General features: G+C 45.4%; 2 protein-coding genes across 2 annotated transcripts; both read right to left on the bottom strand.

Annotated features, from left to right (window-relative positions):
* Positions 1 to 19,097: 19,097 nt before the first annotated feature.
* On the bottom strand, positions 19,098 to 19,988 carry LOC135383396 (uncharacterized). Its single transcript, XM_064612870.1, has 3 exons — positions 19,777 to 19,988; positions 19,330 to 19,538; positions 19,098 to 19,276 (listed from the first exon to the last, which is right to left on the bottom strand). Exons 1-3 carry the CDS (start codon positions 19,821 to 19,823, stop codon positions 19,098 to 19,100), a joined length of 435 nt encoding a protein of 144 aa, XP_064468940.1. The 5' UTR covers positions 19,824 to 19,988.
* A 16,185-nt stretch (positions 19,989 to 36,173) lies between these two features.
* On the bottom strand, positions 36,174 to 52,073 carry LOC135383395 (uncharacterized). The gene is made up of 8 exons (XM_064612869.1): positions 52,026 to 52,073; positions 41,251 to 41,383; positions 39,755 to 39,939; positions 39,541 to 39,699; positions 37,383 to 37,564; positions 36,936 to 37,144; positions 36,738 to 36,882; positions 36,174 to 36,539 (listed from the first exon to the last, which is right to left on the bottom strand). Exons 1-8 carry the CDS (start codon positions 52,056 to 52,058, stop codon positions 36,266 to 36,268), a joined length of 1,320 nt encoding a protein of 439 aa, XP_064468939.1. The 5' UTR covers positions 52,059 to 52,073; the 3' UTR covers positions 36,174 to 36,265.
* Between the last annotated feature and the right edge of the window lie 20,016 nt (positions 52,074 to 72,089).

Below are 72,089 nucleotides of genomic sequence, written 5' to 3'. Positions count from 1 at the left end.
TTAATTGATCAAAAAAAAAAAAAAAAAGAATGTGAGGATGTTAGCCGGCGCCAGGTCGGGTCTGAATACCCCAGTAGAGAGACTTTACAAGAAGATATGAGGAACTAAAGTTGTCTTGACTTCGCATAATCTACGGCAACGATCGCTTCTGCGGCGCAGTTTGATGCTCATTCTCACTGTGCGTCTTGGTAGTCCACAGCACATGCAGTAGGTAATGTCGCTGCTTCCTATGGAACACCAGAAACGGACATTTGGCACCCTCTCCGTATTATTTTTAGTCCGTCCAACTCCAACATTTATCACATTTCTTGCCCTTCAGTTCGCGACGTCGCACGCAGTTGCACCAGCTGCTGCATTGTTTGCCCATACACATCATCATATCGCGAATTGGTCAGTTGGATCACGTGACACAGCACAGCAGGCATGCAGGCATCTCGGCAGCCCCTTCATGCATTGGACATTTTTAGTGTAATATCTGCAGGGCTGATGTAATATCTGCAGGGAAAGTTAGGCGTTCGCCTAACTTTCTTTCCTTGTTAGGAACGCACGCGAAGCTACCTATTAAATGGTGAAACGAGCAGCGAAATGTCCCGCTTTAAATTTTTTCGGGTTTGGTTGCAGCCTGTTGTGCAACAGAAAACATGAGCTCTTGCGAAGGAACAAGGAACGACCGAAATAGCTAATCTCTTGCACGCGCGCGCGCGAGGCCATCTGCTCATCCGCAATGCTGCGCACATTGCCGGTAGTGGCAGGCAGGTCGCTCGGAAATCGAACGCCACCGCTTCTCTACGCCACCATCACTACACACATTGTAGCTGCTGCTTCATTTATTTGTTCTTCTTCTTTTTTTTTTTTTTTTTTTTTGCGGGGAGTGGAGCACCTCATTCATTTCATTCGTTCATTCCTCGTTCATTTTCCCCATCGTTGATTGTGACCATTTATGACGCTCGACGGGCGCCATCTCACGGCCTTTTGAAATTGACTTGCCCCAGGGCGGACTTGTGCCCGTTACTTGAAAAACGTAATTTATTATCGTTACCGTTACTTCTGTGGAAAAAGCAATTGATTACCATTACCAATTACTCGATTTCAAATGTAATTGAGTAACGAGTAGAAAAGTAACGCGTTACTTCGGTCGTTGCTTTGCAATCACGCAAATTATAACCGTCTTTGTTAGGCCTCAGAAAAAAAAGAAAAAGGTTCAACAGCGGAACAGCTGAAGTAACAAGACAAACAAAAACACCTAGGCAACGAGATCTGTACTTCTACTGTATTTATCGCCCGGGAAAACGTTGACCCGATTGTGGAAGAGCATTGCGTGGAATTTCGCCGTGACTCACTAAACCTCGAAAGCTTCAGGTACCATGACACGCTGGTGTAGGAAGAGATTAGGGAGAGAGACTGAATTCCAGAACGTTGTTACAATTACAACGTTATTACAACCTCCGCTTGCTGTAGTAGAACAGCCTGGCACCAGGGGCTTGACTTCGGGCAGAACATCTGAAAGATAAGCTAATCTCTGCCGGAAAAGTAATCAATTACTGAGTAATCGATTACTCAGAAAAGCAATTGATTACTCGAAAAATTACTTTGACAGTAAAGTAACTGATTACTCGAAAAATTACTCAAAAAGTAATTGATTACAAGTAACGCAATTACTAGCAACGCGTTACGCACAAGTGTGCCGCAGGGTCGTGCGCTATATTTACAGACGGCTTCCACGATGACAACGCCTATTGATAGCGAATTCAACTGGTCGTCGGACCGACCGCTGTGGTGTCGCTCATGATCTCAGTTGTCTCGTGACGTAAATCCCCAGTTATTATTATTATTATCAGCTGGTCGTTTGAGTGCAGGCCAGTGTAGTGCGTGGTCAATGGCTTGTGCAAGAAAACCGCGCCAGTGCTGCTTACACCGATCCGCCCAGCCGATCATGCTAGATGGTGCCAGTGTTGCCCTGAAACAACCACCAGAACATGCACAGTCGAGCCAGTGCAACTTTTTTCTGCACGAAAACGACCAGCTGAACTCGCCATGACCTGTACAGTCAGTGACGCGTGTGTCCGAAATACTAAAATGATAAGCAATATAATTAACGAACACTTTGGTAATGTTTACTGATTTTCTTTCATTCTTTTTTTCCTTTTCTGCTGCGCTGTTGTTTTCTTTTCTTTGACTGTAACGTTGAGTTAGAAATCATCATGCGCATGTTATCAACTCCCAGGTGCGCATTGATTCCTATAGGTCAATTAAAACCGCACGGTTGTTGTGTAATTAAGCGCTCGGTGTTGTCTGTGTTTGTTTGTTCGTAAGGAAAAAAGAGAGGAGAAATTGAACTCTTCTCCCGACTTGTTCTGCTACTTCTAACATAAATTCTCACCCCCACTCCCCAAAAATACTTCCATGTGCTGTACTCGCGCTCGTTTGTTTGTTTGTTTGTTTGTTTGTAAGGAAAAGAAAAGTCTAAGTTTTCTTGCGTGGTTTTAGTGCTTCTAACTCCATGAATTCAAACTACCGACAAGCCCATATAGGATGTTTTAGGGAAGACTAAAACCGTCGCAAGAATAATTTTTATCCTCACACATTACGGATGATATAATGGATCAGAATTTAGTTTTCCACCTATTAACGTGCCGCGACTCCTGTTTCTGAAGGGTTCCGCAGAGAATTTTGCAGTTCTCAGCGAACATTCTTATTTATTTTTATTTATTTATTTTACTTCTTCGATGGCTCCTGTACATGTGTACCAATAAAATAAAGACCGAGAAGAATATGCGTGCCTATAAACGCGATAGTTGAGACCACAAATACACTAGCAGGAGGCATATCAAGTAATCCGTCAAATCTTTCCTTTTCCTTTTTGATTCCCCTTTTTGTTTTTTCTTTCTCCTTCCTTTTCTTTTTCGTTTTCCCCTTCCCCCTTTTTTCCTCTTTTTCCGGAATAGCAAGCTGGCTCTTTGCCTGGCTAACCTTTCCTTTCTTTTTTTCTTAATAAACATATCCCCCCCCCTTTCAAATCTGGAGACAGGGAATTCCTGTGCTTAGAGAGCCAGGCATTGCGTCATTAAGACGCTTTTTACAATGAATTTATGACGCATTACCTGGCTCTCTAGGCACATTCCCGGTATCCAGACTTGATGACGGGGGGGGGGGGGGATATGTTTATTAAGAAAAAAAGAAAGGAAATGTCAGACTTGACGAGTTACTTGATACGCCTCCTCCTAGTGTATTTCTCTGTTCAAGTCTCGCGTTTAGAAGCACGTATACTCTTCTCGGTCTGGTGTTGCGCAGTGTAGTGTGTACCATATTTTGCGCGCGCTACGCCAATGAGCTGTTTCTCTGTCCAGCTGTGCCCGTTCAACTTTACTGAATTGCATTTGTAGTGCACTCTTTAGTGAGAGTTAGTTTAGCGCGAATTATACAGAGCGTTTCGTTTTATCCATTTACAGCTGTTTTATAAAAAAAAAAGTTATGAGGGCAGCATAGATGTAGTTTTTGTGGTTGAGTTATACGGCCAGGCGGACATCCTCTCGAAGAGCGTACCGTATTTTCCGGTGTATAACGCGCGCGTTCTACAGTAAAAAAGTGCTCTGAAGAGGTCCTGGGCGATATACACGGAAATATTTTCCTACAGAGTTCCTTTTCTGGTCGGTGATGTACAAATTCTAGCCTCTTCCAGGGTGTGCCGTGAATTTCTTCCAACTCTCTTAGGGTCAGTTGACAAAGCCGGCGATGGGGCGCTGGACTTCATAAAAAATAATGCTGCTGCTTAAGGATGCTATTGAACAGTCGATAATCCTGAATTAATTTCAGAAGGCTGCCGTGACTGAGAAGGGACGCGAAACTAAATATGTTTCAAATAGAGCATATGCATATATTATACACCACATTGGTTTATTGCGTATAGTGGTGGCAGCACGGAAGCTCGTAGCAACATTGCGGTGCGCGTTATGCACCGGTACGCGTTATACACGGAACTTTTTTCAAATTCGGCCCGCTTTTGGGGGTGCGCGTTACACACCGGAAAATACGGTATGTAACTATACATGATGACTAATTACCTAAAATTCATTAATTAACTCTTTAAGTAGGGGATTTCGGGCAAAAGAGAGATAGCAGGGTGAGAGATAACACTCGTTGAAAGCACATGCCTAGAAATATCCATCGCCGAATTCTGCTACGCAAATGAGCCAAAAACCGTGCGATCGGGAACGCAGGGAGGACAGGGCGCTCATGTCACGCCAGAGGGCCATGTGCTTTGAAGCGGTTGAGATGATTAGAGTAGGTGCTGATCTGTTGGCCAAATCAACTTCTTTGCGGCCTAGATAAGCCTGCGCCGGCGAAGGTCTTGCGTGCTCCTGAGACGCGCGGTTTTGGTTTCAGTTCATTTGCACAGCGAAATTCGGCGATATGGATAAGTTGATAAGATGATGATAAGTAAATATAGATGGTTGATATGAATATTTCGCAGCACGCGCTCGTTTAAGGGGGGGGATATATTTATTAGGACAAAGAAGAAAAGAAAGGGGAGGAAAGCTCAACCGAACGGGACGTCGGCTTGCTATTCCGCAAAGAAAAAATAAAAATAAAGGAGAATAAAATAAATAAAAAGGGAAGAATTAGGATATAAAGGATACACTAACAAACTATGAAAGAAAAATCAATAAAGGTATAAAAAAGAAAAGAACTAGGAAATAAAGAAACTAAACTAAGAAACGGTGAAAGAAGGATGAGATACATTAAAGAAAAAGACTACTTAAAAAAAAGATTACTAACAAACGGCTGGTTTGAGGGTTTCTGAAAGATATTTGGCTTTCAACGAGGATTGTCTCCCATTCTGTTATTTCGCTTTTGCCCGAAATTTCATAATTAAAGGGTCAAGTAATGCATTTTGGGTAATTGGTCATCTTGCAGCTACGTACTCGATCTCTTCGAGACGACGTCCGCCTTGCCGTACAACCAGACTTGTACACGTTACCGAAAAAAAGGAACTAAATACCGTTACTCGTTACCACGAAAAAAAAGGAACTAAATACGTTACCCGTTACCAAAGTAACAAAAGGAACGCGTTCCCGTTACTCGATAGTAACGAGATACTTTTACGTTACCAAGCTAATACGGAGCCACAACCATATCAAAATTGACACGTGCTTCATTTGGTCCGACAATTTCCATGGAATTTGCTTTGAAGAATAGTTGGTACTCGAAATGGGCATCGGATATTTTTGGTGCGTTTGGTCGAGAGAGCCTCTGTGGCAAGACTGAAAAATTGCTGTGGAAAGGCATGGTTGCATCAAATACAACCACCTTTGTTTGATGCATGCGTTGGATGCGCCTGATTACTAGCGAGGCTGACTTTCCTTCTTTTTTCGTTCTGTGAATTCAAGGTCAACAGCTGCTTTTATTCCCTTATTTTGGCACCATGGTTAGGAGGCTACACGACGTCAGCACGATATTGTGCGTTTATGTTCTAATAAATGCTACACCAACGTCTACAAGCCGTTGTATAAGTTGGCTCTTTGCATGGCTAACCTTTCCTTTCTTTCAGTAAACATACCCCCCCCCCCCCCCCCCCGTTGTAAGCCATCAAATCAACAAATGTTCTCGGGCCTCACAACACAGCATTGGCTCCACGAGGTATTCGATGGACTCGTGGAAAGTAGTGCCTTTAACGTGTAATCCTCGATATGGTAACTGCTACAGCTAACTAAAATATTGAAGACGCTTACCTGGGCACGCTTCTCCAAATTCGAATGCGACGAGTGGGATGCTCTCGGTCATTTTAGTTTGGGAAAGCAAAGAAGACACTAAAATACTACATTCCCGTCACCTTTTGCCGCCTTCACCCTGAACGTCTCGTCCAACCCAGGCCACGCTCACGTGATTATCATCTGTGCCATCTTATAATCCAACGAGTGATCCTCACTGGAGCTCACAAGTGTGGAGGTGGGAGCGAAAATACGGGGACTAAGGTTTCTTCCCGGGATACGCTGGTAGGGCAATGACACGCGCGAGCTGCATATAATAAACCCGGGATTTCGTGGTCCACGTCGGGTAGGTACACGTCGGGTGGACCCACTTTACAACAACACGGCGAATCAGCAGAGATTGACAGTGCCATCTCAGGATCCTGGAGTTTAGCGGAACGATGCCAGCGCCAATTTCTCCCCTGTCGACGGAAGGCGAAACTACCGTCCCGTGTATGCCGGAGTGTGCTGCTGGGCGATTCCACGCGAAATGATCCAGCTGACCTGCTCGGCCCCCACAAAACGATCCCGAATTTTTAAGAAAATTTTTTAGCAGTCGCTAATAGTGCAAAACGACACACCACAAAACATTTCTTCCCAAATCTCCGAAGACATAACTGGTATCTTCCGTCTCTCGCATCTGACGTCGTCAACATGTGCTGAGCTACATGCTTTGCTCTTTGCCATGCGCAAGATCCTGCAGTGTTCATCTCGGCCATGGGTCTTCTACACAGACTCGAAAGCTGCTATCCAATGCCTCGCGACAATGGGCATTCGAGGTCCTCTCGCGTCCATTGTTGCTGACGTGCTTGAAACTTACAAGGAGCTGCTAGACCTGGGCCACTGCGTAGTATTACAGTGGGTACCTGGTCATGTCGGCGTACCCGGCAATGAAGAGGCCGACCGGGCGGCCCTGCGGGGTCATCATATAGCTTCAGCCCACTCTATCATCTTGCCCAAAGGTGATCGTCAGGCCCTCATCCGTGCTCTCTCTGCAGACAAGACAAGATCACAGTGGCTGCATGACATTACACCCTACTCTCTGCTCCACGCAGTGGATCCTTCTCTTTCACTGTCGCTTCCTCATCGCCTTCCGCGACACTACGCATCCCTGCTTCACCGCATGCGGCTGAATGTTGCATTTACACCAGTTATGAGGCAGCGTCTTGGCCGTGCGCCCTCGGACCTTTGTGCAGCATGCAGTGTGCGTGCAGACCTGCACCACCTACTTATGGACTGCCCGGACTACCAGCGAGAGCGTGCGATATTGCAGAACGAACTGCATGCGATCGATCATCGCCCCTTTACCATAGGCAAGGTGCTGGGCCCATGGTCCAGTCCAGCTCATACACGCCAAGGTCTGCGTCACCTCTGGGACTTCTTGTCATCAACAGGCCTCTCCACCCTGCTTTGATTACCGGACCCCTTATCATAATCATCATCATCTCTCATCACGTACAAGTGGCACTGGGGCAGCGCCCAGCCTGCTGGCCGGCATCAGCCCCATCTCGTCATCGTATCTCTATTTGTGTGTGTGTGTGTTCCTAAATCTCAATGTGGCGGGTGCTAGACACGAGCAAAGTTCGCAGCGCTGGCAAAAACCGTGCCTGGCGTGAATGGCAGGTGCGGCTCATAGAAAGCACCTACAACTGTGTGGTTTTCTTTTGCGAATAGAGGAAACTATGCTCTACACAGCATCCAAATCCCGGTTGTCGTGCTGTAATCAGTGCAGGTATACAAAGGCCGGAAGTTTCGAAATTTTCCTCCTACTTCGCGATTTTTTTGTGGACAATCAAACCATTAAATTTTAATGAATATTTTTTTCCTGACAAGGCACCAGGAAAAATCGCCAGACGTGTAACTTTCATAGTCATTGCAGGAAAAAAAGAGGAAGTATGCGATTTTTCCAAAATTCGCTACAATCGTGCGTAAAACACGCAATGAAGAGGTCGGAAGATACGCCTGAAACCAACGCAGTTTTATAGAACGAGCCTTCCTCAAACAACATATTAAAAAATCTCGAGGGACGTGTTTTTTTGTATACAGGAGAAAATAATTTTTCTGTAGTAGAGGGTATTACGACCACAAAAAGAAAAGAAAAAGGCCAACAAAAAAAGCTGTCACCACACTTCATCCGCACGGGCGACTTCCTGTCTTTCGTTCTAACAGTGAAAACCTGGGAGCGGCATAGCTTTTGTAGCGAGGACAGGTCCTGAGCGTCCTATCATCAACTCGTGCACTCCAGTCCAATAAATGTATCCCAGTGCAGTGAATATGTCTCTAAACCCCATGGAGCGTAATTTCAGTGGGGCTTTAAAACAACAGTGTTGGCACGAGACTGTCCTTTTAACCACTGAAGTCAGTAACATACCTTTGGCTTCCACTTGAGCATCATTTATTCAGTTGTTAAACATTGCTATATAGGATAAAGCAAATGTTGATATTCAGATAATATAAGCCACACGTTTATTCGGTCTCACTGAGCTCATTGAGAAGATATGTAAATTAAACATTTTCTAGCTTTGGGATTAATTCTGAAAGAAACGAGTCATCCCGAGTGACTACCACAGTACACAAACAAAACACCCTTGGACAGGTTGAGAACATATAACTGGACTTGGATTTGAGTGTAGTAGCAATCTTGATTCCTTAGTGATACCTGTCCATCACACAGCTCTAGATCTTCAAAAATAACGCTCCTGTGAAGTATGCTTCCACGTTCTCCACCTTGCCGAATTCACAAAATAGACGCAACATTTGCCATAGATAGGTAAGCACCGCGGCACAACGCAGAAGTAGCCGTTCACTTGCTTTCGCTGGAAACAGCTGCGCCTATGGCCTGGCTGGCGCGAGACGGTAATTACTCCGCCACCGCGAGTGGCGCTGTACGCAGTAAACTTGCACGCCACCTGGCCGAGGCGTTTCACCCTATATATCCATTGGCAGCTGCTGGGAGATAACACCTACACCCACAAACAAATTCAGGGTATTTTTCCAAGAATGCTTTCATGGTCAATGACACGACCGGGAAGTGTTGCGGCATTCGTCATGCCGGTCACCTTTAGACTCAACAAAAGAATGACTGTCGACCAGAGGCTCCCAGGAGCTGAACATCCAGGTCAGGTCACCTCGTGTCGTGTTAGAAGCGTACGAGATTTCGGGAATTTCCACATACTAACTGACCATGTCGTCCATGTTGAAGCCGAGCGTAAACGAAGGAAAGGAAAGAGTAACGTGAGTAACGAGTTACCGATTTTTGTAACTGAATACGTTATTAGTTACAATTTTTAGAAAAGTAACTACGTCGTTTCTTCGTTACCGAAAAAAGTAACTGGTTACTGGGTAACGAGTTACTTGTAATGAGTTACGTACAACTCTGCGTACAACTGAACTGCAAGAACAACAACTATGCTGCACAGTAAACTTTTTAACACTTTTTTGGTGTAAATGGCTCACATGGTACATGGCGCACACCTTTTTGGTGTTGCCTTTACACTCAAATGATGGGTGTTTTCTAATGCACCCTTTAGTTAAGTGTATTCCATAAAAAACACTGTTATAATGGGTGTTTAAAAACAAAAAACACCCTTAAAATGGGAGTATTCTATTGAAAACACCTTTTATGATGGAATTATTTGCTAGCGAATATTCCCTCGCAAATAGTGTAATAGGAGCTTCCGCGGCAGCATATCGACACCACTGGCCGAGACATACAGTTCGACGTTCTTGCTTCTATGGCAAGCAGCACCGCGAACGCGGTAGACTTCCAGCCGTGGTTCCATCGTAGAACCTAAACCGGAGTGCAATGCGTCGCAGCATAGGTGGGGAGTAACGCGTTACAAAGTAGTGCGTTACCGGTAACGCGTTACATTCGATTAGTGAAATATGGTAACGCATTACATTTGGGAGAAAAGTAATGAGTAACGTAACGTCATTACATTTTTAACAACTAACGCGTAACGGCGTTATGCGTTACTGCGTGTTCGGGAACTTGAAAGCTTGAGCGAGGACCGTGCCTGCAGAATCCGGGAAAATCCCCGATTTTTGCTATTCATCTTCAACAATGACAAGAAGGTCACATCGACACCCACGAAGAACGCAAAAGAAGGGTTGTTGACCTACCCTGGTTGTAGTAGTAGTAGTAGTAGTAATTAACTGAAAAAAAAAAAAAAAAAAGCGGGGGAAAGACTTGGAGCAGGGTGGCTGCCCTAAGGGCGCCTGCAGCTCCATCTCATTTAGGTAGTTTTGAGGGTTATGATATGTGTTCCTGTTAGTAGCGGCAGTGTATACCGCTTTCTTTTAGGTAGACACACAATGCCTTGAGTGCCTTCATGTCTTGTTCCCTTGTAGGCCATCTTCCCATTACTTTGCAGTAAGAGAATGGTCTTTTGTCCAGTGTTTGAAGTGCATGGGACAGTCTTTCCCTTGCGTCTGCTTGTTCTGGGCACTGTATAAGTACGTGTAACGTGTCCTGGGGCACTTTGCAGATGTCGCACAGTCTTGAGGCCACAATACCGAGTTGGAATTGGGTGGTGGCAGTATATAGTGCGCCGAGTCGAATCCGGTGAATAGCCGTGTGGAGGCTTCGGCCGATGTCATGAGGAATGATTGCCGTGAGATCGGGGTCTATGTGAGACAGGAAATCTGTGTGCCGGAGTGCTTGCTTCCAGCTTTCCTTGGACCGTCTGGTTGTCGATTTGTGGAGGAATGTCTTGGCGTCCGATTTTGTGAAATGTATTGCCGATAACTTGGTCTTACCCAGTGCATCCTTTGCTGTCTGGTCAGCTACTTCATTTCCTGGTATTCCGCAGTGGGAAGGTATCCACTGGAGGGAGATGGTGTGCCCTCTTCCCACTGCAGATGTGTATGCTTTGTAGATGTGGTATACCATTTGATCGTCCGTATCCTGCTTGATGATAGTGGCCAGGGCGGCTTTCGAGTCTGTGCAGAGTACCCACTTTTGTGCTGGGGAGCCGTCGATGTGGCGGAGGGCTTTTAGTATGGCGTGTAGTTCTGCAGCAGTAGAAGTTGTTGCGTGCGACAGGCGGTATCCCTTGGTGAAGCCTTTTACAGTGAAAGCACTTGATGACCTTCCGTTAGCGGAGGAGCCGTCCGTGTAGATGTGTATTGAGTCTGGAAACTGTTGTTCAAGGTGGGCCATAGAAAGTGTCTTGAGAGCCAGACATGGCGTTTGTCCTTTTTTCCATATACGAGGGATTTCTGTGTGGGTTGGTGGGGGTGACAACAGCCAAGGGGCAATAACCTGGTGATGACTGTGAACCATGCGCTTCGGCAAGCATCTTTCGATGTACGCAAGTGCTCCATATATTGGAGATTTATGTCTTCTATGGATCTTCTGGATCAGCGGGTGAGCCGTGTGCCTGGTGAGGAGACGTATCAGGTGCCGCTCCGTCTCTTGTTTCCTTAGCACTTGGATGGGGGGCTCTCTTGCTTCTGCCAGCACAAGTGCTGTCCTTACGGTCCTGGGGACTCCTAGGCATATTCGGAGGCTTCGACTAAGTATGCGCTGCAGGTGCCCTTCTTGGGTTGGGGAGAGACGATGAAGATGAGGGATGCTGTGAGCTATGGTTTGTCGGATAAGCCCCGTGTGGAGGGAGTGAAGTGCTTTCCCGTTGCCCCTGCGGGGTCCACCGAGCAACTTCATTATGTTGATGTATTTCTTTGTAGCGTCCGTGAGTACCTTGACTTGATCTGTCCACGTTAGGTTTCTGTTGATTGTGACGCCGAGAAACTTGTGTTTCTTAACACGTTGTATCGGATTCCCGTTGATTGTAAGGTGAAAGTTCTTTAGGCGCTTGCGGGTGAAGGGTAGGTACACTGTTTTTTCTAGTGACAAGTCCATGGCGCGTTCTTCTAGGAAGATGGCAATCGCTAGGAGAGTAACTTCTAGTGTTTGCTGAATGTACTTGATATTTGTCCCGGACATCCAAATGCAGACATCGTCAGCGTATATGGTGAACTTGACTCGTGGGGGGATAATCTCTGCCATCTGTGCCATGACGAGGTTAAATAAATGACGAGGTTAAATAAAGTCGGGCTTAGTACTGCACCTTGTGGTACGCCTTTTTGAAGGGTGATCAAGTTGGTTTCGCCATCTGCCGTCTGCATATAGACCTTTCTGTCAGTTAGGAAGCTTCGGACCCATGCTGTTGTTCTTCCTTCAAGGCCTGATTTCTTAGCTGCCTGAATCACGTGGGCGTGGCTGACAGAGTCGAAAGCACTCTTTATGTCAAGGAATACGGCTATGGTTATTGCAGACATGGCTTTGATATGTTGCACATCAGTTGTAAGGTCAGTGATGCAGTCTGTTGTGCATCGCGCTTTTCTGAAGCCCGCTATCTCCTCTGGGAGTTTTCCGTTGTGTTCTAACCACCACTGGATGCGCGCAAGGATCATTCTTTCCATTACTTTCGCTACACAGCTTGTGAGACTGATAGGTCTGTACGATTCGATTTCGTTCTTAGGCTTGCCGGGCTTCCTTATGGGTATTACTCTTGCTGTCTTCCAGTCCGGGGGGAGCTTTCCTGTTTGCCAGCTTTTGTTGTATATCTTCAGTAATATTTCTTTAGCGCTCGGTCCAAGATTTGCCAAACACTTGTAGGTTATCCCATCTGGTCCTGGAGACGTTCGCTTGCCAGACGCGGCTTTGATGGCACGTTCAAGTTCTTGGATAGTAAAATCGTGTTCCATTTCTACGGGTGCTGAGTGAGTTGCTAGCTGGTTGTCCACTATTGCGGATAGAAGGGACCGGTGGTGGAGGAAACCGGTGGATGCTGCTGAAGATTTGTTAAGAGTGGCCAAAAACGCGTCCGCTACTGCGGTTTCAGGCACGTTCATCTGCAGGGCAATGGTACGAAAAGGAGTGGCTTGGGATGGGATGGTCTTGAGGCTCTTTACAATGGTCCAGAGCTTCGCAGGGTTCGTTGATGGCGACAGGGATTTGCATGTATCCTCCCATGCATGTGCAGCCAACTTTTTTAGGTGTCGTTTGATCTTTTCTTTTGTGGCTTTCGCTTGAATCCAGTCGTCTATGTTTCCGGTCCGTCGGTAGCGGCGCTCAGCGCGTCGTCGTATTGACCTGAGGTGTTCGAACTTCACGTCTGTTTTTGTGTAGGTCATTGGCACCTTAATATGCTTGCTGGATAGCTTCAGATTCTGTCTTATTGTCCGGGCGAATTCGTCTGGGGTGGTGTCGTCGTCAAGTGTTGCAGTGTTCCGATGACGGAAGTCTTGCCAATTGCGGATTGTGAGCGTTCTTTTCCAGTGAGACCTGGCGTGTCTTTGATAAGATATGAAGATTGGCAAATGGTCGCTTCCTCTTGTGTCTGCGTCCACAGTCCAGGTTAGATCACACGCGATGTCCCGAGTACATATGGCAACATCAAGGCATGAAGTGTATGATGCTCCTCTGAGGTAAGTAGGGGAGCCGTCGTTGAGGACGCATAAGTCATGTCGAGTGAGCATTTTTTCTATTTTTCTTCCTCTGGGACATGTCCGATGGCTTCCCCACAGAGGGGAGTGAGCGTTCAAGTCTCCACATATCACAGCAGGTTGGGTTATGTTGACCGTAATCTCTTCGAGCATTGCTTCGTTGATGGAGGCATGGGGTGCGATGTATGCGCTGATAATTGTAACAGGGCCACTGGGAAGCTTGATTTTGACGGCAATGTATTCTATTGGGCCGTTAGATGAATGCAACATGACAGATGGTAGTTCCTTGCGGACTGCCAGCAGCACTCGACTTCTAGTGCCTTGGAGAACATACGTCACATAGTTAGCAAGTCGCAGATTAGTTACTATTTGGGCTTCGCTTAGAGCAAGTATGGGAACAGGGTTTCGGTGAAGGAAGTTTCTCAGGTCGCTGATTTTGTTATGCAGGCCGTTGCAGTTCCACTGCATTATAAACGCTGTGCTGTAGAAACTATTCATGTTTGGTTGAGGAGAGGATCTTGAGTAGTTCCGGCTCGAAGGCCAGAACTTGCTTAACTTCCGGGAGGTCCGCTGTGTTTGGCAGTGCTGCGACTACGGCTTTAAGGGCTGCTAGCAAGAAAGGGATGATGTGTAATACTATGGACGTTTGTGCTAACGGCTCTTGTTGCTTCGGTTTCGGTGTGTTCTTAGAGTTTCTTGGTGCGGGGAGTGGTGCATTTGGTTTGATTGATCTGTTGTTCGTGTCCCAAACACTGTCTTGCGGGTTAGACGCTTTCCGCGCATGACTCTTATGTTCCCTTTGCGGTTTGGGCTGTTGGCTTGCAGGTGGGAGCTTAGGAAAGGTTATTTCCGTCTTTGATGGGGCATGAGTCACCGGCTGTACTAGGTCGGGATTAAGCACTTTTGATTGCTTTTTGGTTATGTTTCCCTCGTATGCGTCGTACTGGACTGCTTTTAAAGCTGCCTGTCGTTTTATGCAGCCACCGTAGGTTGCAGTGTGCGGGCCACGGCAGTTTGCACATTGCTTCTCGCGCTTTGTTGTACACTCCTTGTGGCTGTGAGGGCCGGCACAAAACTTGCATCGCGTGTTTCCCCTGCAGTTTTTGGCGAGATGACCGAAACGTAGGCAATTGAAACACTGTGTTGGGGTAAAGTACTCCTGTACGCGGTATGTGTTGAAGCCGAGTTCGATATGCTCTGGCATCTTGATATCTGACTTAAAAGTGATTATCACACTGTCTGAATCTGTCGCTTTTGTGGTGCCATCTTCATTGGTGCGGAAAAACTGCTGTCTGCGGACTTCAACGGCACCTGCTGGACGGAGGAATTCCAACAGCTGTGTATCAGTATACCGTGTTCTGAGGCCGGTTATCCTGCCTACATTTCTTGCGTAAGAATCCGGCACCCGCGTAGTCACTGCAATGTTTGCTAGGCTTGTTAAAGCTAGTAGGGCTTTCGCTGCGGGCAGGGTGGCCACGGTAATTACTATACTGCCGTCAGATGCAATTCTGTGGTTCTTGATCCGTTCTTGAGTTGCCGTCATTACTTCTCTGGCAACCGTGTTAGGGTTGGCGCCCAGGAAAGACTCATCAGGTTTCACGGGACGGAGAATGACAGGGATTCCTGATTTCCGGTTCTTTTTGTGAACGACGGTAATGAAACCTTCGTCATCTTCCATGTTACTGTTCTCGTCGTTGTGTTCGACGTTTTCAGTGTTGCTGCATCGACTATCATTGTCGTTTATGAGATTGTCGTTATCAGAGTCCGTGCGCGGTCGTTTAGCATGGAGGCACTTACTTCCATTCGCTGTGGGTTGTCCGTCCGTTACCATATCTAATTCCATTCTTCTCAACTCGCTGGTTTGAACTCGGTGGTCTTCCATAGCGGGCTGTGACACACGTCCTGGTGTAATCGGTTGGGTCATGGAAATGTCCATATTCAAGGCTTCCTGTCGCATAAATGCAGCACGTAGCACTGAAAAATACAGTGCTAAGGCCTTAAGAGGCCCCGATTACAACGGATAGATCTAGTAAGATACCAAAGAGAAGCAGGATGCAAAATATACGTCTTCTCTTCGCGATACTTCGTCGTCGTTTTGGTTGAGGTGTCACCTTTGTTTACCACCTCTGTTTTTCACTCCCTCTGGTATTTTTCGGACGAATGGGGCAAAAGCGGCAGAAAAATAGCCTCTACCCTCCGAACAACTAACAAAGTACCAAGGAATTGGCTGTTTGGATTTGTACTGTATGAGATAAAAAAATCACCGTCTCTATCAACCTTGACAAGGAGCACTCACTGGTCATTAGGCGTCCTCTCAGCCCAACGGGCGAAGGTCACCGATGAAAATTTTGAACATGAACTACTTCTGCGTTGCAATAAATCGTACATGTAAGTTGTGTTCATGCGTGACCCTTGTTTGTGCCCAACATTGCTTGTATTGCTTTGCGGAATGCACTTATGTGACTCAACCAAAAATGCTACATATTATAAGGACAACTGGTGAAGTAATGCAAAAGTAACGGCATTACTTATCAGAAGTAACGGCGTTAGTAACGCGTTACCTACTACCGCAACAGTAACGAATAACGTAACGCGTTACTTTTCGAAAAAGTAGTGAGTAACGGTAGTGCACTACAAAATAAAAGTAACTTCCCCACCTATGCGTCGCAGGCACGCCTCGTTAGCTTGTTAACACTGTGGGACCAACGTGAGTGCAGAGGCATAAAGAGACCTGGGGCACCCTCAGTAGCCTATATTGGCGTGTCGGGCGTGGCGTTTGTTGGGGCACGTTCGTTACATGTGGCGGGGCGGGAAACGTTTGTAACGGTGGCGGGAATGTGTTTTTCAATTAACACCCACGCTTGCAACGAGTCAAAGGTATAAGCTAAATTTCTAACATCCCTCCCTGTCAAATACTGTGTTTTTAACTCAGGTTATCATCTATAATGTGATTACTTGCTGAGCGGAGCTGTGAAACCAGCATAATTTTTCTCTCACGAAATAAAACACCATTTTTAACACCATACTCCCAATTCGAATGGGTGTAAAAAAGGTGCATTCGACGGAAAACACCTGTTTCAACACCCCACTTTACACCCTTAATGATCCACATTGGATAAGACGTGGTGTATGTCGATATTACACCTTTAGTAATGCACTTTTTGCACTCTTTGTGGAATAGAAAAGGGTGGTTTTATAAGAATACACCTTGTTTGAGCAAATAATGGTGTAAAATGATTTACTGTGTGCTCTCATAGCATTTTTAATAGAAGATCCGTAAAAAAGAAAATAAACACTGTATGCACAATGTTTCAACCACTATTTTGTCTCTGAAGGTTAAATATACTCAGAAAAAGAAACATGTCCTAGCTTGAACATGACTATAGTATCCGGGTAGCATCGTGGTTCGACGAATGTTACCCAATATCCTCCGCTTTCTAGGCTCACACCGCCTTAGAATTTTGTTTGATCGCCTTCTTGTGGGGAACAACTTATTATTTGTTGTTCTTCAACTGGGCTAAGGCGCTCTTAGGCGAAACTCGAAAACTGCTCTAATAATCATTAGTATCCCATGAGCAATAAGGGCAGAGAATAACCGATATGATTTAGCCTGCGGTACTCGGGCTTCTATTCTTGAAACCCTCTCAAACCGTAAATACCACCCTTTTTGTCGGCACCGGCGATGTAAACACGTGCGCATTTGTTCCACATTCGTCCATGCCAAACCACATAGACGTGTACTTGAGTGTCAGCGATTGGGGCTAAGTGCTCTCCACTGCAATTCTTCTAATCTATAGCTGCTAGGCAAATACTGAAAACTTGTATTGCTGAGTACTTGCACTTGTAAGGGCGAGTGGGGTGAAGTGCGAAGTCATATCACATAACGTGTAGAATCCAATGGCGGATCCAGGGGGGGGGGGGCGTTTTGCGATCGCCGGGGAGGGGCCCGAGGGCCTTCGGCAAACGGCGGACGTGTGGCAGGGTATCTGCAGGTCGCGGAGGGTCTGAAACCGAAAGCCGCTTTCGCCATTAAACGGGTAGTTCGCTGCCCTCATTGTTCTTCCCAAACCTCGCCATATGGCTCTTCAGCCCTGGTATCCCCACAATATATGAGTAATCAAAAACAGACCGCTATACCTTCCCACATGTTTGGTTTTGTCGTTTGTAGAAAGCGCTAGTAGGGACACAGCACTTGGTTAGTCACATGTAAGTCACAACGCGAGCGGTGCCGACATGCCGATTACGAGATCAAAAAGAAAAAAAAATCGAGAATCAGGCACACTTCCCCATGCAAATGCATCAGCATCGCGAGACACCATGCCCATGTATCCACGTACAGTGTAATGTGAAATGATGTGTAGGAATGAAAAAAGATGCCAACATACCTGCAATCCAGTGTCTCATAAGTTCGCTTCGACTTTCTGGCAGCTACCATGGAGTACAGTGCGCCATCCACAAGTTTCGTTCCGCCATTCCCATTGCTGCCCATTTCGTAAGCGTTATGGAACCTTACGTGACCTCCTTTTGATCACTGAAAATTGTCCCGTCATGGACAAATATATTCATCTCATTCCTGTGCATATATTTGCAAAGACAAGCAGGGGACACTGTATTATGCGTATGATTCGACCCTCTAGAACATTCTCAAAGCCACTTCACATTGCTCCTCGCGTATTTCACAATCACGTTGGCAAAGCTTGGTGAGAGGGGTAGGGTCTGGGAGAAGGAGTTTGTCGACAGCATCCTCTACCTCCGCAAAAACTTGACAGTGTAACGATAACGCCCATGCCCACGTGCGTTCTGGATTTAATTATGTCTCGTGCTGTTACAGTGTTAAACCGCCAGTACTTGTATGTTAGTGGCCTTGTCTTCTCTTCTTATAAATTTACGTATAAATTTGTTTGATAAGTGCCAGAAACGCGTACGTCACGGTTGGAAATACTAGACTGGGTACTCACAGAGTCACCGGGCCGGGCCGCATAAAAATATGAAGGGCCGGAAAAGTCGGCCAGTGCAGGGCTCTAGTCCACATCCCGTCTATACTTGAATTCCGGTATGCATTTCCGGTCAAACTCGACTTCAGGTTCTCCACTTCCGGTCTAACCTGACTTCCGGTTGTCCACCTCGAGTCAATGCTCCATTTCTGGTTTGACACTTTCAATTACTATATGTATGTCCATTGAATTAACCTTTAATTAGTCTCAATTACTTTCAATTACCCTTTAATTACCTTAGGTAACCGCAGGTTACATTACGTAATCTTGAATTCCTTGAATTACATTTAATTACGTTTACTTGCCTTACCTACTCTCAATTCTCCTTTAATTGACGTTAATTAACCTTAATTACATTTAATTCCCTCCGGTATAACCTGCGGTTACCTTCGGTATTCTTTAATTTCATTTAATCTTTCTCTTAATTAGAAGTTGAAAACAACTAAGGTATTATTTTTCATGCCGCAAAATTGCACTAACATGTTCATCATGTGTTTAACAATGAAGGGTACGTTTTCCAGCTACGACGTAGCTAAGACTTTGCTTTCGACGTAGCCAAAGCATAGGAGCTGTATCGCTGAACCTAGTTCGGTGCTCCAGCTCACCGAAATAGCGCCTTATAGTGCCTTTCCAAGAATGCTCCAAGTGTTCAAAGGGCAAGGAGGCTTTCTACTTGTTCGGCGTAACCACCGCGTCTATAAAACAAACAAAAAGACAGGCAATAAAATATATATTACCACATAAAATACAAATCCATTGCGTGTTGGTGTAAATTTTGCCGGTATGTAGCAGTGCTGAGGGCCCTTCATTGGTTTACACGTTGCACAAGGTCCTGAAGGGCATCGTGTGAAGGGACACAGCAGCTGTGTTTGTCACGCAATCTGTGAATCTGCATGGACGAACGTTACTGACATGGAAGACACAGTTCCAGCCCGTACCTGCGCTTAAGCCATCGTGTGAGTTTGGCATGGGTTGATACCGAAGCAGTGAGCACAAGTGTTGCCCCTTGTCTCAAGTTCAGCAGAGCTGCTCCGCGCAGTTCCAGGAGTTGCGATTCACTCCGTGACATGAACTCCAGCAGATCTGCACAGTTATCATCGTGTCAGTGTTATCCGTCTACGCAAGATGTAACCCACCTGGATGTGTGCTGTTAATGCGTGAAGCGTTGGCTACTGCAGCGACAATGCCATCTCGCCGCAATATGCCCTTGAGGTCCCTCACTCGCTCGTCCTCAGCGGCCGCCAAGAGGTGTTCCAGAGCCGCCCAGTCACCTTCCAGTAGTACTGGCTCTGGCGAACATTCTTTGCTGTACGGTCGAGCTGCCCATGCCGCTCGCAAAGGGAGCCTACATCGATATTGAATACGGTACAAGATAACGAAGTAGGGATTTGGTCGCTAAGCGAAATTCGAACTGAACACAGCTGGGTGCGTTGCTTTTCTTAATGACGCGCCTAAAGTAAATGAAAAAAAGAAAAAGAGAGAAACATATTTAGCGCTTCAAAATGTCCCACCACTTCCTCCTCATCTGGATATCACATGTGGTTGACCAGAGCGAATTTATGCAAAACAAGTGTCCGGCGTACTTTCGTGGTGTTCTCAGCGTTCTCAAGCAGTTCTCGAGGTCATCCATGGTCCTGACTGCCGGAAGAGCATCCACTAGACACAGCAGTCTGGATGCGCAGCCCTCGAACGCTTCAACGACACGACGGTACTCATGTTCCGGTTGCAGGTACTGCTCGAACTTGCGGAGTACGAGCACGTCAACCTGGGAGACATAGCGTACTGCTTATTATGCCCATCTTTTCAGTGGCAGTAGATTGAACGTCTGAACAAAACATTGACTTTTCTATTTAGTAGTGACAGAGATACGCAATAGAGAGAACTGTGTCAGCTAACTATACACACGTATAATTCGCTAGCAAAAATTATTAAAATTGTCGCAAATGACATAGCATACGAATTATGATAGCTAGGTATTTTTACTCATGAGCTAATTTTCTAACAGACCCAGCAGGCCAGCGAAGTACCGCTGACTGGGGTGTTAAATGAAGGACGGCCTGTCGATGTCGAGGCTGCCATTCTACGTTAGCTTAATTTAGCCTGCACATCTTTTCTAGCGCTGAAAGCGTATAGGTACACTCTAAGAAAGAACGGTAGAATTTTGTGTCAGTCTCGGTAGAGCTGTATCGCAACCACATTTCTACTCAAACCAATTTTATCTTTTGGGTATAACTGCAGAGTAGAAACTGTCGTTCTACCAGCTTGGGTAGGAGATTCTACCCCTTTTTTTCTTTCTTAGAGCAAACGTGTGAGAGAGGAGCAAGGGAAAGGGACTCCGCCGCTTGTACCCGCGGAGCAGAGCTATATGAAACGCGTTACAAGGAACGCGTTACTCGGTAACGCGTTACTGTTTTTGTAACTAAGTAACGACTTAGTTACTTGCTAAAAAATATAACTAGGAACGTACTTAGTTACAAAAATTGGTAACGCGTTACTGCAAGTTACTCGTTCCTTTTCTTTTCCTTTTTGCTCACTGTCACCAACCACGGCGGCCAGTTGTGGCTTTTCCCGCGCTCATGGCGGTATTCCACGAGTCTCAAGCATGCGGAAAAATCCCCAGCGAAGAGAAAAGGATACCAGAGAGCAACGCCCTTCTCATTGCTCTATAGTGTCCACAGTGTTTCAGCACACTCAATGTGTTCCTTCTTTCAAGTATTCACTGAGCTCAGGGCGTCTAGTGCTTTGTCTCTCTGTCCCGTACTCGGGAACTCATGTCAATGATCATGTGAAGGCCTCCTTGTGAATGAACTCCGTTTTTTTTCTCCTGAAAATCCCTCTTACGTATCATCGCCTCCAACTCTGTTCTCCGTATGGTGTACATTTAGCCTTGGGCTTATTTGATGCAATTCCGAGTCGACAGTATGCATGAGACAATGCAACGTACAAGACAACATATGTAGGCGATATAGATAGTCGATGCTTTCGTATTTCTGCTGTCTGGTATGCAAATGTAACGTATTTAGTTACTATTTTTTCGAAGGAACGAGTAACGTATTTAGTTCCTTTTTTTTGGGTAACGTGTACAGCTCTGGTTCCGTTAACGTTGTTCCAGTTGACATCGTTGAAGTTGATACTGCGAATTCGCACTGGTTAATGGCCTCTCAACTGTTATAGCGTTAATTCGTTAAGATAATAGAGGCCATGTGCCCTTTTCCAAGTCGTACCCATCAAGAATTGATTCACGCTTTTGCAACCCAAAACTGAAAGTAGCCTAACGAATTATTGCAGTCCCGATCTCTAGGGGAATCAACCAATAACCATACAAAACCGCAGTCCATAGTCGTATATGCGTTGTCGCTATATTCTATTTTCGAAAATCACGACCATCAAGCAGGTACTCATTTCTTGAACAGAAGAGTAGGTTACAAAGAGACAGCTCTATTGGTTAGGTTCCAGGAGGATGTCTTTCACGGACATTAATAGCTTAGCGGATATTAATAGCACTGAGCTTAAATATCAAGAAAGACGATCTGAATCAGATAGAGTCCAGTCTCATGACGCAGCGGCTTTCTCCGACAGCGGTTTCAAGCGTGGGTTTCACATGCACCCTTTGGAACATGGTGAACCGGTGTAAAAACAGTGACATCTTCGTTTCTGTTACCAACTGTCACCACAAGAGCTTTATTCTGATTTGTTAACAGGCTTTATCCGGCCAACGTTTGATCTGGTAGCGCTGGAAAGTCACGTAGAAAGTATAGCTGTCTCCTGTGAACCTGAGACATACATGAAATTCCTATCGCGCTGACCAAGACAATGGCGTCGCCTCTGCTATATTCAACACCCGATTTCCCTTGTTTGTAGAGGCGGAGTGCTCAGTCACACATGTATGTCAGTCTCAGTTTGCTTCTGTACATATACTTATACACAGGGGCGAATGTAGACCCTCGGTTTCGGAGCGGCGGTTTCTTTGTCGCAGCGCGTAGCGGGCGAGGGAAGAAAGGAAAATCCAAGCAAGCCATTGACTTTGGCTGACCTCACTTAACCCTTAAGAAGAAGAAGAAGAAGGTATAAACTGGCGTTTTGGAGGGAAATCCTCCATCCCCCCCTCCCCGCATCCACCACTGTACTTACAAGGCTGTCTGCTTGTTGGACGGCTGCATGTGGCCTTCGTGCATCCTCCTCAGGGAATGAATGCTGACGCTTCCCGAACAGCTACCGTGGAGAACACATGAGAAACCACAGTCCTACATGTTTTGAGTCTCGCACCAGTTCATATCGTGGTCAGTGGTTCTGTCAAAATCTGAATTTGCTGTTTTATTTCTCAGGCATAGCCTCCGCAAAGACCGTACCCCAAGAAAATGGCATCGACAGAAAGGATGTCGATGCAGCTGTTGTGCCCGTGACAGCAGTGCCAAGACCTCCACCCTTGTCGCTAAGTCCTCGCAGAGAAGACACTGCCGAAGACCACGTGATCGGACTGGGTCACGATGAGTCAACCTACAGGAGACTGTGGTATCCGCCAAGACGCCCGCCTGGCTTCGTCATAAGGCCTGGTCCAAGACGTCCATGTTGGAGACGTAGATTTTGGTGTCGTGTATAACATAAAGAACACTGGGGCTGTTGACTTCAGAACACGGTACTAGCCACCACTAGTATAGTTATCCGTAATCATTATTTATGCTCACCAACAGCTCATACCTTGGACTGTGTTGCACAGGTACAATTTACACAAATACGCATAAACAGCCAAATAATATAACATTTTGTCATCAAACTGCGTTCAAGTAAAGCCCTAAACAAGAACCAAAGCCACGAACTAGTAAAAGTCGTCATAATAATAAAATTATAATTTCAGCACATATCGTACTGATTGTTATGTTAAGTGAGACAATTTTATGTAAAACATTTTCGCACATTGCCCTGTTCGTGCGATGTGACTGAAAAATTTGAGTTTGTCCGTAGAACACGAATAAAGTATTATGCACGCCATAAATGTCCGTCGTAGTCTCTGTTACTGAGAAAGAGCAGCACGTGAAACATACCACGTGTACTACGTATGTATTTGTCCCTTCTATGTTGTTCCAGCCTCAGAACATCAGTTCGTTCATGTACTACGGACTCCACGATTCTCAGCTAAAGGCAGAATGACTTGAACATATTCGTGACTAGCAGTGCTGTAGCCCAGAACGCACGAATACGTTATAATTGGCTAATATCAATGAAAAATCAACAGTGTTTGTTCGAGGCAAAGCTTTGTTTGAAGGTTTCTGTTTTCTTGAAACGTGCACATTCTTCAGAGCTAAGAAATGAGAAACAAACAGACCGGGCAATAGCAGGAAGCACGACGAGCAACTAAGGACCGAAACCAGAGTTGAACCTGAACCGAAACTGAACTGCATTGAACCCATACCATCTTCCTTATTTTTCTACTGCTGAACCGAACCGGAACAGGACCGAAATAAATCTAACGCGGTTGTTTGTTTGTTACGAGGCGTATAGAAGTTAGCCTTACTAAACTGCTTGCTACTGGCTCGCGAAACGGTTCAGAACAAATGTTTGCTCTATTAACAAGCCAGCCCCCAGTGTTTCCATAGCAAAAAAAAAAAAAAAAATATAAAAAAGTAACGGAGCTTCGATTGTTGTTCCACTTCGTTTTGAAAACCTTATTTCGAGACAAATTAAGTGCTCTCACGAATTAACGAGCCGAAACGCATATGAACGAGGGCCTAATGCGGTACTAAAATCCTAAAATCCTTCCGTTCCTCTAGTCTGAAGAAGAGCCTACGACACTCTCGAAACGACACTCATTGCTCCCCTCTTCGGTACATCAGTACCCCCACCCCCACCCCCTTTTTTTTTCGGTGTTTCAATGTGCCACTGTTTTTCTTACAGCGTACCTAGATCTAGAAGAACGTAGTAGGTTGAGTCAAGATCCACTTTGCAAAAGTAACAACAAAAATATATAACACTGAATCCTTCCTTTAATTGATACAAGCTCCTAAAATTAAAGAACAGCTTCAGTAATTTATATTTTTGCTCTTACGCATACTAGATCTCATAGGAATTCCTTTCTTTTTTTTTTCTGGCAAACTTCAAATTCCGTAGATCTAGGGAAATTTTCCTAGAGTTGGCAACACTGATTTTGTGTCATAACCGTTGTCGTCTATGTTGATTCGGTAGTTGGCTATTTCGACGTACGGTGGCGTCCTTATGACGGTACCTGCAGGCAACACCCCGGACTCCGCCATGTTGACACCTGTTTACACCATCCTGGTGTACGGAAGCCCAATTTGCGTGGCGATGTTTATCTTGATACGCAAGGTTTGATTTCCACGATTCGTCTGCAGCTTCAAATCCCGTGTAAAGGCGTTGTCGTGTACCACTTATATGTACTAATAATGATAATGTAGCACTCTATAGCAGAATCGCATTTTGTCAGACGCAATTCTATCTTCATACTCGAAAAGCAGATATGAACCGATAGGGGCACCACCGTCCTGGTGAAGCGATTATTAATATACAGCACTGGGTGAAGCGATAACAATGCCTCCGTGCGTCGAAGCAGCCAACTACTGAATCACCATGGACAATGAAGGTGACGACACGAAATGGAAAACGGGATTGCCAAAGAAGCGTTGCTTTGCAACTGTCTTGCCTTGCTGTCTTGTCAGCTTACTGTGCTTGTCAGCTCTCTTGCTCTCTCGCTCGTAGTTGATACTTGTGCTTGATTGTACTTTGCTCTTTAGCAATGGATAGCTTCCTAGGCCGTGTTTACCGGATCGTATGCTTAACGCTAGCTACGTTCATTATCATCTGTGCTATATACGAAACTAACGTCGTATACCTCGTAGTATGGTGTACTTGCGCTATCGCTCTAGTGCTACTAGCCATATTGGACTACTGTTGTAGAGATAACGACCTCTCCGAGGATCTTATCCCGCAGCTAACTGTAGATCACAGTGCGTCAGCGTATCCACCTAGTGGATGGGAGTCTTCTAACGCTAGCACTAGCATCACGATAGACTAATGTCAAGTATTACTGCATAATACTACTGATACTACCATACTACTAATACTACCATAATAATGATATATAATACTATATGCTATATTATTACTATATGATATATATTGCTATATATTTTCTACTATGCTATATATTATAGAATAATGTCTGATACTATAGGATACTGCAATGTAGTACTACAGGCATGTTGAGTCTAAGAACGGCATTGTCAGTGCATCTTTTTCTCCCCATATTTAACTAACAGTATAAACATAGGTTTTGAAGTGCTATATATAAATACCTCCTTTAGCACCCGAGATGCCGTTCTTAGGTTAAAGATGACTATGCATATGCCAATTCCCTATTCCTATTTCTTGGTGGGTAAAGAGAACAACGAAACGCATATTTGCAGCATATACGCTGCTTGAGCTTATGGCTCAAATGCTGCTCTTGTTCTCTTCCACCAAGCCCCTTGAACACTGAATTTGGAACACCAAACTGAACACCTATGCAATATGAATAAGATACCATGATGGCGTATTCGACATAAATATATATATATAAAACAATAAATAAATAAATAAATAATTGGGTGTTTACGTCGCGAGACAACTGAGATCATATATATATATACAAAGCAACAAATATATAAAAACATATATGAATAATATGAATAAATAAAATAAAATATATATCATAAACAACAACAACAAATAAATCGTGACTATGACCTGATGGGGTGAGTCGCCACTACAGAGCAGTACACTGCCCCATTACACGCGAAACATTAGATGTGAGATATGAGAATGAAGTTATAGTTATGTGCAAGTACATGAGCTCTCCTCCACTGGCTGAGCCGCTCTACGCCACAAAAAGAAAGGAATAATAATTAAAAAAAAGCACACACACATGAAAGAAGCACCAATGGTCATTGAGATGCAGAGGAGTACACTCTACAGAGTCCGGAGCAAAAGTGTAGAAACGAGGAACTCCAAGAACATCAGAAGACATGGACGGTGTTTCACATGGCTCTGACATGGGCCAAGAATTGCAGCCAGGTTGAACGTCTGTCGGCTAGCAGTATTCAGCTGAGCACAGAGTTGCCGCCCGTCTGTCAGGGCTCACATTCTGTAACGACTTGCTCTATGTACGCTAGGACGCCACATTTGGAGCATAGGCTGCTGTTACAGTATCCGATCCGGTACTTGAATTGCGGAGCGAAGGCTACGTTGAGACGAAGCCTGTGCAGGGGGGACGTAAAATAGCGTGGTATTTGGTAGCGTGGTGGTATCGTGGTAGTTGGATCCACCAAATACATGAGAGGCCTGTCAGTGATGTCCCGACTCCACTGCTGGCGAGCTAGTGGCTGGATAACCTCAATCAAAAGTGATCTCCTGCCTCCTCTTGATAACACTATTGGTACAGCCGTCCGAGACTGTTGGGAAGCCGTTGCTGCTCTGTCGGCCTCTTCGTTTTCGCTCAAACAGCAGTGACACGGGACCCACTCAGGGATGGGCAGTATTTAAATACATTGTATTTAAAATAGTATTTAAAATATAAATACATGTATTTAAAATACGTATTTAAATACAGGCAAGAAAAATGTATTTATATTTATATTTAAATACCATTTTAGGCATATTTATATTTAAAATACACTTAAATACACATATCTGATCTTCCCGTATTTGTGGGCTTCTCTTGAGTTCCACATTGTTAGCCTCCAGTGATGGAGGGTATCTTGGTTAGAGGCTACAGGTCACTCATACCGTGCGTTCGGGGATTTCCCTCCTTCTATAAAACAGCACAATGTGCGAATGAGGGCATTGCCACCCCCGTTACAGCGGGGGTGACTGGACAGACGGGACAAGAACAGACAACGACGACTTAAAACCAGCAAATGAACACTTTATTCAACATAGAGAAAGCGGAAGAAGCGATAACGAGTTCATTAGCTGGTTTTGAGTCGTCGTGGGTTCTTGTCCCGTTACCGCCCTGTCTAATACCCCCCTCGCTGCTAGTGAGACTCAAGGAGATGTTTACGTTTAATGGAAAGTCGGTCCACGCAAGATGCTGAAATCATCACACTGCATAACGGAAAAATAAAGGAATATGTGGGCATTGTGTGCAGCAGAGATGCATCCATAGGCGGCTCCATTTATTATATAATTTAAAATAATTATGTGCCTGGACGGCTCAAAGTATTTACAGAAGTAGTTACAGTATTTAAATACTGTCTTAATGTATTTATATTTTGTATTTAACTACTTTCATCGTAAAGTATTTATAGGCAGTATTTAAATACATGAAAACATGTAGTATTTTGTATTTATATTTAAATACCCGAAAAGTGTATTTATGCCCATCCCTGGACCCACTGCAGGTATATATGATGACCGTGATCGCATAGACGCTGAACTTGCGAGCTGTCCACGTATCCCCATGTTGATTATACATTGAAGAGCAGCCTTTTTATCTGAGTAAACGACTCAGGTCCGCGAATCGTCACACGATGTCTTACGCTGAAACAACAGGATAGCAGAGTAGCTCAGCCGAAGTTGATGATGTGCGATGTGAGAGACTCTGTCCATGCGACACATCGTCCGTTGGGATAACAAACGCAGACGATGAACATTCATGACTGGTGGATCCGTCATTGAAAACTGCAGCCAAACTGTTTCCTTGCTGAGTATGAAATGTTGCTTCAGCTAGAGAAAGTTTCGTCTTGTTGGCCGGCCTCGGTCACGTTCGAATTTCATTGTCAGTAAATTAAAAATTTTCAGCTTCAGTGACTCGGTTGGAAAGTGTACCACACAGAAGGAAGAAAATCAAAAGACCGAAAAGTCGGAAAACCGAACTATCGAAAGGCCGAATTAGCAACCAGGCGAGCCACCAATAAATGAAAAGTTACAACCTACGTGTGGCAATTCCACAAATTCGAGGTCAGGACAGGTAATGGGCAAATATTCAGAAAAAGACCGAAATCACGGAGCCCGCGCTATGGGGTTATGCGGTTATTGAACGCATTCGTATACCCCAATAAACCAGCAAGCAGGAATCGTCACCACTATCACTTCAATTAATGAGAATGTAAATTATCGACAACCCGCCTGCATCACGCAGTCGCATGTTATAACAACAACAACAAATACGACGAGGTACGCAGACAAACAGGAGACGGGTGAATGTTCGACGTTTACCTGTCCCATGTTCGTCTGTGTACCTCGTCGCTGAGTTTAGCATAGTCATGTACCATCCGGCTCCTATGGTGCCTTAGTGTAATCCTTAGCTTGTTTGATGCAAGACCGCGTACTTTCCACTATAGCAAGAACGTGAAGGGGTTGAAGACGTTCAAATAATTGAGGCTGCACTTCCACTTGTAGGACAATTCGTGGCATCATCTTCTAAACTTCAGCGCTCGCTCGCGGTGCTAGACAGTCGCCTTTATTGCTTACCTACGGTTTTGGGTACGCGACCCCCGCATCAAAGCCAGTTTGGTCTCGTTCCTGCGTGAAATTGGTGATGACGACAAGTTTTGACTTTTGTGCCTCTGTTTCTGCTGTTTCCTTGTTTCTTTCATATATGGGAATATGCATTAAACATGTTCTCCGTGTTTCTTTCTTTGACTTCTTCTAATTTCTTTTTCCTTTTTTTTGTGCGTGTGTGACTGCCGTGACTCTGTGACTCTTCGTACCTGAGTGTGTGCACTCCAAGTGTCTATGTACGTTCATGTGCTCAGTGTTGTTCACGTGGTATGGAGTAGCCGGCAATTTCTCCGTGTTTTCCTTTTTTTTACTCACTAACTCCCGCACTTCCACTTGTAGGTCAATTTGTGACATCATATACGTCAGCCATGTCGTCATCAGTTGATGAATAAAGTGGGAAAAAGAACGAATGAAGTCTGACGCGAAGAAATAGCGTATGCTACGTAAATCTCTTTTCCTAAGCTTCTGCAGCGATATGGCAGGCACCTAATGCGGTCTTAGCGTGATCTCTTTATAGAAAGTATCAGCTGTATTTCAGACAAGTAAACGTTTTGAGAACACACGAGCAATATTGACGGTAAATTGCAAAAAAAATAAACAAAAATCTCTTCGCGGAATGAAGGTGCCGTTACCTTGACATCAACACAGAGGAACGGGAGACATCCGTTGCGTCGTTTGTGATTTAGGATCAATAGAAAAAAACGCGAAGCACGCTTTCCCTCTCATTCTCATGAAGGCCGACAGTGCGAAGCGCCCTCTCATTGGTCCGCCGCAAACAATTCGTCCAATCATCGCCGTAGGTCGTTTGAGGAGACCAATCCGAAGCCTCTCCGCATTGCAGGAGCAGGAATGCCTACGATGCGGTTCCTTTCGCTCACAGGTCACGGATGACGGAACATCCCGTTCCTGTCAAGGCAGCGGCGTCTTTTATTCGACAAGAATATCTATTTATTTATACTTATGTATTTATTTATATATTTTGTTCTTGAGTGCCCCTTTAAGAGATCATCATGAAGCAAATGCACGGTGAAACTTTTAGGCCAAGTCTTCCTTTCTACTGAAAACTGTAGAGAGACCAAAAAATTAAGTCTTCCTGTCATTTCATAAAAGTGAACACCATCTTCCTCTCCATTTCAGATTCGTGTCCGGTTCTTTCATCGAAGACTGGAGGATGGGATAATACAGAAAATAGAAAGACTGGTGTACTAAAGTGGGGAGGAAAGGATAAAGGATGACGTTATGAGCGAATGCTCTTCTTCAGGTGTGTGTTGTGTTCTCCGTATTTTCTTTGTTTTTGTTTCGTGTTTCTTTGCTTTTGTTTGTTTTGTGTTTGTTTCTATGTTTCTTCGTTTGGGGTCTGGATAAATCACTGCTGTGCGGCGTTCGACCCCTGCCCAAGAATTTAATAACTTTATATATATTATTTATAAAATTATAGATGGCGTCGGCTGTACTTTACATGCTGTTGGGGCAACCAGTTCTTCGTCCATTATTGGAATGCAGAGGGATGTTCAACAAAACTTGTGACCCCGTAGAGTGACAAAGTTCAGAAACGAGGTTACGTATTCAGGGATATCCCCCATACTTTCTCATGGCTGAGTCCACTGGTCGTTTGTAGGGCAGAAAACCTTACTAATGATTTGAGTGTGCATGTATAGTGCTGCTCGTTCATTTCTACACTTAACTCACTGATACACTCTTAACTCCGTACCCTTTAGTAAAGGGTAAAAAATCGCAATATTTTATCCTCTATTTCAGAAGCTACCAGGTAACCTCTGAGCAGAGCTGTACACGTTACCCAAAAAAAGGAACTAAATACGTTACTCGTTCCTTCGAAAAAATAGTAACTAAATACGTTACCCGTTACTCACAAATAAAAGGAACGCGTTCTCGTTACTTGGAACTAACGAGTTACTTCTATACGTTACATTTGCATACCAGACAGCAGTAATACGAAAGCATCGCCTATCTATATCGCCTACATATGTTGTCTTGTACGTTGTATTGTCTCATGTATACTGTCGACTCGGGCTTGCATCAAATAAGCCCAAGGCTAAATGTACACCATACGAAGAACAGAGTTGAAGGCGGTGATACGTAAGAGGGATTTTCAGGAGAAAAAAACGGAGTTCATTCACAAGGAGGCCTTCACATGATCATTGACATGAGTTCCCGAGTACGGGACAGAAAGACAAAGCACTAGACGCCCTGAGCTCAGTGAATACTTGAAAGAAGGAACACATTGAGTGTGCTGAAACACTGTGGACACTATAGAGCAATGAGAAGTGCGTTGCTCTCTGGTATCCTTTTCTCTTCGCTGGAGATTTTTCCGCATGCTTGAGACTCGTGGAATACCGCCATGAGCGCGGGAAAAACCACAACTGGCGGCCGTGGTTGGTGACAGTGAGCAAAAAGGAAAAGAAAAGGAACGAGTAACTTGCAGTAACGCGTTACCAATTTTTGTAACTAAGTACGTTCCTAGCTATATTTGTTAGCAAGTAACTAAGTCGTTACTTAGTTACAAAAACAGTAACGCGTTACCGAGTAACGCGTTCCTAGTAACGCGTTACGTACAGCTCTGCCTCTGAGCGACCCCTTTTATAAAAGTTACAAGGAAACTCACTAATTAGAGGTTACGGCCTTCAATCCAGCACCTGCCCGTAAAGGGTACGCCAACGCGCGGCTTTTTATACAGGATGTTCATTTTTATTCGCAACAGAGTAGCGCTCATTTGGCAGGTGGGTTATGTGAATTTTTGCTAATTAATCGGTCCGTAGTTACAGACACATGCGTCAGGAAATGTCGGAGATGTTTGTAACTACGGATGGGTTAATTTGCGAAAATTAACGTAACCCACCTGTCAAATGAGCGCTGGTGTGATGCGAATAAAAACAAACACCCCGTGCGTGGGATATGGACAGACATTTACAGAACACACCAAGGTACCAAAATGAACCCGCAGAAAAGGAGATCTTGAACATACGTATATTACAAAAACAGAAGTCTGTCGAGAGGTGACACAAGTGCGATTCTGATGTGAGGAGAAACCATGGTCGCTTTACCATGTATGTGGAAAAAAGAACTATCTTCTAAGTGAGAAGCAATGCATAAAAGTGCGAGGAAGCTAGCGAGTCAAAACAACTGACCTATGTTTGCTAAGCTGAACACACCCAACGAAATGGAGAATTGCAGCAGAAAAAAATTTATTCCACATTCGTGTTGCAGAGGCGAGCGCAAATGGCAATACAGTATTACATAAAACGCACACAACCTTGAGGAATATGAGTGTACAGTAACGCAGGAGACACTACATTACTGCGTTATCAGCGTTGGAGGCGCTCTGGGACGAGTTTGTGAGGTACTGCATTGCGCTGGTGACGGTATGTGAACCTGCATGTGGGATCCTGGGAACAAAAGTGTGGGCAATGAGAGTAACATTTACGGAACCATTCAAATCCGTACAAAGCACAAGGTACAAATCAGCATAAATGCGGGAAGGCGTTCACTCCGCGATTGAGTCTTAGAATATCGTAAGAATACAACAAGTAGGAAGCTGCGAATTATATATCTCGATGCATATATCCGCAGCTCGCAAAATGCACGCCGGTGTATTGACTTGGCGACCAAGTAAGAGCAGAAAAGTAGCAAGCGTAAGTGGCGTTCATATGCAGGACCGCAAAACGCTTGCCATAATCACAACAAACATGCGCTAAGAGCTCTTGCTATCAAAATAACGAACGTACCTAGCACAAAATGTACACTTACCTAGTGTATGAAGTGTGTGAATTAGGGCTGCGGTGGTGACGTTCGTTTTCGGTTATATATTCTTTGCAATCTTCGCACTCACTACATTTTCCCCTCAGAACACCGAAAATATACTTGTTTGCTAGCGACATCTAGCTTTTCCGGTGTTCCTGACGATACTATGATAAACGCGAGGAAAACCACTGATTAAAACAGATTACACTTGTTAACGGACGGACGACGAGCGTTAAGCGTTTCAAGGAAACCGCTCTCAGTGTGGATAGACCTAGACCAGGCTCGGCTACGCAGCGAAATCGGAAATCTTGGTGGCTGCGGCATTGACAATTGTTTCCCACCCTTTAGAAAGAAACATACTATCTGTATTTCAGACTGCGAACTTATAATCTGTGTTCATACAGCATTGATAACATGTAGTTGACGTATAGGTGACGCTGAAACAGATAAAAAATAACAGCGTAGATTCGCAACTGTCGTCTCGAATGGGAGGCTGAAACGCGGCATTATGCTGAAAAACAAAAGGAAAACAAACGATAAGAAACTAACAAAGAGATTATCGTTGGAGATTTCGCTTAGAAGTTACAGTGTCGGAGTAGAGGGTACATTTATAAGTTACAACAAGATGTTTTTGTTTTTTCCGAGATGTAACTTCTATTCGTGTTGTAAAGACATGACTTTGGTCGCTTTTAACCTCTAAATATACGTTACAGTGGTGTAACCTATAAGAAATCTCGAAATCTACGTCTATACAGAAGTTACATGTTTCTAAAAGTTACAATAAAAGGTACGGGTTTAAGAGTGTATGCACTGCGCTGCACAAAAACGACCGTGGGAACTCGCCATCAGTAATTATTGTTCCGGTTCCCGCGTTACCACAGCGGGTGTACTGATGTTGACCGATGGAGGACAACAGGCAGAGTTGGAAGACAAGGGTGGTGTCAACGTTGTATACTACGACGATTTGAGGGGAAACTCCGCTGACAAACAGTCTGTTGAAAAATATATGATAGAAAACCTCAAGCAAGGCAGCCGCCGATGGGATTCGAACCCAATACCTCTCAGACTTCAGCATGACCTTTGGACGCATGCTGTATGACTAATGTATATACATATCACAAACATATAACATATCACAAACACGTGAACACTAGAAATCATTATCGAGAAACATATAATGTACCAGATATGGTGTAAGCACATTAAGTGCTTGCACATGGTGTAAGCACACATACATATGGTGGAACCACACCATCCACCGATCTCAACCAAGCTGAGATAATGTTTATCGATACTAATTTCTAGTGTTCATTGGTTTGCGATATGCCTACGCCATGGAATTTTGCTATTGAAGTGTGTCAACAATAAAAAATTTCTTCAGTTGTGAGTACGCAGCCTTCCCGTCAGGTTCTCTGTCCTTGTCTCTATGCTGCGTAAAACTAAAAAAAAAAAGGATGCTGTAAAGCATGCTGTATGAACACACGCGTTCAACAGTATGTCAACTAATATGTCAGTAAAACTGGGAAACATTCTCCTGAGCAAACGTGCCACAATGTTTCTCAAAGAACCCAGTTACGCTGCAACATGTATTTCCAGCGCGTTTCTAGCTACGCCAACACAGACTTCAACGTCACGTAGCGGTTCTTACATGCTTCAGAGCGACGTCTAGGCGAAACAAAGTGTCAATCACCACCGTTATCTGATACGAATTGCCACGGTATGTCTCTTTCGTTTCTGAACCGAGAAATCCCCCCCCCCCCCTTGAAACGCGCACGCCGAAGCCACTCCATAAATACCATAGGCTCTTCCCCTGGGAACCATACCGTGCCGCCGCCATGAAGACCTTGTGCCTTCTGCTGCTTGCAGTTTGGGGTAGGTTCCGTTAACTTTTTTTTTTATTCCGTGTTAGCGCCGAGAAGCAACTGTGGCTATGAGCGGCGTACAGATGTGGACAGACGGAGAGAGGACAGCAGGAAGGAGTGGGGGGACAGGAGGGTTAGTATGCGTCCTGGGCCGACTTCAGGGGGAACTGTGCAGACATTCGTCTGGAAAGTCTTCGGAAAACCCAGGGAAAACCTCAGACAGCACAGCCGGTGGTAGGATTGGTTCCGATCCCCACAATATATGAGTAATCAAAAACAGACCGCTATACCTTCCCACATGTTTGGTTTTGCCGTTTGTAGAAAGCGCTAGTAGGGATACAGCACTTGGTTAGTCACATGTAAGTCACAACGCGAGCGGTGCCGACATGCCGATTACGCGATCAAAAAGAAAAAAGTCTCGAACAATGCACACTTCCCCATGCAAATACATCAGCATCGCGAGACACCATGCCCATGTATCCACGTACAGTGTAATGTGGAATGATGTGTAGGAATGAAAAAAGATGCCAACATACCTGCAATCCAGTGTCTCATAAGTTCGCTTCGATTTTCTGGCAGCTACCATGGAGTACCAGTGCGCCATCCACAAGTTTCGTTCCGCCATTCCCATTGCTGCCCATTTCGTAAGCGTTATGGAACCCTATGTGACCTCCTTTTGATCACTGAAAATTACTCCCGTCATGGACAAATATATTCCTCTCATTCCTGTGCATATATTTGCAAGGACAAGCATGGGGCACTGCAGTATGCGTATGATTCGACCCTCTAGAACGTTCTCTTGGAAGCTTGGTGAGAGGGGTAGGAACTGGGAGAAGGAGTTTGTCGACAGCATCCTCTACCTCCGCAAAAACTTGACAGTGTAACGATAACGCCCATGCCCGCGTGCGTTCTGGATTTAATTTGGTCTCGTGCTGTTACAGTGTTAAACCCCCAGTACTTGTATGTTAGTGGCCTTGTCTTCTCTTCTTATAAATTTACTTATAAATTTGTTTGATAAGCGCCAGAAACGCGTACGTCACGGCTGGAAATACTGGACTGGGTACTCGCAGAGTCACCGGGCCGGGCCGCATAAAAATATGAAGGCCCGGGTCGGGCTGGGCCATTCGTCGATGCGCCCGGGCCGGGTCGGGCCCGGAAAAGTCGGCCCGTGCAGGGCTCTAGTCCACATCCCGTCTATACTTGAATTCCGGTATGCATTTCCGGTCAAACTCGACTTCAGGTTCTCCACTTCCGGTCTAACCTGACTTCCGGTTGTCCACCTCGAGTCAATGCTCCATTTCTGGTTTGACACTTTCAATTACTATATGTATGTCCATTGAATTAACCTTTAATTAGTCTCAATTACTTTCAATTACCCTTTAATTACCTTAGGTAACCGCAGGTTACATTACGTAATCTTGAATTCCTTGAATTACATTTAATTACGTTTACTTGACTTACCTACTCTCAATTCCCCTTTGATTGACGTTAATTAACATTAATTACATTTAATTACCTCTGGTATAACCTGCGGTTACCTTCGGTATTCTTTAATTTCATTTAATCTTTCTCTTAATTACAAGTTGAAAACAACAAAGTTAGGTGTTATTTTTCATGCCGCAAAATTGCACTAACATGTTCATCAGGTGTTTAACAATGAAGGGTACGTTTCCCAGCTACGACGTAGCAAAGACGTAGCTTTCGACGTAGCTAAAGCATAGGAGCTGTATCGCTGAACCTAGTTCCGTGCTCCAGCTCACCGAAATAGCGCCTTATAATGCCTTTCCAAGAATGCTCCAAGTGTTCAAAGTGCAAGGAGGCTTTCTTCTTGTTCGGCGTATCCACCGCGTTTATAAAACAAGCAAAACGACAGGCAATAAAATATATATTACCACATAAAATACAGATCCATTGCGTGTTGGTGTAAATTTTGCCGGTATGTAGCAGTGCTGAGGGCTCTTCATTGGTTTACACGTTGCACAAGGTCCTGAAGGGCATCGTGCACGAGCAGGGTGTTCTGCCACTGGTTCCACTGAGGCTGCGTGCATAGTGCGAATCGACGATCGGTTTTATGCAGAAGACCGTCGCACGAGGATCCCAGGGGAAGGTCAAAGAGAACAATCGTCTCCCAGGAGTAACGCTGTACAGTGGGAAGGTCGGCAAGAGTGGCAACGACGATGCCTTCTTCAGGAGACCACTCTTCGTGGTGCAACAAGCTGGCGATGGCAACGCCCCTGCAAAAGAAAATTACTGTCATTATGAAAGCCGTTAGTGCGGAAATTTTTTTAGCGTTCCCCAGTTCTGTTCCGAAATGTATTCACAGAAATACACTGTGCTCTCAAGGAGAAGCCGACATGCTGTGTTTGTCACGCTATCTGTGAATCTTCATGAACGAACGTTACTGACATGGAAGACACAGTTCCAGCCTGTACCTGCGCTTAAGCCATCGTGTGAGTTTGGCATGGGTTGATACCGAAGCAGTGAGCACAAGTGTTGCCCCTTGTCTCAAGTTCAGCAGAGCTGCTCCGCGCAGTTCCAGGAGTTGCGATTCACTCCGTGACATGAACTCCAGCAGATCTGCACAGTTATCATCGTGTCAGTGTTATCCGTCTACGCAAGATGTAACCCACCTGGATGTGTGCTGTTAATGCGTGAAGCGTTGGCTACTGCAGCGACAATGCCATCTCGCCGCAATATGCCCTTGAGGTCCCTCACTCGCTCGTCCTCAGCGGCCGCCAAGAGGTGTTCCAGAGCCGCCCAGTCACCTTCCAGTAGTACTGGCTCTGGCGAACATTCTTTGCTGTACGGTCGAGCTGCCCATGCTGCTCGCAATGGGAGCCTACATCGATATTGAATACGGTACAAGATAACGAAGTAGGGACTTGGTCGCTAAGCGAAATTAGGACTGAACACAGGTGGGTGCGTTTCTTTTCTTAATGACGCGCCTAAAGTAAAGGAAAAAAAGAAAAAGAGAGAAACATATTTAGCGCTTCAAAATGTCCCACCACTTCCTCCTCATCTGGATATCACATGTGGGTGACCAGAGCGAATTTATGCAAAACAAGTGTCCGGCGTACTTTCGTGGTGTTCTCAGCGTTCTCAAGCAGTTCTCGAGGTCATCCATGGTCCTGACTGCCGGAAGAGCATCCACTAGACACAGCAGTCTGGATGCGCAGCCCTCGAACGCTTCAACGACACGACGGTACTCATGTTCCGGTTGCAGGTACTGCTCGAACTTGCGGAGTACGAGCACGTCAACCTGGGAGACATAGCGTACTGCTTATTATGCCCATCTTTTCAGTGGCAGTAGATCGAACGTCTGAACAAAACATTGACTTTTCTATTTAGTAGTGACAGAGATACGCAATAGAGAGAACTGTGTCAGCTAACTATACACACGTATAATTCGCTAGCAAAAATTATTAAAATTGTCGCAAATGACATAGCATACGAATTATGATAGCTAGGTATTTTTACTCATGAGCTAATTTTCTAACAGACCCAGCAGGCCAGCGAAGTACCGCTGACTGGGGTGTTAAATGAAGGACGGCCTGTCGATGCCGAGGCTACCATTCTACGTTAGCTTAATTTAGCCTGCACAGCTTTTCTAGAGCTGGAAGCATATAGATACACTCTAAGAAAAAACTGTAGAATTTTCTATCAGTCTCGGTATAGAGCTGTATCGCAACCACATTTCTACTCAAACTAATTTTATCTTTTGGGTATAACTACAGAGTAGCAACTGTCGTTCTACGAGCTTGGGTAAGAGATTCTACCCTTTTTTTCTTTGAGCAAACGTGTGAGAGAGGAGCAAGAGAAAGGGACTTCGCCGCTTGTACCCGCGGAGGAGAAGGCGCGCGTGGATTGGCCCGAAATGGTAAAAGTACTGTCGTTCTAACAGCTTGAGTAGGAAATTCTACCGTTTCTTCTCAGAGTGTAGTCTCTAAAAGCTGAGAACAGAATGCAAAACGAATTTTTACTGATGATCTTTGCATCCTATCGATTCCGCAATATTAATTTTTGTTGACTGTGCCTGCGAGTGGGATAAATGCCTAGTGTACAACCATCTCAACTTCGTGTTCTAATTTCCTAATTTCAAGGTAAAAGCGTACTGAGCGGCATGTATTCTCAGTGTTGAGAACGGGTATCTTCCACATATTTAGACTTAGACACGTTAGACTTCTTACACATTGTCTCCAACCAATCCAATTATCTGTAGTCAGTTCACCAACAGTTTGAAGGTCTTGTTCTGATCTCATGATTTTGCGTTTTATGAAGGTGTTGTTCTCAGGTAAACCTGAGCTGTTTTGTTAATATACACTCCTACTTGATACCCTCTAGTAAATTCTCAAATAAATATAAATTAAATAAATTTTCTATATTGTACACATTCACACGGTGAGTGGTGAAGACCCAATAAAGCTACTGTTGTTGTTCACACGAAAACGTCGTGCCCGTACACATTTGTGTGCTAGAAGGAATATTTATATTTTAATTTTCCACTTCTCATTAGCACGTTTTGCAACTATATATCATGACAAGGAATTGTCATCTCAGGACAGGTGCGGTAGTACAGCCATACGATCTCTGCAAATAATTTTATTTTCACATTGTTGTCTTCCACTTCCTGGGTGCCATCAATACAAATCACATGTGCAAAAGTATCGTAAAGCTGAATCTCGTGGTACTTTGACAAGAAGTTTAATTTTATAAGTGGAGCCCGATGCTGAAGTGAACATTGAAAGGTGTGCAGAACAGAAGCCTCTCTCGCGCGCGCAGCAGGTTGCCTGCGCCCATAGTCCGTCATAAAAAAAAAAAAAGAAAATGAAAAAAAAAGAAGTTGGGGGGGAGTACCTCAGTGCTGCTTTAATGCTTATATGGTGAGAATGAGATGAGTGAGATACGAAACAGGCAACCGTGTTCGTGAAGTATGATTAACAAACCTTGATCAATCACCGAATGAAACCTTGTGCGTGACACCAGCATATTTTGCGAGAACCAAGAGTTTGATGTCTTGCACTCAAGTGTGAAAAAAAAAAGTTTCGTGTTTTGTTAGTTTTTGTTCTGAGGCGCGCAGCAGCCCCATAGACTACAAAGTGTACGTGCATCACCGACGGGGTGAGGAAGTACCAGCATCAGCACATAATCCAACGCGTATCTTATGGGTAGATCACTTACACATTACCACAGCCAGTGTGGAAGATTTCGCGCAACGCAAAACGTCAGTGAACGTACCTCGTGCGGCGTAATGGTTTGTTGCTTCAGAATGCTCAGCAGAGTTTCAGGTAGCATGAGCAGGACGCCTTGCTTTACCATTTGGTCTGCTTGTGCGATCCAGCTGACATTATCGGATAAGAGAATATCTAAGTGTTCCTTGTATGCATCGTCTTCTGCCTTCATGAGAAAGTAGATGTCATGTTTTATCAGTTTTCATGATAAGCTAGCTCACCTCGACTAGAACAAGGGCTAGTCGCGGTGCAGATTCTTTGAGAAGTCCAACCGTGAGACTTGTGCGGAGACTTTCAGAGCCAAAGGCCACTAGGCAGTCGCCACCGTAGCAGACCGCTTCCACAAGATCCCGTTCGTATTCTGGAGCGTAGTACAGGTCTTCGTCGCTGATTGTTGGCCGGTCCTCTGCAATATGGTTAGTCTCAAGAGACCGTTACAAAGAGGCGCAAGATATGACGAGCACAAACAGGTCATACTAAACAGGGTCGCCAAGAGACAATTCCATTATCTGTTCAAGAAAGGTGACCTGCATAAATCTGGCAAAAGGTAGAGCGTGGAGCCGTGACAGGTAAAAAAAACCGTTTTATTAACGACGCAGTCCAAACAGTGAATTCGTGAATGTCTAGAATGAAAACGTTTGAGATACATTGCGGCAACGACACTTGGCGGCACAGTCTGATGCCAGCATTGTCTAGCGCGATCGGTGGAGACCGGGGGAGGGGGGATTAAATGCCCAACCGCATCAGGCGTTTTCTGAGCTGCGCACCGCGGCAGGCCACAGCGTCGGAGAACGAGTAGATAAGACGGCGAGATTCCGTAGCGTATGAATTTGCGCGAAGAAGTGCCCAATCGCAGAGCAGCTTCAGGTTAGCATCCGGTTGCACCTGTTCTTCGGAATCTTGTAGATGTTAGCTTGCTGAATGGCTCGCGTGAAATGGTGTTCGGCCCATTCGGCATAAGATCGTTGCGAATGTTAAAAACGGAATCCTTGCGTGAGCGGTCGTAGTTCAGCATATAAAACACAAGGGGATAGTGCGGAACAGGTTGTGAATATATCAGCTGATGCAATGGTACGTTAGCAACGTGTCGTTGGGGCAGTGGTTCATATCGCAAGCAGGGGGGGGGGGAGGTCCAAAAAGTTGGGATCAGTACTACAGTTATGTTTTAACTGCTTCGTGTGTCCCTGCCGGCATGTGTCTATCGCTGAAAGAACAGAGCCCCCTCCGCCTTGTAGAAGGTGCACAATAGAAAATGTTAGGGGGTGTAGGGGGGTCTGGACAAATCACTGGTTCGGGTGCTTTGTGAAGTTCGACAGCGGAACGACATTCACAACGAACGGCACCGTGCGTGCCCATTGCTGCATCATCTTATCCATATAAAAGTGTTATAAGAAACACTTGCATGCGGTTAGCTTTGGGTGTTTGCCGACAGCCTAACCTGACGGAACTGACCTAACTAACATAACATCGCGCACATTGCCACGAGCTTCCTCCCCGCCCCGCAGCGCACCTCTACTGCCGCTCTGGTAGCGGTGCTGTTGCCGTAGTTGAGCCGTTGAGCCACCGTATGTGTAGGAGGCACGCATAACTGATGCTTTTCGGTTAATGTCAGGTGCCGTAGCAGCCACAAAGGAGCGTTTGGAGGCTAAGGGACAACCTTCGACACATCCCCATCGGTAACACAAAGCACATATACTGTAAAAGACGTCCCACTCACCCGATTCGTCGACAGACAGGGATTCACATGTGAAGAGGACTTTCGAGAATGCCGTCCAAACTCCCACAGTGGGATCCCCCATGCCCGCCATGACTGCGCAGCAGCTGCTTTCTTCGTCGTTACTTGCGGCTGTCTGCTGTACACATTTACGTCGTTTTATATCATGTGCAGCGATTGCTTTGTCTTCTTCTTTGTGGGACGCTAGACGTAACTGATCACTCAATACTCTTTCTGGTCAGGAAACTCGCGCGAGAACTTCAGTTCGGCGGCCGAGCGGAGAGTGGTGGCGCGGCGATCGTTCAGGGGGAGACTTTTGTGTCTGCCGGTGCCTGCGCGTATGGCTTGCAGAGTGTTTCTATGAGTGTTTGGAAGTGTACACTCTTGCTTTCTTTGTGCTTGCGTTTTGAGTGCGTAAGCAGAGGTTCTTTTTTAAGCATCCTTGACGTTTATTGCGATCTTTGCACTCTGTTCGTATGTAAGAATGATCTGCACATATAAAGGAGACATCGCCTGATTCGAACGCGCAACATTTCATGAAGATTATATGTTCTTCATGGAAGGGGAGCCTTAACTTGACGAGGACTGAATGAAAGTACTTTTTCTTTGTGTAAAAAATAGAGATGACTTGGTCTACAGAAACATTCGCTAATAGCCTTATTGTAGATGTACTGCGATGAGCGTGGCTTATTGAGCCTTCAAGTTGTTCACTGTGTGATATGAGTAGCATCAGACACTAAGAACCGTAAAATTTTCAAATATACGTCATTCAACATGATATTTATACAATAACTCGTCTTGGGGTACAACTTGGGGGGAAAGATGTAATGCCAAGTCGGCTTAGTAAACGAAGTCCGCTCATACCTAGTTTTTGTTGCACCGGAAGCAGGCAGAGGGAGGGGTGCTGTTTTTCTCTTTTCATCTATTCATTTTTCCTTTCTTTTTCTTTCTGTAATGCTCCTGCAAGGCGTCAAAAGCTTCTGCGGACCATAAACTGCGACTCTAGAGCCCATTCATGGCCGTGTATAGTGCTAAAAATATACAGTTTCCTTGTTTTTATATTGAATTTGAAGAGAAAGGCTAACACAAGAGATTTTGTCTCCATCCCCCTGCTTATCTCTTTCCATTTTTATTTATTTATTTTATTTTATCATTATTATTATTTTTTGTTACCAGATACCACCGTGTTGTTCTCGTAAACGTAGTTTTTGGGCAATCCCAAAATTTCCTTCTGTCCTCCCAAGTAAAACTCCATTCCATATTTTAAATAGTTTGCTCAGTGAAATGTCCTGGAACTGATCTGACTCGTATGCGGAGGCTATCTTCAACGCGATGATAGTGTAGCGTTTGAGTTTGACATCTGAATCTTGTCAGCCAAATTTTATACGTAGTTGGAAAGCGCTATCAGGCCACACCTCAGCAAGAGCAAATTCTATCGTGCTAATTTAATCACCCGGCTTGAATCCTGTTGGAATCGGCAAAGGAACATATCATTTCCTCCGTACAGTGTATTCGTCCAAACTACATTCAGGAGGCACCAATCACTGTACCTGCTCGTTTTGTTGTGATCTCTCACAACGAGTTTTCACATCATCTCTTCCCAAAGTGTGTAAAAATTGCTATCTACGATACGTTAAACCTTGTGCATGGCACTGCACCACATCAAAAAACAATATAAGCTATTTCCTCGCCGAAAACGATCGAGGCATACTATTTATAGCATGTGTATCCCTCGGCTCTCATACCGCCAGATATCATTTTAGACGATTAAAATACAGGATTTCTATACGTACTTCTTCTGAAGTCTTATCTGTCTGCGCTGAAATAGAATCACCTCGTCATTTTATCTCTGTTCAAGTTACAACAAACTCCCAAGCAGCGCAATGTACTGAAAGCCGAGTGCAATAGGGGTGGACGGGTAGGTGGAAGGCCTTGAACGAACTGGTGAAACTAAAGAACATTGATAAGACACATACCGTCCACCCCTATTGCACTCGACTTTCGGTACATTGTGCTGCTTGGGCTGCTACGAGGAAAACAAGAAAATCACGCGTTTGGAAAGTTTCGCCCTCACGCAATAACTACGGAAAGCGTCATTAGCTTACAATATATCACTGGATTGAGTGACTGTGCAACAAAATGCAATAATATGTTTCTCAACCACGATTGAGAGCCCCGAGTGAGAGCAAAAGTAAAATTTTCCGTGTCAAAGAAAGACAACAACGAAAGCTGCAATATACGCAGCAAATCTGTAAACTTACGTTCACTGAACTGAAATGTGCTGGCTCAAATCATGAATCGTTTCGAGAATTAATTATTTCTGCTATGAACACGAAATGAACTTTAAAAAGTAGCTCATCAAATATTCCCTGAAAGCACGCAGTGCTGCGGAAACGTCGTCTGCTCCACGAGGGTGTCTCCCCCTGAGCGATGCGATCGCCCCAAGCGGGAGCAATTGTCCCTAAGTGACCTAGTCTATTGTATTCGAGCGGAGTTTCCTGACCAGAAAGAGTATTGCAGGACCGTGCTGATACCTAAGTGCAATGTAGGCTACACGACAAAGCCATTCCCGCAAATGCTAAAAAACCTTTCCTTCTTTTTTCTTTCTTCTATCTAAATCTTTATTTCTTTCATTGCAGGCGAAGACTGATTATTGATTATTCATATGGTAATGGCATCTCGTCCTGGCTACAGTGGTGACACTATGACGCGGAGGCGCCAACAATGGCAATCCAGAAGCGTCGCACCATTGATTGAAATCAACGAATGAATGACCTTTATCTTTAAATCGACGCACATGAACGTCTATTTAAATGAACGAAAGATTTCGATTCATGAATTCGCAGCCAAAGATGTATGTAATTTGTGCAAAAAAACGATGACGGACCGTTCTGCCAAACGGCCACGCCGATCCTCTGCTCTGTAGATTGCTGTATATATGCGTAAGGTTGATTGCTAAGAACCTTTCATTAGATCCGTAGCTTTCCCCGTACTCCAGTGACACACGAGGACGGACGTGGTTGGAGTACATCAGGACCTGCCAGAATCAATGGTAGTGTTCCGGCGCTCGCGCAGCGCAACAGATTGGCTTATCGATCTCAAAACCCCAATTGACTACGAGCATACTCTACGCCCCATAACATTTGCGGTATTCCTTGACGGCAAGCGTGCGTTTGACACCGTATTCCACGCCCATATCTGTGCCGCCTGTTCGACAAAACTAACAGAACAGAGCATGGTGCGAGAAGGAAGCGTATGATGATGCTAGGTGTTCCGCAGGGAAGTGTTCTCAGCCCCGGGTGCTATTTATTACAGTGTTAGGTGACCTTCCGAAGCCCCTTTCCCAGAAATGTCCACATTTCTACGTATGCAGATGATGTTTGCATATAGGCGTCGGGCAAAGCCACACCGCTAATACAGCAGTGCCGTAATTTCCCCAGAAATCGACCACTGGGGGTTAAGGTCTATGGGTATATGCATGGTAGTCGCGCTGTATTTTGCGATCTCCGAACTTTCAGGGGGGTGGGGTTCGAAAAAAAAAAAAAGCCTCGGGGGTGCCTCGGACTGTGGTTCACTGTCATTGACGACTTCAGATGGTATGCTGAATCGCGTAACACATGTAGGGAAGAAAGCGGAGGTGATGGTTTCGCTGGTTATATCCTTGATGAGAGTAGCCGCCGCCCAGCGGGTGTAACGGGCGACGCGGGTGAAAATGTATTTGTACCCATGGGACGGTGAAAGCGGTACACGAGTATCAGGGTGAACCTTTATCGCACCTTTATGTGCGACGTATCGAGGTGCCTTTTTCGAAACGTTGACTAGGTGGCAGAAACGGTGACAGAGGCGTCATGGTATGCCGAGTCACCTTGGCATGTTGCCAAGCGAGGCACGACTGAGTCTATTGGCGAACGTCCTTGTTGCCAGATGTAGCAGGCTGAGATGAGCGCCTGGGTTGAGCGAACTCCGAGATGGGACCGTGAATGAAAAGGGTCGAAGACTGCTCTGCGTAGTGCCAGGGGAACGACAAGGCGCGGAGTGCCACAGAGAACTGAGGTGGCAGCATTGGGATAGCTGCCGTCTGCAAGGGCGAGGGATGAAATGGACGTTCTGAGGTGCTGGAGGGAACTAGTCGGTGGCTTGCAAACGGACAAGGGCATCGAGGTCCAGGTTGGGCGCATCGTTGATGGATGACACCCAACTGATAGTGTCAGCGGGATGTTGTCTGGTCCCTTGACGTAACGAATGTCAGTCGTGAATTCGGCAAGCAACGAAAGATCATGAATCTGACGGGGAGGGTAGCGCTGACTGTCAGAGGATGACGGCCTTCTGCTGGGACCATGTGGAGTGCTGAGAAGCAGTCGCAGGATGACGGGCGGGCAGTGACGATACTGAGCACGTGCTCGAACTCCTAACAGGCAATTATCATAATTTCCGGGGTCAGACGTCGCGCACTAAAGTGTACAGTGGGCTCACAGGTGACGATGTGGTGTTGCACAGGGTGGTTGACCGGAAGAGTCCACTCACACGGACGAGTCAGTGATGGGAAGTCCTTCAAATTGTTGCCGAATTTCGACTGGATAGGGGGTAGGCTTGTGCTAGCCAATGACGGAGGCGTCGTTGCAATGCCCGATACTGCTAGGTGAGTTGTCTGATCGGAAAGACGCTGACTGTGCACATCGACAGAGAGGGAGTACCTGTGCTGGAAATCAGATTCTAAGATGGGGTGGGAGACCGAGACCCACAGGAAAAAGCGGCGAAGTCCGAGGTTTAGCGTAAGACAGCGTTCTGCATAGACAGGAATGGAAGAGTTGTAGACTAGAATGGAAGAGTTGGTGTGACGATGTCAAAATAGGACAACTGGTAGTGGCCCGTCGCGTGTGCTAATTGAATGAATGAATGAATGAATGAATTTTATTTACACTTTAAGTCGTGGTGGGAGCCGTGAAAAAAAGTCGCAGTAACGACTGTAATTGTAGACTCGTGCGCGAGTTCGTATTTGGGGATTGGTTTGCCGGATTTGGCGAGGTACCTTGAGTCTCCGAAAAGCGAAGACGAAGACGAAAAATGAATGTGAAGGAAGAAGCTCGTCGAGCGACACGTGGAAGAGGCGGACGTGTTAAAACGCGGCGTCTCGTGCGCTCCGGGCGTGTAGTAGTTCGAAGCAAAAAGTGAACCAGACCTGTCTGGTACCTACCGGTTGCATTCTGCAGCGCTTGGCCGACCTTCGACGCTACCTCGCCTGGCGAACTGGTGACTGTCGCAGGACAGATTTTCTATACTGACTTCTACGGCACGCCCTCCACTTGGGCTGGGTCACGGCACTTCCACCACTGACTGGACTTCTCGGATCCGGCTGTGATACAGGTACCTGACTTGCAAGATCCGGAGTCTCAGTTGTCTCGCGACGTATTAATATTCAAGATCGGGAATAGGGGTTCTGCCGCTACGGGAGCGGGACAAGCGTCTTCGGCTTCGCCGTGGACTCCGGGTGCGACTTGGAGTGGAGGCCAGGGTAGCTGCAACCAGCTGGGAAAGTCTGCTGATGTCTTCTCGTAGCTCAGGCTAGTCGTTTGTTGTGGAAGCTGAAGATCGGATGGTAGTCCGTTGGGCTTCGTGAACGAAGGAACTGCGCATATGGGGGGTAGCACCACTTACATACTTTTGTCAGCGTGCGACGCTAGCTCTAGTAAACAATTCAAAGCCGATGCAAGGATCATCTGGACACTTGAGGGGAGGCGCTGTAGGGAGAGTCCCTTCAGCACAGCCGTGTCGGATGCCGGCATGCAATCACCGAGGAGGGCTTGCATTTGACACAACAGCATTTATATCTCTTTCAATATAATAGAGCGGAAATGAGACTCTCTTGATCCGCAAGGTACCTACATACATATCGCCCACGCGCCACTGCACGCTGCCTTCCCAAGCACCAAGCACAGCGGCTTGCAGGCAGCGAAACACAGCCTGTAAAACACAGAGCGTACTTCCTCACTCTCCACCAATTAGCTGCGTCCTTTTCCTCGCTGCGCTGTGCTCTTTCAGTACGCGGATTTGAAGGGAGACCAGAGCATAGCGCATGTCTAAAGAACCTCAGGTGGTCCAAATTATCTGCATTCCTACCCTGTGGCATGTGCAACATGTCACCACACTGCGCAGACAAACCTCACGCCTGACATCACAGTCCCAGAGTACCATTTGTGCTCTTTATAGTAAATCTAAACACGCCTTCGAACCTCGAGAACACATAGAGCAGCGGCGTGATGGGACCGGGTCTGAGCATGGAAACAGTCGAGTACGGGTTGGGCCCGGGTCGGCGGAGTCGGGCCGGGCCCGGGCTGGAAATCTATAGAAGACGTCGGGTCGGGTGCGGGCCGTAGCAGCCGGGCCGGGCACCGGCCTGAAAATTAGGCCCGTGCAGTGCGCTAGCTCCTGCTCCTTCTTCATCGCTTACTTTCGATTTGCTCCTCGCGTTGTACTTTCTGCGTTGATGGCAGCATGCCAAAACCTCTTCCTCTGTTCTGGCGGCAATGAGAACTGGATTTGTCATCTGTCCCGTCAGTAAGCGAGGTGACGATACGGGACTACTATGTCGGAAAATCAGGTTCATCCAGGCAGTTGCAGAAGTCATATAACTTCGCCGCAGAGTCATATACGTGGATTGCAGTACCATCAGACGAATACCGCAGACATCAGGTAAGAACACTCAAGGGCCAATCGTGTGTACTGTGCAATAAGTTGTACGCGTTTGTGGAAGGACCGGCGGACGATACATGTGCGGTTAAGAAGGGTCAGTCGGAAGGGTAAATGTGTCACGCCCGCTACTTCAGCACAGCATATGCATCAAAAGAGTGTAGAGCAATTGCTGCAGGCCAGGTTTATCGTGAATTTGTAGAATTAGATATTCCCAAGGACACCACACCCAACGTAATGACAATGTGATGAACTGTGACCAGTGATTTACCGCTGTGCGCGCAAGCATGCACAGCGCTGATAAGCGTAATTTCGAAAATTAACAATCTCAACGAAGTGCTCTCAGAAATGTGATATTGTGGTTGAACAAGTGCCACTCAAGCTTGTTGAACCAAACAAAACTAATTTCCTAGGTCTGGCAAGGTATACGTTCATGGCATGTGCCAAAGCAAGAATAGACAGTTTTAGGAAGCCGTTGATAACGTGGCTTGCGTCGAACCGTATCAACCGGAACCAATCATTGAACAAGATTCTGAATCGCACACGACTGCGATTGGCTCCGATAGGCACGATAACCTTATCAACGCTGTGCTAAAACTGCCTAATAGTCGACCTTATGTCACATGTCTTGTGCTGTGCCCAAGTACTGGGTCGGTGGCAGACTCATGGTGCCAGTGCACTGTCGGTGTTGCTGGAGCATGCAGTCACGCCATGGCCCTACTTCGCACAGTGTCCCTCCTGAAAAAGCATGGGTTTGACGAGTCTCCACTTGAACTGCCGGTGTTGCAGGGGCATGCAGTCACTGCATGGCCCTACTTCGCACGGTGTCCCTCCTGAAAAAGCATGGGTTTGACGGGTCTCCACTTGAACTGGCGTGCACAGAGCTCCCACAGCCTTGACGCCGTCCAAGGCAAGCTGCCATGAGAGCAGCAAGTATTCAAGACATCGATTGGAGGAAGCCCCGAGAAGGAGGAAAGGAAACTCCCACACGTGCTCGTCTCTTTGATCCACGAAGGCAGGATGACAGCGAGGAGAGCATGAACAGTGACGTCAAAAGCCTGGCTGAATCTTTTGTAAGGAAAGGCCACCCATTTGCTATTGTGCTTCAAGAGGGATCAAAGCTGCCGTTCAGTGAAACAAAATTTGGTGAAGCCCCGCAGGGTTCACCTGGCACATATCAGCAGTCTCGCAGGCTTGCACAACTAGAAGTATGACGATCCACAGAATATTGGAATAGTTGCAGAATTGGGTGACCCAGGAGTGCCCAGAAGGATCAGTCAGTTTGAATATTCTGTCACTGAGTATCGACTACCACCAGTTCTCGACAAGTGCCAGGCAGACATCTTGAAGGTAAAAGAGCTTTGGGAATACTTCTTAATATCTATGCCACCAGGAGAGAAGCCCTTCTCACCGTATAAAGTACATTTTTTGAGCCTTGGTATTAGTGTAGCACTTACAAAAACTTGATATGCAAAGCAGATGCCTGATATGCAATCCACACATGATCATTGCTATATTTTTGGCCACGAAGCTAAGCTGTGAAACATATGTCACGTAATACTTGGTACGTTCTGTTTCATCCTTTGGTAACCATATCCATACGCAACATGCATGTGTACCGTTACTGGTAGTGGCACGCGATTGAATTTATCTTTTTGACTTTTAGGAAATTGTTCTCACAAGCGAGGGTGCTAGAGCTCTTGAACGGAACACCCGTCAGCAGGCGAGCAGTAAAAGATGGGTCTCTGCAGGGAGGTTGCGGCTTACTGTATCACAATTTGGCTATGTTCTGCACCGTGCTCAGTGAACTGAAAAAAGACTGAACAACTTAACTGCTCAACGTGGCCTGTCTAAAGTACGAGCTGTAGCATATGGAAGAAAACACGAGGATGTTGCCGCACAGTGCTACGAAGGTGTAATGAGACGACTTAGGCATGATGTCGCACTATCTTGTGGCGTATAGCGTAAGGTGTGGTGTAGCTTATCCACCACGCATTGTGGTGGATAAGCTGCCCTTGACTGGGTGCTTCACCAGATAGATTCGTGCACGACCCCACAGAGGCTAAACCTAATGGTGTGCTTGAGATCAGGTGCCCGTATACGCTGAAGGACAGCGAGCCTTCTTTTGCAAAGAACAACATACCATATTTGACTGTTGACGACCAAGGACACCCAAACCTGAAGAGAAACCACAGCTACTATTATCAGGTGCTGGGGCAAATGGCACTGACTTGTTCCCTAGTCTCGGGGTTTTTACATTAGGCACTGACTGGCTGTGAATGGGGAGATTTTGTTGTTTGGTCACAAAAGTAGCTGGCAGTTGAACGAATACACTTCGACTCAGAAGGCTGGATGTCTACAAAGGGGGCACTTAATTCGTTTTACTTCAGAATTTTGCTGCCCTACTTGGGATCACAAACCCAAAAAGCACAATAGACCATCTCGGCCTCGTGTGCAACGCAGGGAAACATCCCACATCATCCATAAATCTATGTTGTTGTTGTTGTCGTGTGCAATGACTACAATGTGATCAATACATGATCAAATGACCTTTAGTACAAATAGTTCCCTTTTTAGATATATATTTATAGTGCACTCTTCTAGGACATATCTGTCCAATGTGATATTTTGTGCCAGCGCCTATATTTTCCATGTGACTGTGTACATCCTTGGCCTCATGCACAATGACATTGATACTATGACCTTTAGTGCGAAAATTTGCCTTTTTTAGATATATATGTACATTTATAGTGCAATCTTCTAGGACACATCTGTCCAACGTGACATTTTGTGCCTGTGTTGTTCTTAGATGCCTATGCGTGCTGTTAACGGTATCTCTCGTAAAAGCTTTGATGAAAAAGCTGATGTTGCTGCTTTGACAACACTTTATGGTCCTGCTTACAGTTAGCAGATACTGTTCATAGTTAGAAACCTTGTACATATTGTGCAATATTTTAGATGTTTTTATTTGCTGGACATATCTGCCCAAGGTGATATTCTGTGTGTCTACTGTTTTTGAATGTGACTGTCATCGCACGTCCTCACCTTCAAGTGCAATGACTTTACGGAATGGGATATGACACAAGATCTACTCTAACCAACTAAGACAACTGTATTCTCATGTACTGAACGATCCCTCTCCCACACAAACGAGTTAGCTTCCACAGCTTATCGCCTGTACTGCTCCAAGCCTCGTTAAGTTAAACACTGCTCCACACTGCACATCCCGGAAATGCTACTCTAACGGCACTTTCAGACGGTAATGAGAGAGAAGGTTTGGGAAACGACCGTACAGGTATACCCAGGTGAGGGGTTTCCAAGGATTCTCTCTCATTACCTTCTACAAGTGCCGCTAGAGTGGCATTTCCGGAATGCGCAATATGGAGGCGTGTTGGTTAACTTTGCTTGGAGCAATACATTCCAGCTCCATGCAAAGGTTGCCCCAGGTTTGTGACAATGTTGTTACACAATAAAAAAGTACCATAAGTCGACCCAACAGTCCCCTTGTCGCAATAAAAATGCACAAGAAGCACATAGAAAAGAGTGTCCTTGCACAGCGTACTCTATAGTTTATAGTCACCGCATGTGGCGCAGCAGTGTTGTGGAAGGCCCGTTGAAAGGCTGTCGCTCAACGGCGGCGGAACACCCCCATTTTCCTGCTGGTTCGACAACTGCGCATTCTTGTGACCAGGGCCGGCGATAGGGGGGGGGGGGGAGTAAGGTGACCGCCTTAGGCCCCGCGCTTGCATAGGCCCCTTGCACGCAGCCTTCAACCATGGATTTCCTTTTTTTTAATATCAAGTATGCACTTAATCGTGTGAAACAGGACCCGCGATGTGCCTTTGCCTCAGGCCCCGCACACCCCTAGCACCGGCCCTGCTTGTGCCTAATAGCTTACAACGAGAGCTCTTTGCACTCGGCGGCGACGAATTTTTACAGCGGTGGCGGACCCACGCTTCGCTTTTGGTGCATGGGGGCTCCGTATCTGTCCAAGGTGTCCCTCCATGAACAGTGCCTCTCTTTCATTTCCCATCACTCGTCTCATGCTCCATCGAGTGTAAATAGTGCATATCTCACCCCTCCCCACTCACCTCTCGTTTCATGAAGCGTAGCAATGCATACATCGCTCCTCATAGCTCATAGATTGTAAACATTGTTCTCAAGACGCTGACCATGTCCTGGCCGTTCCACGCCGTATTAAATTTTCCTAACACTCTAGTTGCTGTCTTCAACCACGTCCCTCAATACTCTTTCTGGTCAGGAAACTCCCGCGAAAAGTTCGCTTAGGGCGCCCCGACGACACGTGGCGGCGCATCGTCGCTCGGGAGGAGGTGGTGGTGGTGGTGATGTTGAAAGGGCTCGGCGCTCGGGAGGAGACTTTCGTGTCCGCCGCTGCCTGCGCGTATCGATTGCATGTGTTGCTGCGGGTGTTTGGAAGTGAGAACTTTTTCTTTTTTGGTGCTTGCGTTTTGCGTGCGTAAACAGAGGTCCATATTTTAAAATATATCCTTGAAATTTACTGCAATCTTTGCAATCTGTTCGTGTGTAAGAATGATCTACACAGATGAAGGAGACTGATACGAGCACGCAGCCTTTTGGAGCATGCAGCATTCCTCGGAGCCTTAACTTTACCAGAGGTGAATGAAAGTATTTTTTTCTTTGTCTACAAAACAGCGATGACTTGGTATACGGGAATAAATACAAACCATTCGCTAATAGCCTTATTGGAGGTGTACTGCGATGAGCGTGATTTGTGGAGCATCAAAAGAACCGTAAAATTTTCAAGTGATAGGTCTTTCAACATGATGTCAATACAATAACATTTCTTATGGTACAACTTGCGAGGAAAGATGCAGCAGTAAACGAAGTTAGCTAATACCCGTTTACTCGTTTACGCACCCGTTTACATACCGGCTTATATATTCGTTTTTGCTGAATCGGAAGCAGGGAGGGATGATGTTTTCACTTTTTACCTTTTCATTTTTCTTTTTCTTTTCTGATCTGCAATACGTGAAATTTTTCTGCGGCCTATACACTACAGACTCTAGAGCTCGTTCATGGCCGTGTATAGTGCTACAAAATATTGTTTCTTTGGCTTCATCATTACTTTCAAGCGAAAGACTGACTCATTAAATTTTCTGCATTTCTCCTTACTTATCTCTTTCCGGTTATTATATTTATTTGTCACCAGATACTGCAACGTTTTTCTTGTAAATGTAGTTCTTGGCCAGTCCTAAAATTTATTTCCGAGCTACCCAAGCAGCAAAATGTACTGAAAGTCGAGTGCAATAGGGGTGGACGGGTAGGTGAAAGGCCTTGAACAGATTCGTGAAACTACAGAACACCGATAAGACACATACCATCCACCCCTACTGCACTCGACTTTCAGTACATTGTGCTGCTTGGGTATGAGAACAGTGGCCGCTCCCACATAAAACTTCATTCTGTAGCAGCACACGCCGCTACAATTTTATCATTTTAAATAGTTTGTTCATTGGAACGTCCTGGATATGACTGATACGCCGAGGCTATCTCCAACGCGATGAATTTGACACCTGAATCTCGTCCGCCAATTTCTATAGCTGAAAAGTGCTATTAGGGCCACACTTCAGTAAGCGGAAATTCTATCCTGTTAATTTAGTAACTCGGCTTAAATCATGTTGGAATCTCCTTATTACAACTGGTTGGTCAGTCAGTCCAAGCCGCAAAAATAGTAGGAATACTTGAAGGGTTCTTCAGAAATATTATCATGGGATGATCATGTGCATTATGTTTAAAGGGAACGCATGAGAGCCATTGCTATCTTAAGTCGATACATCTTCCCAAAGTGTGTAAAGATATCTACAATACGTTAATAGTGTAATATAGATCAGTCATTGTCAACCACATCGAAAAACAACATAAGTTTATTTCTTCACCGAAAACGATCGAGCCACGCGATTTATAGCATGTGTATCCCCCGTCTCTCATACCACCAGAGACGACTTTCAGATGATCATGATTACAACGCAGGATTTCTATAAGTACTTCTTCTGAAGTCTTATGTCTTCTCTGAAATAGAATCACCTCGTAATTTTATCTCTGCTCAGATTGCAACAAACTGCATGCTACGAGGAAACCACGCGTTTGGAAAGTTCCGCCCCCACGAAATAACTACCGAAAGCGGCATTACTTTATAACACACCACTATAGTTTGTGTGATTGTGTAACAGAATGAATTAATATGTTTTTCAACCTTCATTGAGAGATATCAGTGAGAGTAAAATCAACATTTTCCGTGCCAGAAAAAGACAACAACGAAAGTTGCAATCTACGCGGAAAATCTGCAAACTTACGCTAACTGAACTAAAATGTGCGGGCTGAACTCATGAACCTATTCGATAATTATTTCTGCTCTAAACCCGAAATGAACTTTAAAAAGTAGCTGATCAAATCTTCCCTAAAAATACGCAGCGCTATGGAAACGTCGTCTGCTCCACGAGGGCTCCATGCGGGAGCAATTGTCCCTAAGTGACCTTGTCTATTGTATTCGAGCGGAGTTTCCAGACCAGAAAGAGTATTGAGGGACCGTGCTTCAACTAATGGACTTTGAAAGTTGGTTAAGATAACAGCAACAGTCCACATTTGATTTGCTACTGGCCCAAGGCTCAGTGGCACAACTCTATCAAAAATGTGAAATAATTTCACACGCCGAATTCTACGTTCAATATGAATTCGTAATGATGCAATCTGTTTTCTTTCTTGTACTTGTGCTACAATGAACTCTTCATTACGAACAAAAGGTGGAATATTCAAGTGCATGTTCTTTTTCTCCAGGAGATCAGCGATAGTAAAACCCTTGTCTGGCATGACAGAGTCCCCATCTTCGAATGGCAGTTCAAGAAACCCACTCTTTATTACGCACGTCAGACGTGCACCCAGTGAAAAGTTCTGACACGAAAGTTACCAGCCCATTTGGGGCTATTCTAACGAGTCCTTTGAATGTGTTTGCACTCTTGTATGTCGAGTATGGGCTAGATTGAAGAGCTAATGAGCTTGCAACTTCACGCCTGACCTCTGTTGCGTCTAGGATGACCCTCGTATAGTTGCATACCTTTCCTTGAATGCGGTGGGCATGGTGGTGTTCACTGCAGAGCGAGGCTGCCATAGTGGCAACTTTAGTAGCTTCAAATACATAAAATTAAGCCACGATACGCAAATGCGAGATACTGTCGACTGAGAGACTCCAAAAGCGGCCTGCCAACTCTTGCTCAAAAAGGCCCAAGCGGAGCCTTACAAACACAAGGAACAGCTCATTCTTTGTTGAAAGCTTCCGCATCCTGCCACATCCTGCCTGTGGTGGAGTGTTCCCTGGCTTTTTCTGCCGTGCAATGTTGGAGCCATTTTACCCCGGGGCGAGATAGTCATGAAGAGCGTCAAAAATTTCTAGGTCTGGCAAGCCAGAGTAGAACTAAGTTCTTTCATCTGATGTGCACAGAGAATGTGCATCCATTGCTTTTGTGCAGTTGTCGTGTTGCTTTTCAAGTTGCATGAGTTGAAACTCAGCTTTCTGCTTCTCTTGAATTATCTCCTTCACCCGTTCGTTTGCATGGCGCCGCTGACTTTTCAAAATTCGAACTTCTTCCTATTTCTCCGCAAGTTGCCCCGTCAGTAACTCCACAATGGTACCTCTATCGCAGCTGCAGGTGTCACTTTGAGGTTCTTGCGTCTCCATGGGTTCGGGATCTTCCAAAGGTCACGAGCTGACGTGGTTGCATCCCTGAGCAGCAGTGACACCCGGATTTGACTCACTGCTACAGATGTCACCATAGATCGAGAAGTTACACGCCAAAAAGAACTCGTTACGAGATAAGTTACCGTGTGAAAAATGTAACTAAGTTAATAACGAAGTTCTTCAGCCTGAAATGTAACTGGCAGTTACGGAGTTACTTGAAAAAACAAAAAAAGAACGAGTTACTTCCAAGTTACTTCGGACACAAAATAGCACTACACAGGTGTAGCGCGCGTGAGCAGTTGAGTTAGACCTCGAGTTGCCTGCGGAGGAGTGCAACACGCTTAGATCGTTTTCATTTATGTCCAACAATTCGCACGCTTTGCATCTTACTCCCTGTGTGCGCGCAATGGTTCAGCTTCATTTCAATGGCAGCTGTTCTTACTTCCTGGACAGAATACTGTCATTGATTGAATATCACGTTTTATGGCATAAAATGGCATGAAAGAATCGGAGAGAAAGCAAGAAAATATGTGGAAATGAGTGAAAGACGAATTAAAAGTACCTTGGAACTTAGCTTAAGTTACTTTGGCAAAGTTACCTGAAAAAGAAACGAGTTCTTCAGATAGTTACCACGGCGCAAAAGTACCGCGTTAAGTTACAAGTTACAAAAAAAAAAAAGAAGGAACTTACAGTAACGAGTTACCTCGAACGTTGGATGTCGGTGTTGTTGTTATCTTCACTTGGTGCAACTGGTGCTGGCACATAGTTACCACTGCCGTCGCCAACCTCACTTGTTGCTACCGCTGCTGGCACAGACTGAGCTTCCACGGCACAGCACGGCACTGCGGTTTCTTTCAGGCGGCGGTGTCCGTTTGCCACATTTGGGAGAAAGTCTGACGACAAAATGTGCTTGGAGAAGACAAATGTTGTCTTCTTGATTTCCAATGACACATTCTCGTTGTGTAGTTTCACAGCCTTTACCCACAATGCCCTCCTATTTTCATCGTTCGGGAACCGGTAAAACAGAACCTGCGGAGCAAACAAGTGAAATCGCATTAACATCGCAACATCGCATGCGACACAGGTTGCATTTTGAGAATCACCCCAGGCCATAGTCATGATCTATTTGTTGTTGTTGCATTTTGAGAGTCACCTTATTTCCTGCCGCATCTCGATAACCTAACTGCCTGCATCCAGACACGCAACACTGCGAATGCATTTCTTAATAAGAGATAAGAGTATCACACCGTGCCAACAATCCAGGCGTCGGCCGTCCAGATCATACGTACAACGGCGGACTGAGAGAACTTCGCGCAATCGACGACAGGTGGCGTTTCCATTTTGCATATGGTCTATTATGGTCTATTATATGGGCCTTGGAAAGGACGCAACCTTCGGTCCTAATTTTCTTTCAATAGGAGGCAGCGAACAAGTGCCCATTCGTGAAACACAGCGCTCCCCTTCTGAGTTGTTTATGTTTCAGTCTGTCTACCAACGTCATGATGACGTTTCTCGGGTGGAGGGCTACTCTCGTTGTTTACGTGTCACGTGCCCGTCTTCACGAGTGCCCTGCTCGTTAGACGCGGTTAAGCTTACACGGCTACAAATGTCAACGTAAACGTGTAAGCGGTTAAGCTTACACGGCTAGCAATGTTAACGTTAAATTGCAGGTACTCAACGAACAATTGGAACAAACACAACGTTTAAGCTCCAATGCTGAAGCAACAATCTGAGTTTTTCGTCAACTACCGTCTTTCAGATAGAAATACTAATAGGTAATCGAAGAGGGGGAGGGGATATGTTTATTATATTTAAAAAATAGGAGGGAAAGGCTAGCCTAGGCTACGGCGGCTTGAAGAACACCGTCATTTAAACAATAGTGTAGGTTAAGGTGGCTTTTCCACTGAGCGCAGTGCTTTGTGTCGTGTCGTCCTTTTGTAACCGCACTGTTTTTTTTAAATAGCAATTTAAAGTACCATGCTGCACCAATAAGCCCAAGTTTCAACGTTGATTCAGCATCGGGTATACGTGCGACCGACACTATTGGGCGAGATGTCCGCGGAAGAGAGCGAGGAGGAAAGCATGCACCAATAAGATGTCGCGGGAAAAGAAGGCTATTCAAACGAGAATCCGTTTTTATCTTCCTCTCCGTTTTGTTCAATAAAAATTTCGAAAATTGTAACTTGATAGTATCTTGAACGTAATGAGTTACTTTTATGAGTGTTTAGTTTTCTACTCAAATATTTTTCAAGGTTGAGTATTTAGTACTCTGCTCAGTTACGTTCTTGCATGCATCTTACCGGTGTTGCATGGTATATTGAATAACTTATCTTACATATTTTTTTCAAGTACCTTGTACAAGCGTTTGTCTCGCTACAATATGTAAAAGTGATATAGCTCCCGAACGAAACAGGCGAACTGAAACAACCTAGCGACGGTGAGGCAAAAAACAAAGACGGACAAAACACGGTGAACGTCGAAACAGGCGAATTTCATTTTTGTGTCGACATCCCTGTCTCTCTCTCTCTCGAAAAAAAAAAGAAAGAAATAAAAGAAGGAAATGAAGTATCCTGGCGTAACTTAAGTCTGGGGGGCCAGAAGGTGGGCTGGATAACCATTGTGAGTACCAGTTACTTCCAAAGAGTGTGTGAGTGTACCAAGTTATTCCCAAAAGCTTCATTACATCGGCCTCCCTCGGCCACCGAATGGACCCCCCCCCCTCCCTCTCGTTTTCATTTTGGTAGCAGTAGCAGCCAGGTCCTAATGTTTCGTGACTAACGACTCTGTATAACCTTTTTACATAACCTCCCCCTCTCGCATAAATACTATGGTTACGGTGTTGTGTTAAGTTTTTTTAGTGGCTGACTGGGCCATGATCATATTCGAACTGAATGGGGTGCTCCACAAACTGCACCGTCTACATTTGAAGGCTTGCGTCCTTCAAACTGCGGAATGGGAACGGATCAAGGTGAAGAAGCCTCTCGTCTCCTGAATGAATCGCATTGATCTTTTATCTCGCCGTGACACTCATGACCCATCAGGTGCAACAATCGAGGTTGCACATTTCACGTCGCTGGAATTATGCTACGATAATTGCGTCTGCGAGCAGTGAACAGTACCGCAGCGTATCTATGTCATTAGGTATAAGGAATTTCTAGTTTTTAGAAAAAGATCTTCCCGGAAACAACACCGCAAGCGATGCTGCCCAAACGACCGTTGTCGAGCACCAAATACGTGACGTGTTTATGTCTAGGATGTCTTCGCTATACTTTGCGACGCTTTAAAATTGTAGTATTCCCATTGTGTGTTGCTATATTATAATTGACAGAATGGCGTAAATGCAGGCTAGCTGGTGGATAAACTCCATGATATTTGATGAATTGATTCCATGAAATTGATATTTTCTTTCCATTTGTATTACTTTGTTCCCATTTTACTTCCTTTACTCCATATTTCATTGAACTGGAGCCTCTCTTCATGAGGGCCACATTTTCCATTTTATTTTTCCTCCATCACACCAAACCAAATCAGTCAAAATTGTACTACTTCATTTAGGTCCATTAGCTCACTTTACGACGATCCATAGCACAGAGAGAAAATTAAGAAAATCATAATTCAGGAAAACATGAACGAAAGTAACTCCTCTGGGGCGTGGATTAAACGAATACACCACAAACCTCAAAGTGCCGAAGAACATGACAGATTGAAATGTGGCAGTCGTCAAAAAAGCCAGACAGCTGCTGGAATCGATCTCCGCACATCTTGATTGTTGGTTTGCTTTATTTTAATATTTAATTCAAGTAAGCTGCAATCTAATCACACACCCCCAACACGGGTAACAGCCAACTCTGCCAGTCTCCTTGATCACCTCATCACAAACCAAAATCCTGATGACATTATCGCTGGAGTCATCTGTAGTGACATCACATGCAAACTTTCATGCTTGCCAAGCAGAAGAATCAAAAACAAAAAATAACGCATTACTGTATCACACAAAAGATAGGCAATATTGAACTGTGTACTTTTCGAGCACAACTGCTAAGCGTTGGCTGGAACTCTGTGTTTGTTTCCACTTCTGCTGACGAAGCGTACGACAACTTTATGTCAATACTTTTGCCGATTTATCATAGTACCTTTGCTACACAGCGCATAAAGCTTTCCTCGCGTGCGCGGAAACCTTGGATCACGCCAGCAGTGCTCCACATGATACGTAGGATGAGCAGACTATACAAAAAGTTTGTAAAAACAAAAGATCCTGAATTGTTTCGTTCCTACAAAATCTATCGCAATAGCGTCACCCGTGCTATCAAACAGGCCAAGGCAGAATGTTACCGTCATCGATTCTGTAATACGAACCCAGCTATGGTCTGAAAAGGACTGCGTTGGTGGTAACCAAGGTCGTGCTGTAGACTGGGAGGTGGTGGGTTCGAATCCTACCGCCGGCTGTGCTGTCTGAGGTTTTCCCTGGGTTTTCCGAAGACTTTCCAGACGAATGTCGGTACAGTTCCCCCTGAAGTCGGCCCAGGACGCATACTAATCCCCCTGTCCCCCACTCCTTCCTGCTGTCCTCTCTCCGTCTGTCCACATCTGTACGCCGCTCATAGCCACAGTTGCTTCGCGGTGCTAACACGCAATCAAAAAAAAAAAAAAAAAAAGAAAAGGACTGCGTAACGTTATGAATCCAGGTTCCAGGGTTTGTGATATTGTTATTAACGGCTTCTGTGAAGAAAAAATTCCAGAATAATTCAACAACTTTTTTTTGTAACTTGACACAATCTGTGAATTTGACGCCATTACGTTCTCAATATCAATTGGAAAACAGTGTTACCGACTCCTTATTTATCTCACCAACGTGCGAAAGTGAAGTGTTGTCAACTGTTTTGAATTTGAAAAATAGTAACGGACGCGATTGTGACAACGTGCAGCTTAAACCTATAAAATTTGTCATTGATATCATTGTTCACGCCTTGGCACACATATACAGGGTGTCCCACCGAAAAAGGGCCAGGGGCTAAAGAAAAAACGGAGCGCTCTACACAAATGGAACCAACTGTACGTGCTTGGCAGTTGTGTGGTCTATCCAAAAATATTTTTTTCATCGCCCCTTGTCAATTAATTAGCGGTAATTAAATTTATAACTTTTTAATTATCGGTTTTAGCTCTCAGATGTCAATGAGGAAGTTGTAGTACATGTCGAAAAAGACGCAACTGAAGTGGTTCGAGGTCGCTATGACTTGTCGTTTCGTTTTTTCCCGGGTTTAAAAGTTGGTTTCAGATGCCGGGCGGACCGCAGATCGCTGCCCACAATCCGGCACCCGCGGGCGACGATTCCAGCGCCCTCCGGCGTACATTGACCTTCAGATTAGCGCTTGGAGACCACCCTTGGGCCACGTCACCCAAGAGGAAGATATTTCACCTGTTTCACGGCACACCTATCAGAGTGCACTGCAATCGTCGCGCGCGGGCGCCGAATTATGGGGAGCGCTCTGTGGTGCGCAGGGCTTCTGAAACCAATTTTTAAACCCGGGAAAAAACAAAACCACAAGCCATAGCAACCTCGAACCACTTCAGTTGCGTCTTTTTCGACATGTACTACAACTTCCTCATTGACATCTGAGAGCTAAAACCGATAATTAAAAAGTTAGAAAATTAATTACCGCTAATTAATTGACAAGGGGCGATGAAAAAAATATTTTTGGATAGACCACACAACTGCCAAGCACGTACAGTTGGTTCCATTTGTGTAGAGCACTCCGTTTTTTCTTTAGCCCCTGGCCGTTTTTCGGTGGGACACCCTGTATAACTTGGCTTTAAGCACTATTTCCGAAAAATATGCAAATTGCCAAGGTTAGCGTTATTCATAAAAAGGTGACATGAATGTTTTGTCCAATTATAGACCTATTTCGATACTCCCCGTCCTGTCTAAGCCATTAGAACGAATAATTTTCACTATGATGACGTCGTTCAGGGAAAAACCACGCATGTATTACAAGTTCACAACACGGATTTTGTAAACACCAATCCATTGAAACAGCTCTATTAACAATAAAGGAAAACCTGATAAGAAACTTTGAATCCAAATTATACACATTAGGCATCTTTGTGGACTTTTCTAAAGCCTTCTGGAGCCGGGACATCACTGACAGGTCTCTCATGTATTCGGTGGATCCCACTATTTCCTTCTCAGTTCCTGACCGTTTACCACGCTATTTTACGTCCCTCTTGCACAGGCTTCGTCTCAACGTATCCTTCACCCCCAATTCAAGTGCCGAATCGGATACTGTGACAGCTGCCTATGCTCCAAATGTGGCGTCGTAGCGAACATTAAGCACGTCCTAATAGAATGTATGCTCTACGAAACGGAGAGGCGGCAACTCTGTGCTCAGCTGAGTGGTGCTAGCCGACAGACGTTCAACCTGGCTGCAATTCTTGGCCCATGTCAGAGTCATGTCCAACACCGTCAAAGACTTCTGATGTTCTTGGAGTTCCTCTTGGCTACCAGCTTGCTCCAGACGCTGTAGGGTCCTCCCCTGCATCTCAAGGACCATTGGCGCTTCTTTCATGTGTTTCTTCCTTTTGTGTGATGTAGCGTTGCGCTAGCAGAGGACGGGAGTTCAAGAGTTGTACTTGCACATAACTTCATTTTCATATTTCACATCTCATGCTTCTCGTGTAATGGTGTAGTGTACTGCTCTCAAGCGGTGAATCACCCCAGGCCATAGTTATGATTTAGTTGTTGTTGTTGTTGTCTAAAGCCTTCGACTTGGTAGACCACTCCTTGCTCTTGTACAAGATGCCGCACTACGATATTCGAGGGCCAGCTGTCCGTCTGTTTGAAACGTACCTAAACCACCGTCGACAGTTCGTCCAAATAAAGGAGAACCGGTCCACAACACGTAAGCTAAGTACAGGAGTCCCACAAGGCTGCATTCTCGGGCCAACTTAATATCTACATAAATGAAATCGTGACCACTGGCACTAACACTCAATATCTAATTTATGCAGACGACACAAGTACTTTTATTTCGCATCGTGACATCTCTCAGATAAATATAATTGCTAACGAGTCCATAGCTGCACTTTGTACATGGTCAAGAAATAACAACAACAACATATATATTCTGATGATGAAGTGGGGAGGTTTTCCACTCTAGGAGTGGAACGCTACTCCATAGCTAGGGCGTCAAATATGAGTGGTGACAATGATGAGTGATGACGATGAGAGATGACGGGAATGATCGGAGCGGCGATGGCGATGCTGAACGTGATTGTGATGGTGGGAATGTCCGAGAGTGCTGCTGGGGTCATAATGAGTCCTTTAGGCCTGCCGCCTCAAATTAGCCAACTACATGGCGTAAGGCCGCCCTGAAGTGGGCCGCGGTGTCCCAAAGGCCGAGGATGGTCGACAAGTTGAAGGGGCGGCAGCCAAGGGTGGCAAGCTGTGACTGCAGTGTACGCCTCTCGTTAATATAGGTCCGGCAGCGGAGGAGTATGTGTTCTACGTTGGCAAGTACACCACATTCGTTGCACATAGGGCTAGCCTCTCAGCCTAGCTGGTAGCGATAGAACGGAGTGAAGGCCACATTCAGACGTAGCCTGTGGATGAGCGACTTCAGAGGACGAGGAAGCTTTGCAGGCAACTGGTATGACAGCGTTGGGTGTACACTTCCCAAAGCGGACCTAGTTGGAATGTCGTGTTGCCACTGTAGGGTAGACCAGGAATCGGACAAATGCCTGAGGGGGGATCTTCTGTCTCCTCTCGAGAGTATAATGGGCATAGAAGACCGTTGTTGATGTGCAGCGGCAGCGTCGGCCTCGTGTTCCCAGTTATTCCGCAATGCCCTGGAACCCACTGAAAGGCAACGGAGTGGGAGCGATCTTGTAAGGACTTCAGGGTGCACAGGATATCTATCACCACTGAGGAAAGGGAACCGCGGACGCCCATGTTTTTAATGCACAGGAGAGCTGCTTTGGAGTCGGTGTAAATTACCCAGTGCCGCGGTTCACAGTCTTCCGCATATGTCAAGAATAACAAGATAGCATAAAGTTCAGCGTATGTCGATGGTGGTGGGACAGACGATACCCACGTGTAACGGACTCTGATGCAATGGCAAAGACTGAAGATGAAGTGTCTCTGGTCCACGATCCATCCGTGTATACAGCGGTACTGTTGCGGTATTGAGCCTTGATGAAGTCAAGGGTAAGTTGCCTAAGGATATGTCACGTCGAGACTGGGAGGTACCCGGGTTCGAATCCCGGTGCCGGCTGTGCTGTCTGGGGTTTTTCCTGGGTTTTCCTCAGACGCTTTCAGACATATGTCGGCACAGTTCCCTTAGAAGTCGGCCCAGGACGCACATTCCCCCAGGGCGTGAGTCGTGACGTTGCCCACATACGTGAGGCCGACAACGACAAGCCCTATCACCACCACCACCACCACCACCTAAGGATAACATCAGCATAGCTCTTTTTGTTGTTTTTGAGGCCGGGTATGGAGACAATGACAGGCTGCGATGTCAACGTCCATGGAGGCACTTTGGCTGCCGTCGGGTCGGCTATGAAATTGAGGATATGAGGTCTGAATGATGTCACAGCAGCATAACAGCAAGAAATAACAGTATGATCATTAACCCCAGTAAAGCCAAAGCAGTGTTATTCAGACCCAAAAACAAAACTTGCCATGCCAGCTTAAGAATCAGTATCAATAATAACGTTATCAATTTATCCAGGTCTGCAAAAATTCTTGGTGTAACGTTTTCCGACACATTAACATGGAATGACCACGTCATGGAAGTGAGAAATAAAATATCAAAGGCGATCGGTGTCTTGACGAAGAATCGCTCCTACTTCCCTACATCAGCCTAGTTATGTCTCATATTAACTATTGTCACCTGATTTGGGTAACACAACGTGGACAAATACACAGATGCTACTTCTGCTGCAAAAAAGAGCTATTCGCGCAGTTGCAAATGTTCCGTATTTCATTTCATTTCATTTTATTACCCTCAAGCGCAATTCCATTACAGAGGGGAGTGAGGCAAAATAATACACAAAACTACACATATCAGAAATAGTAGGAAATAACAATACTATAACAAAGAAAAATATTATATCAACATGAGCTGAGAGACTGCTTTATGAAATGAATCTGGGTTAGTTATCTGAACTATGTTACGTGGAAGGTGGTTCCACTCAGTTGCCGTATGCGGGAAGAAAGAATGAAAGTAAGAATTAGTGTTACATGAAGGAATGTGAACTTTGCAACAATGGTCATTCCGGGACGAGATGTAAAAGGGGCGAGTGATAAATTGTGTACTCAATTCGGCGTGCTGATAAATTTTATGAAAGAGACAAAGCCGAGATATTTTTCTGCGTATCTGAAGTGGCGGCAAACCCAGAGATTCTTTCATTGATGTGATGCTGCTAGTGCGATGGTAGTTTGATAGCATAAAACGTGTAGAATGGTTTTGTATCATTTCAATGGCAGAGGTTAGTGTGGATGAACTAGGATCCCAAATGGCTGATGCGTATTCCAGTTTCGGACGAATTAAAGTCTTGTACATAGTTAGCTTAATATTGGCAGGGGCCTTTGAGAAATTACGCCGCAAATAACCTAGTGAACGGTAAGACTTACGAGTGACGTAGTCCACATGGCACCTCCAACACAGATGATGCCGACACAGACAATCTTTTTTCCAAATTCAAAATACTTAAAATGTCACAACTTTACCCGTTCATAGTCTGTAAAGCTTACAAAAAAAAACATTAAAATATAGCAATGAATATTTTCTTTCGTTGGCAAGCCTAATGAAATGCGGCCATATTTATCCCACTCGTCAAGCCAACAGATGGGTAATACCCTCCTATGGCACCCGATTCTTTCCTGAAGCTATGGCTGGTTTCCGGCAAGTGCGGTCCGTGATTGACAATGTCATCGATCTCGTCTCCTCCATCCAGCAAGCAAAGTTTGATGGGCTCCTAACGGCCGCTGTCTTTCTCGATGTAGCGAAAGCATACGACAGTGTTCTCCATAATGTTGTTGTCGCATCGCTTCACGAAGCTGGTGTGGGCGGCTGTACCCTTGCCTGGTTGCAAGCCTTCCTCTCTGACAGGTGTCTGGTCGTGCGTACAGCAGATGGTGACAGTGCCAACTACTCTGTGCATCGTTGAGTTCCACCTCAGCCTCCTGTTTAATGTCATCCTGGCGCATCTCCTTCTCGTCTGCTCAAGCATACCCATATCACGATCTATGCTGATGACATTTGCATATGGACCTCTGGAGCGCGCCAATGCCATTCAGCGTCGTCTGCAGCATGCCTTAGACCTTATTGTGGCCAATCTTGCTGACCGTGGGTTGTCTGTCTCGACGGCTAAGGCAGTAGCTATGGCATTCACGCGCCGCTCCTTCACCAAATACCACCTACTGCTAGCTGCTGGCTCTAGACTGAACTACGTCTCGCATCATCGGTACCTAGGCATCATCATTGATAGGGGACTGACATGGTCGCGGCAGACCAACTCCCTTTCTGCTAGCGCCCGCATCTACTATAATGTGCTCCGGCACCTCTGTGGATCCACGTGGGGCCCGTCCTGTGCTGACCTCCATCGGGTGCATTGCTCCCTGTTGCTTGGCGTTATGCGCCATAGCCTGCCTGTCCTCTATGGGTTCCAACACTCACGAGCGGGAGCTGCTCAATACTCAAGCCAGAAGCTTCCGTCTCTGTTTGGAAGTGCCGAAGACAACGGAAACCTTCTCTGTTTTGGCGGAGGCACGCGAGCCATCGGTGCTTATTCTTCGCGATAGTGTCGCTTACACGCGTACACACGCTATCTTGCCCGCCATCCAGCCCATTACCTCTGTGACATTGCGCAACGTTATCCCGCATCTGCATTCGGCCAAGCTATTTGCCGTTTACGAAGCAACATCCCCTCAACCTCAACCTCAGCCCGGACCTCCTATGCGCCACCCATGTGGACACTTCATTACCCCACTGTACAAACGTCAATTCCGGGCCTTAGGAAAAAGAAGGTTGTGCCAACAGTTGTGGCCTGCCAACTGACCTTGTACCACATCTACAGTCACCACCGGCATCGAACCCAAGTATACACCGAGGCTTCATTTTCTCTAGTTGGGTCGTCTGCTGCCTTCTGCATCCCAGAGGATGAAGCTGAGCACGGCTTCAAGCTCCCTGTTATGTCATCTGCTGAGGCCGAGGCATTCGCACTGCTGGCCGCTTTGAGACATGTCTCCTCGTTGTGCCCAGCGCCTGGACGATCCTCACCGACAGTAGAGTGGCTCTGGAGGCGCTGGCCTCGTACTCTGCTGCAGTCATCAGTGACACCGACACCACGATCATCGCCCTGCACTCTGAACTTGTATCACTGGGACACGAAGTGGTGTTCCAATGGATTCCGAGCCATGTCGGAATTTCAGGCAATGATCGTGCTGACGCTCTTGCTCGGCAAGCCCACGACACTGAGCAACCAACTCCCTTTCCCCTTACGCACTCTATGTGCTAGCTGAAAATCCGCTGCTTCACTGCCAACCGCTCACAGCTCTTTCAGCAAGAAGCTATACGAACCAATGCTTTGCTTAAATCCATTGACCCTTTAATGACATATGCTGTGCCTGGCCGCATCCCGCGCATCAAGGAATCTTTGCTTCATCGGCTGCGGCTGAATGTGGCACGAACTCCACTCCTCCTATTTAAGATGAGTCAGCATCCATCGCCTCTTTGCCTCACATGCCACGTAGAAGCTGACATGTCACAAATCATCCTTGCCTGCCAGCGGTACCAAGATCACCGGTCGAGTCTCCGGCGCCGCCTTCCTCATCTGGGCTACCGAGAACTTTCCCTGGCGGTGCTACTTGGCCCTACTCAGCACGCTGAAGCCACGTCTGCGCTGACACGATTCCTTCGGGAATGTAAACTCCTGGGCATTCTCTGATACGTCCTATGCGCAACGATTAGTGAAGGAGCTGTTTTTTCTGTATTTTTTCATAATTTTCTGTGTCTCAACTGCTTGTGTCTCCTTTAGTTTGCTTGATAGCTTTTGGGAATAGCAAGCCCACACCGTGGCTAACCTTTCCCTTCTCTTTTTTTTTTTACTTTGCACTAAACATATCCCCCCCCCCCCGACACACACTCCTATCGCACGTCTTACGGCACACAATCACTAACAGTAACACTTCCTACTATCCTCAATGAGCTACAGCAAGCCAACATGAGGCTGGAGGCTAACCCCGTGTCATGCAATCAATTAATAACTTACTTCCTGGCCAAACAATAGATATTGCATTGAACATATTACCGTATGTATAATGTTGCAACTGCTACGATCCTTGTATATGGGTGTGACATGACATCGTTGTCCTTGTGATCCATGTTGCAAATGCTTGGAAATGCTTGTTGGAAATGCTTGTTTTTCCATAGTGTATTCTAGTCGAATACCACTGTTGGATAGCTTATTGTACTGTGTACATCGTATAGTGTTATTGTATTGTATTTTTCAAGAGGTAATTTGTTCGTTTGTTTGTTTGTTTGTTTGTAACGAAAAAAAGAGAGGAGAAATTGAACTCGTCTCCCGACTTGTTCTGCTCATAGGTAGTGCTCATCTATGCTTGTCTTGTTTCTATGTATCTGTAACTTTTATTTATTTATTTATTTACCTTAAGGGCCCGAAGGGGCATTACATAAGGGGGGGTACAACTGATGCATCCAAAATGAACAGCGACAATAGAACAATTTTATATAGATAACACAAAGATATAATATAAGTGTTAATTAAATAAAGAAATCAGACAAAGCAGCCTTGAAAAGTGCTGCATCTTTAATTGTGACTATGGAAGATGGTAATGTGTTCCATTCTGAGATGGCCAATGGGATGGGTGATTTAATAAATGTAGTGGTTCGAGCCCTTGGGCAGGTAATATAACATGCACGATGAATACGCGCGAGTCGATGAGGCGGAGGAAGCAAACTCAAGTCAATTTCGAAATATGGAGATTAATAATAAAGATTATGTAAGAGACACAGCCGGGCTATTTTCCTCCGGATTTCTAATGTTTGGATGCCATTATCCTTAGAGCGGTGACACTTGTGAATCGTGAGTAATTTGATGTTATGAACCTGACGGCTCTACTTTGGATAGCTTCCAGCTCGGTGATAAGAGTCGACTGATAGGGGCTCCAGACAGATGCTGCAAACTCTAATTTCGGTCTTACAAATGCCTCGTAAGCCATTCGTGTGACGTTACTAGGTGCCGACCTTAGATGGCGCTTAAAATAACCAAGGGCCTTCTTTACCCCGGATGCTATGTGATGGACATGAAATTTCCAGTTCAGGTCGCTTGTAAAATGTACTCCAAGGTACTTGTATCCAAAACCTGTGCTGAGGGTAATGTCGCCAATCTGGTACAAGTGATGCTGTGGGGTGCGTTTTCGGGAAAAACAGACATGCATGCACTTTGATTGATTAAGCTGCATCAACCAGGTATTGCACCAGACTTGGAGATTGTCACGGTCAGCCTGCAAAGCGACCTGTTCAACGGAATTCACTAATTTTTTGTAAATGACGCAGTCATCTGCATACGAAGAAGACAAATGACACGGGAGGTCGTTTATGTAGATTAAAAATAAAAGTGGTCCAAGAACACTGCCCTGAGGGACGCCCGAGCGTACGCTGGACCTATCAGAATTCTAGTCATTAGCAGTGGTAAACTGAACACGGTTAGTTAAAAATTGCTCTATCCACATTAAAACCTTGGGATCAATATTACACAAAGAGGGTTTATAAAGTAACAGTCTATGGGGGATGCGATCGAAAGCCTTTGAAAAATCAATAAATATAGCGTCTACTAGTTTGTTTTCGTCAAGAGCGCGATGCAGATCATAAGTGAAACCAAGTAACTGACTTTCACACGAATAACCTTTACGAAAACAGCGTTGAAATTTAAAGAAAAAAATATGTTCCTCAAGGTGTGCACTCAATTTCGAATACAGGATATGTTCTAAAATATTACAGCAGATACTGGTGATAGAGATTTGACGATAATTTGACAACACATTCCGATCTCCGGATTTGAAAACTGGTACGACCTATACCCACTTTCCAATCTGCAGGCAGACAACCAGTGTCTAGGGACTGATTAAGTATTAACGTGAGAAAAACGCCAGAGATAAGTTTGGTACTTTTCAAAATCTTTGAGTTAATGTTTTCAGTGCCACAAGATGATGATAACCGTTGTTTTTCTATTATTTTTACGACGCCAATAGGGTCGATAACGATGGGATTCATTGGCATGAACGAAGTGAATGAGTCGAGGTGTGCGCAAATAGATGGTTCACATGAAAAGACAGAAGAAAAATAGGAGTTGGAAGCGGTTAACCATCTGGTCATTACTCATAATTTTACCTTCAGCAGTAAGTAATTGCATGCCAGTGTTGCCATTTTAGGGGATATTGATTTCCAAAATTTCCGAGGGTCCCGGCATAATAATGAGGATAGCGTCTCATTAAAGTATTTGTGTCTTGCTGTCTTCAGATTTGCTCTGTACAGCCGAGAACAGTGTCTGTAACGATCCCACGCTTCAACAGAGTTCTGTGACCTAGCAGATCTGAACAGACGTTTAGCCTTGTTCGACAGCCTTTTCAGTTGTCTGTCATACCAAGGGGAGCCAGCAAATCTCTTACTACGGATTTTTGGTATGTAAAGATCAGCAAGCTGACACATCTTATCTTTGAACAGATTCCAGTTTTTGTCCACGTCTCGGCTATTGAAATCCAAGACATAGTCATCGAAATACCCTTCTAATTCACGATTAAATGTCTCAAAGTCTGCTCTAGCATAATCAGAAATTATTTTGTAGTTCGGAAGCAGGTGGGGCGAGTGAATGCGAAGGGACCCACAGATGAGTTGGAGTTGGACGGACTAAAAATAATACGGAGAGGATGACTTTGTGGTCGCTGAAGCCATCCAGCACATGCAATTCCCTCACGAAGTCAACATCATTGGTAAGGATAAGATCAAGTACGGAGCTGGATGAACCGCATACCCGTGTCGGCTTATGAACAAGTTGCGATAAGTTGAATGTATAGCAAGTGTTAACAAATTCCCGTGATTCCGGTGAATATACAGCATAGTCTGGCAAACGAGACCAATCAATGTCAGGATAGTTAAAATATCCGCAGATAACAAACACAGCATTAGGAAACCTGCCGGTCAAGGATGCCAGAATATCATGCAACGCGGCTACAAAGGTGCTCGAAGGTCTAGGAGGGCGATAACACACACCCAGCACAACTGTTAAGTGGCCAAACAATGTCCGGATAAATAATATCTCATGGCTGTCACAGCTAACCAACAATGACGACGGAAGAGAGTTCGTTATGCCTATAATGACTCCACCACCCCTCCCAGTTGTTCTATCACGCCTGAAAACATTCATACTTAATTCTTGAGACAGAATCTCGTGGTTCGCGACATCGGAGGTTAGCCATGTTTCCGTAAGTATTACAATACTTGAATCACTTGACACAATGCGCTCAGTCAAAGTAACAGACTTTTGAAGAATACTGCGTAGAAAACATTTGGTGCAGATAAAGGGGCAGGTTTACATAATTGCTAGTTAGTAGTTTGGGTACATAGTTGCCGCATTGTCACTGGGGTCCTTGGCCTTTGTCAAGCAGCTTTGCTGCTTTTTGCCAGGCGCTCAGTATTAATGTATTTTCGCATGAGTAAATAAAGACAGTAATAATAATAATAATAATAATAATAATAATAATAAGCTGCATTGAGTAACGATGGTTTCCAATCCACGCGTCTCGCTCCGCATTTTTCTTCGTGCTACGCCCTAGCGTCCTGTGGCAACAACAGATAATTTAATGATGGTGAATGGGTAAATGCGCTGCATCGCCATTCGCGGCAAGTAATCTATTTCTTTGCTATTTTTACCAAATGGGTCTCAGGCTCCCGTTAACTCAATCATAGTGAGTACATAAAGTCGGCGTAGAAACTTCCGTGTCAGAAGAACATAAGGAACAGAGTGCACATAAGCCAATCTCAGTCCAAGTGTCGCAAATTTATAGACTTCGGCTGCATCGTAAAAAGATCGTTGTCCCTTCTTAGCTACGACCGGGAAGGTTTCGCATACAAACCGGGAAGGTAGTGCGGGTGGAAGTAGTGATGCGTTACGACTTTGAAGTGGCCCTCCAGCTTCTCCGAAGGAAAGTGTATGGCTTGCCGGGAAAATGAAACAGCTAATCCACGGACTCTGTATACGGTGAGTGGAACGTAGATACGCAAATCAAAAGAGGAATACGATTCGCACACCTACACGCGGTTGCTATAATAATAATAATACAACACAGATCAATATTAACGACACACTACAATAATAATTTTAATAATAACAACAACAATAACAATGATAATATCTTTACCGT

The sequence above is a fragment of the Ornithodoros turicata genome, chromosome 2 (genome assembly GCF_037126465.1).
Source record: "Ornithodoros turicata isolate Travis chromosome 2, ASM3712646v1, whole genome shotgun sequence".
Lineage (NCBI taxonomy): Eukaryota > Metazoa > Arthropoda > Arachnida > Ixodida > Argasidae > Ornithodoros > Ornithodoros turicata.
Note: the sequence above shows the minus strand (reverse complement) of the source record. Positions and strands in the feature narration are given on the sequence as shown.

Excerpts from the sequence above, each read along its gene's own strand:
- LOC135383396 (XM_064612870.1), bottom strand. The coding sequence starts at position 19,823 with ATGGATGACCTCGAGAACTGCTTGAGAACGCTGAGAACACCACGAAA. Across the intron at positions 19,539-19,776 it reads ACGCTGAGAACACCACGAAA|GCTCCCTTTGCGAGCGGCAT; the intron begins GTACGCCGGACA and ends ATATCGATGTAG. Across the intron at positions 19,277-19,329 it reads CATTAACAGCACACATCCAG|ATCTGCTGGAGTTCATGTCA; the intron begins GTGGGTTACATC and ends ATAACTGTGCAG.
- LOC135383395 (XM_064612869.1), bottom strand. The coding sequence starts at position 52,058 with ATGTATGCATTGCTACGCTTCATGAAACGAGAG. Across the intron at positions 37,565-39,540 it reads AAACCATTACGCCGCACGAG|GTTGACGTGCTCGTACTCCG; the intron begins GTACGTTCACTG and ends TATGTCTCCCAG. Across the intron at positions 36,883-36,935 it reads CATTAACAGCACACATCCAG|ATCTGCTGGAGTTCATGTCA; the intron begins GTGGGTTACATC and ends ATAACTGTGCAG.